Source organism: Symphodus melops (genome assembly GCF_947650265.1).
Source record: "Symphodus melops genome assembly, chromosome: 2".
Taxonomy (NCBI): domain Eukaryota; kingdom Metazoa; phylum Chordata; class Actinopteri; order Labriformes; family Labridae; genus Symphodus; species Symphodus melops.
Window position 1 is genome coordinate 4,479,071 of NC_136692.1, and position 71,571 is coordinate 4,550,641.

General features: G+C 41.5%; 3 protein-coding genes across 5 annotated transcripts; 2 read left to right on the forward strand and 1 right to left on the reverse strand.

The window, feature by feature from the left end:
* Positions 1–12,943: 12,943 nt before the first annotated feature.
* On the forward strand, positions 12,944–30,757 carry klf3 (Kruppel like factor 3 (basic)). The gene is made up of 6 exons (XM_079338351.1): positions 12,944–13,263; positions 22,922–22,982; positions 23,622–24,156; positions 25,081–25,228; positions 28,437–28,603; positions 28,704–30,757. Exons 2-6 carry the CDS (start codon positions 22,941–22,943, stop codon positions 28,883–28,885), a joined length of 1,074 nt encoding a protein of 357 aa, XP_079194477.1. The 5' UTR covers positions 12,944–13,263; positions 22,922–22,940; the 3' UTR covers positions 28,886–30,757.
* A 1,811-nt stretch (positions 30,758–32,568) lies between these two features.
* Positions 32,569–43,109, forward strand: fam114a1 (family with sequence similarity 114 member A1). 3 transcript variants are annotated; one of them, XM_079338346.1, is made up of 13 exons: positions 32,569–32,651; positions 34,679–35,008; positions 35,455–35,539; positions 35,731–35,987; positions 36,289–36,423; positions 36,597–36,749; positions 36,862–37,060; positions 38,059–38,141; positions 39,068–39,304; positions 39,451–39,590; positions 40,227–40,299; positions 41,156–41,209; positions 41,683–43,109. In XM_079338346.1, the coding sequence occupies exons 2-13, from the start codon at positions 34,685–34,687 to the stop codon at positions 41,806–41,808; spliced, it is 1,866 nt and encodes a 621-aa protein (XP_079194472.1). In that variant the 5' UTR covers positions 32,569–32,651; positions 34,679–34,684; the 3' UTR covers positions 41,809–43,109. The 3 variants fall into 3 exon arrangements, with proteins under 3 accessions (XP_079194472.1, XP_079194473.1, XP_079194474.1); XM_079338347.1 differs by having other exon boundaries at positions 36,862–37,021; positions 38,056–38,141; XM_079338348.1 differs by having other exon boundaries at positions 36,862–37,021.
* LOC306820497 (uncharacterized protein) lies at positions 43,110–53,933 on the reverse strand. Its single transcript, XM_079338352.1, has 13 exons — positions 53,846–53,933; positions 52,738–52,832; positions 52,548–52,613; positions 50,328–50,489; positions 49,499–49,783; positions 47,907–48,203; positions 46,008–46,118; positions 45,852–45,904; positions 45,083–45,118; positions 44,933–44,971; positions 44,810–44,842; positions 44,662–44,709; positions 43,110–43,272 (listed from the first exon to the last, which is right to left on the reverse strand). The coding sequence occupies exons 7-13, from the start codon at positions 46,016–46,018 to the stop codon at positions 43,211–43,213; spliced, it is 282 nt and encodes a 93-aa protein (XP_079194478.1). The 5' UTR covers positions 46,019–46,118; positions 47,907–48,203; positions 49,499–49,783; positions 50,328–50,489; positions 52,548–52,613; positions 52,738–52,832; positions 53,846–53,933; the 3' UTR covers positions 43,110–43,210.
* Between the last annotated feature and the right edge of the window lie 17,638 nt (positions 53,934–71,571).

A 71,571-nucleotide genomic window follows, 5' to 3' on the forward strand; every position in this document is an offset into this window, starting at 1 on the left:
ATAGTACTTGAGAGCGTATTTAACACAGATCTTTTGTGAGTACGTTTATTAGTGGAGTTGATTTGGTTACTTTCCTCGTCTGTGTCTGTCTTTAGTCCACCGTCTGCAGCAGAGCCTCCGGCAGTGACCTCGAGATGAAACTGAGGCTCCGATTATGAAAGAGATTGAAGTCGACCTGCTGAGTCACAAACTGCTAACAGCAGGCAGAGCAGAGAGGAGACCTCCTCTCTGGAAAACTGGAACGGATGATGTTACAGGAGTTGTGTGTGTGTGTGCATGTGTGTGTGTGTGTGTGTGTGTGTGTGTGTGTGTGTGTGTGTGCATGCGTGTGTGTGTGTGTGTGTGCATGCCTGTGTGTGTGTGTAAGGGTGTTTCTGTTTGTTGTAGAAGGTCAGGCGCCACAGTTTGGGTGTGACCACCGCTGTCCCGTCAGCACATCGAGTGTCCACAAAACCCCTCCCTATACCCCCTGCTCTCTCTCTCTATGTCTCTCTCTCTCTCTCTCTCTCTCTCTGTCTCTTCTCTGTCTCTGTCTCTGTCTCTCTCTCTCTCTCTCTCTCTCTCTCTCTCTCTCTCTGTCTCTCTCTCTCTCTCTCTCACTCTGTCTCTGTCTCTGTCTCTGTCTCTCTCTCTCTCTCTCTCTGTCTCTGTCTCTGTCTCTCTCTCTCTCTCTCTCTCTCTCTCTCTCTCTCTCTCTCTGTCCCTCTGTCTCCCTCCTTTCCTCAGAGCCAGGGTGTAACCAAGACTCCACTTGTCAGTTATTCAGATCTGTAAAAGGAGAGGGGGGGGGGGGTCTTTATGTGTGTGTGCATTTGTGCATGAGCAACATTCAGCGACATCAGGCAGGTTTTCTTGAACAATAAAGCTGTCTGTTAGTTATTTCTGAACCCTGGAGAGGAAGAGCTACTCCCTGCAGGGTGGGGAGAGGATCCACTGAGCCCCCGCCCAACATACACACAGACTAACACACATAAAGCATCTGTACACACACACACACACACACACACACACACACACACACATTGATTCAGAGGCACACAGCTCAAAATTCACACACTCACACATTGACACACACACAAAGACACAGACTACCTCCGAAGTCTTTTCCTTTTGCCACACCCTTCTTGAACAAGGATCTGTGATTGTGTTATGTAGGAATCATCTTATAAAGGCGGGCATTATTCCAGCTGCGCTCTGAATAACTGGGCCACTTCCCTCAGGCCGCTGCTGTCTGCAGCACAGTCACACACACTCTGGGTTACAGTGTGCTGCAGGTCGACTGCACAACATGCTGTGGAGTTTGAAGAACTCTTTAATCTCAGGGTATAGATTACAGGACGCATACCGTCATAAAAAATGTAGTCAGGTAACTAATGCAGTGATAATTGTAATCGAGAATAAATGTACTTCTGCAAGAATACTTCACTGTCCACAGAGCATTATGATGGACTGATGAAGAAAGTCAATACATTCAAAGAGTTGAACATAACACCTTAAAGAAACTTATCAGTAAGCTGCTTGTTTGCTCTGTTTTCTTTTGAGACTATAATGTCTTGTACCAATATTATGCAGATGACACACTTTATTATCTACCAGATTTATTCGGCACTCAGCCCACAAAACAAATTAATTAATGAAATGAAAACAGAAATGCACATATTCATTATGGATCCTCTGCTGATTTTAATTTGTTTATGACTCATTTAAGGATTTAGAAAGAGTTGTCTCTGCCAGGTTGTGAGTCCCTGTGTTTGTCGTTAATCCATTACACAATAACATGACACCAAGTGGTTCTGGAAGAAGATACAAAGCTCCTAAAGTAGTTTCAAGTAACAAATAAACAGATTTTACAATCTTACTGATCAGCCCAAGGTGTACTAACTCACTTTTCTAATGTTATCAATATCATTATGTGTCACTGATGTTGTAGACTTTTCATGTTACTGTGTGAGTGCTTTTCATTGCACGACTCCTGACAGCATTTGTTGAAACTGGTTTTTCACATTTTTAAAAAAAAAATTTTGTGCCTTTATTGGAGCGATTGGACAGTAGATAGAGATGGAAATCAGGGAGAGGGAGTGGAGATCGACATGCGGATCGAAAGGAGCCACTGGCTGGGTTGGTACCCTGCGTGTATGTATGGGACGCACTGGCATTTAAATCCACCATCATGACAAAATGTATTCACAGAGGACTTTTACATCAACTAGTTTTAAAATTGACGTTGAAACTTCGGCCTACTGAAGAACTTTGTCAGCTGGTGCAACACCTTAAATGTTTGGTGTGCGTGTGATATCAGGACATATCAACCGCACCTCCACCCCTCAATCATAAATCAAAACTATTAACTTGCTCCTAAGCTTAACCACTTTTTTTTTTTACTGGTCATGCCTGAAAGATTCTCACAGTAAAGCTTCAGTCTCAAGTTTGAACAGTTCATAAATTGTCAACAAGTGACAGATTGTTAATGGATTAATCCTCCTGAGTCATCTTGACAGCACAATGACTCGAAGACAATAGCTGCTTTTTATGTCTGTGCCGTGTTACATTCTTTATTGGGGTGTATCAATTTTCCATTCAGGTTGATTTCATGACTCAATTAGTGATATATTAAATTCCACCACGAGGCACACTGCCTCTCTGCAGGGCCAACTACAAGAACATACATATACAAACAAAGTCATGCAGCTCCTTTTTTTTGTCTCTCATACACCTGTAATAAGAATGTATAAAGTATGGAGCCAAAAAGAGAATTTGAATGAAGTGTAGACAGAGACGAAAACAAATAAGAACAATTCAAGTGTTTGTTCTGACAGCAGTTTCACCATCAGTCTGCCTGGAGAAAATACAGACAAAGACGTGATTGTTCCCCCGGGGAGACGCTGATATACCATGACATTGCTACGAGCTGAAGTCAACTGCTTTTATTACACAAACAAACTGCCTTCGAGTTTTCCTTTGGTAGATCAGAAGCTCATTCAGATATTTAATGGTCGTCACAGCTCCTCAAAGCTGCCTGTCAGCTGTCAGAGAAGACTGTCAATCATCCAGGAGACCTCTTCTTACATTCTCCAAAATGATCATGCCCTTATTAATGACACTTTACCTAAGACATGTTCAAGTGGGACACACATGGGAGTTAAACCCAGACAGGTACAGAGGACATCCGGCTCCATTTTAAAAGACCCTTTAAATATTGAATTTCAGCTACATGACGTAGGTGTGAAGTACCACCCTGCAAAACACAAAACCAGCTTTGTCCCAGCAGACGTCAGAACAAGATATAATACAATAGCAATATTCTTTAGGAGCATTTTTAATGTATTTATTGATCTCTCCACTTTTGATCTTGTTTTTTCTTTATCTTGTTTCTTTATCTGATTTCTACCGCGCTTTAACTTAGTATTGTCACTTCTTCATGTTTTGTCCTGTGCTGTCGTTTGTGTGTGAAAGGAGGCCGACTCACTCAATGCAAACCAAATCTCCCTACGGCTACCAATTAAGTTACTTCACCTTACCTTAAATACACACACACACACACACACACACACACACACACACACACACACACACACACACACACACACACACACACACACACATTAATGCACACACACACACACACACACACACACACATTAATGCACACAGCATTCCTTACAGAAGACATCCATCAATTTAAAGTTTGCATATACACTTGAATGACATGTTTCTCTCTTTGGCAGCCTCTCCTGCCTCGCGTGTCTACCTGTTTGAAAAAAATCAAGGTGGGTCATGTTTACCATTCATCATAAAAAGCATTATCAGTCTGGATCAAATGGAAATTAATAATACGATGTCTGAAGGAGCATAAAGAAGTGTCTCCTGCAGTTTATGATCATTTTGTTATTGTGCAGTGGAAGATTTTATCTAATGACTTTTACAATGTCGGGTTGACACGTTGTTTTCAAGCAGAGGCCGCCTCGTCACCTTTAGTCTTTCTATAGAAGTGGCACGTAGTCAAACAAACACACACATACACCCACAGCACATTAATGTGTGTGAGAGAGTTAAAAAAACAAAAAACAAAAGCAAAGGAGGCCGTGAAGGAGTGTTTGAGAGTTTCTGACACCTGTCCAAACCACAGCTGACTCTGCCAAATCACCGCTCAGTGCGCCAGAACATCTGCTACGTGATGATGTACCTTTGAATCAATTTCACCTGCAGTACTGGTGTGGACTAATGACTGTGTGTGTGTGTGTGTGTGTGTGTGTGTGTGTGTGTGTGTGTGTGTGTGTGTGTGTGTGTGTGTGTGTGTGTGTGTGTGTGTGTGTGTGTGTGTGTGTGTGTGTGTGTGTGTGTGTGTGTGTGTGTGTGTGTGTGTGTGTGTGTGTGTGTGTGTGTGTGTGTGTGTGTGTGTGTGTGTGTGAGTGTTTGTATGTGAGCGTGTGTGTGTGTGTGTGTGTGTGTACAAAACATAAATCATCTATCTTTTGTATACACTAAAATAGTCTTCATATCACACCTTTGTTTACACTTAGTTACAAAACGCCATTTTATTGTGTTTAACTAAAACTGGACTTTAATGCACGTTTAATTGTTTGTTTGTCATGATCCTCATTAGCTGTACGCGAGAGCTCAGCTATTCCGTCTGGATATAAACATCATGTTAGTCTGATTAAAATCTTAGTATGTCAAATTTCACTAAACCAGACAAACACACCTGCATGTAAACACCTGAATTAGACTCAAACCGGCCTTGGTATTCTGCACATGCCCCAAAGTTCCCGCAGCAAAGCTGAACTCACAATGTCGTCTGCCTTCAGGTATCACCACGAGCTCGAGGGACAGCGTGCATCGCATTTACATCTGAAGTAAAGCGCTGTGAGCTGTGAAGTTGGCCTGTGAGCAATTTCAGTGAAAACAGGTGCAGCATTTCTACTGAAGCTGCCGTTCAGCCCGTTTTCAAATGAAAGACAATGATTCTGTGTCAGTCATGTTATCTCATATCAGGCAGCTGTGTCTCTTCTAGAGACATGAAGCAGCAATGTCACTTTCATATTCTGAAACTTTTGTTCCGATATAAACATTAAAACAAGGTCACAAAAATCTGCAATCAGAGTTTGAAAGAGCTCTCTCATTTATTCATCTTCTCAGAGGGGATGAACCACATGTTTGTGGTGGCTGTCATGTTGTTTGTATTCAGACAAATGTGAGCTGAACATATTGTGGTGTTGTGGTATTTATCGGTACAGCATCTGTACAGGTGTTCTTTTAATGCTCCACTTTTACTAAAGTAAGACATTGTGTGTGTTTTGTGTTTTGTTTTAACTGGTCTGGCCTCAGGACCCACCATGAACAATCACGATCCAAACGTCAGATATCTTTTAACCATTCCATTTGTATAATGAAGTATTGTGTGGTTCGAACTTCAGACAGTGCAAACTGTGACAGAACAAAGAAACAAAACAAAGAAACATGTTGAAAAAGCTCTTAATAGACTTTTTGACACTACAGTTTTTCTAAGCACACATTAGCGACCCGCTAAAAATGGCTTTGTGACCCACTTTTACCAGCTGAGAATCACTGATTTGACATATAGGGACGGAAAATGTGGGTGACATTCTGTACCTGCATGCAGGGGTGTGGACTCGAGTCACATGACTTGGACTCAAGTCACACTCGAATCAGAGACTTGATGACTTTGGACTTGACTTGACAAAATCATGACTGACTTAAAACTCGACTTGGACTTTAACACCAATGACTTGTGATAAAAAAGAGAGACATATCTGCGTGTAGTATTTCAATCGACATCTAGAACCACATAGAAAAAACGAGTTCTTGAATTATAGTCCACAAACAATATAACAGCAAAAGTTCTGAAGACTTATAAAGCTCTAGTGTAAGTTCAGTCTATCTCTCATTCATCCCTCTCTTCAAGCTCTCTCATATAATCGTCTGTCTGTCAGCAGTACTCGTCAAACCGATGGCATGGCGTTCCTTCCTCATTCCCAGCCTATCAGAGTTATCAGCGTGGAGGTGCACTCATGGACATGGCGTGGGTAACCTGCTTGTGAATGCTCCATTAATGCGGAGCGACTTTAAATGTTTTTTTGGGGGGACATACTTTATATGCAGGAGCTGAGGCGGGTTTTAAGCCTTTTGACAAACCTTTGCATCGTGCCCACCTGTCACTCAGGTCACACACACGCCTAACTATGGATAACACATAAATCAAAATGGAATCAATTTTAAAAAATTCCCCCCCCCATGATGACAATAACTAATCAGACCTATTTTGTTTTCTGTACCAGGTTGTACACGTAAAAATGTGACTTCCTGTGTTCCTGGAGTCAGCCTCAACGAACTGCAGGCTTTTGCATTGGCGTCATTCACACTCTGCATGCTTGCGTATACCCTGCACCAGTGAATATGAGTGAGTAAAGATATCAGAAACATACAGGACAGTCTATGAAAACTCTCGTGTCACACGGTGTCCTCCAGCCGGCAGTTATTAGCTCTCGTGTTCTTCTTCACTCTTTAGCTGAAAAGTACTAAAACGTTTGAATGAAGAAAGACGACTCCGCTCCGACACTGATGTGTATCATTATTAAACTGAACTGCACCAACCGGGACAGTGATTGACAGCTTGATAAATGTGTCCTCAAACAGAATGAGGATAGTGTTTGTGTAAGCTTAGATCAATGTAAACTGCCAATCTTTTTCATCGGTCCAATGTGCACGTGATGCTTTTAAATGTTATGAAAGAAGTGTGGAGAGTGTTTTTTACTGTGCAATAAAAACACATCTTAATACTCACAACGCAACAACGCATTCAACCATGAAATGATGATGCAGTGATAATGCATGTGTGGTATTATCACAGGTACGGCCAGTTGGTTTAGAGATCTTGTCTTAATTCCACAGAGTGCCAGTGTGACCGCGTCCTGAGCACGCTTCGACCCTGAAGTTTGTTTGGCCAGCGTGGCCGCTCCGTACCATGCTAAGGCAATCATGCTTGAGTACGGCATGGCACAGCATGGTGTGACCGCGCTCGTAGATGTATGTGCAGTCTTTGATTTACATTTGATGACGTTCTGTTAATGTGCAACTGTTGTCTGAATGCAACACATCTGTGGCATTTGTTTGTTTTCGAAGTTTTAAAATGTTTTTTTTTGTTGTTGTCTGGATGACGGGATCAAGCTACGATTGTCAGCAGATGATCATCCTGCAGCACATTACAAAAAACCTCAGCTCAACAGTCTGAATTTGTTTCACCTGTGATATTGACCTATAGTCTAAGGGAGATTTTATATCACGTAAATACACTGGCATTACTCTCTGTGCCACTGCATGGGATCGCTTTTCTCTAAGAAACGTGTTCATATGTCTGCACACGGATGTATAGCTGCAGAGGGGTGAAGAACGAGGACCTTTTTTTTTCACCTGTTGCCATGGTGAATCATAGTATTGGGGCTCCATTAATGTATGCGCATAATAAGCACTGGTGGTGACTTGACAAACATAAAACTTACACACACATTCAAACATGCATCGCAAAGTCTTCTAAAAGATTTCTTTTTCAGGACCAGAATGCAAAACTTTCCGATAACTAGATCTGTGTTACATATTTCTACAGAGTTGTGAAATTGCTGTTTCCACGTCTCTAAGATAACGCATTTTGTTGAATATAAATACAAGCGTTTGATGAAGAGCCTCAAGTGGTAAAGAGACTTTTCATTGTATTTATTTTCAGGTAAAGCTGGAGGCTGCTCTTTACTGGAGCCATAATTAAAGTCTTGGTTCTGCAGGGATTATAACACAGTTCAAGCTTTGTATTGAATACACGACACAGTCATACCTGAGTTTGTTTCATATCATGTCTTCATCTCTAGCGTAGTCTTCAGGTATCTTGGAACCGGGACACATTTTGTGAGTGTGGTTCCACAGAAAAACGCACATTCCACCTTCAAGTAAAAAAACAAGAAGGGACACGTAAAGATGAAAGCTGATACGCACTGACAAACACAACACTGATGACAATACCACATTTTTTTTACTGGATACGATTCCTGTGAATGTGTCAGCACAATGGATGTCTTTTCAAAAAAAAAAAAAAAAGAAAAACACACAAAGAGCCATTTGATTCAACTCTACCCTTGTGAGCGCTTTAAGGACTCTTCCGCCTGTAGACTGTAGAGAGGGTTATTTTAGGTTCAAGGTTCAAAGTTCTTTATTTGTCAATTCCAAAATATGTCAGACATACAGTGAAATCGAAATTACGTTTCCCCCCTCCCCACGGTGCAATGTAGATAAAAAGGGTACTGTAAATAAAATAAAACAAGGTAAAAAAGATAAATAATATTTACATTAATAAACCTAAATGTGTAAAGTACTAAGTTAAATAAAATGGAGTATAGAACCAGATTATAAGAAAAGTGAAACTTGTGCATGCGTGCAATGTGCAATAAGTGACCAGGGTTCTGTTTCAATGTTCAAACAGGAGGAGGTTCCAATGTTCAGTGTTCATGGGGGCAGAGGGGAGGGAAGGGAGGGAAGAGAGGGAAGAGAGTTGAGCTTCCTGACAGCTTGGTGGAAGAAGCTGTTTCTCAGTCTGGTAGAGCCGGCCCGCAGGCTGCGGTACCGTCTCCCCGATGGCAGGAGGCTGAAGAGGCTGTGTAAGGGGTGGGTGGGGTCGCTCACAATGCGGGTTGCTTTGCGGGTGAGGCGGGTGCCGTAGAGGTCCAGAAGAGAGGGGAGCGGGACACCGATGATCCGTTCAGCCGCCTTCACTGTGCGCTGCAGGGTCTTGTGGTTGGCAGCAGTGCAGCTCCCCAGCCACACAGTGATGCAGCTGGTCAGGATGCTCTCGATGGTGCCTCTGTAGAAGGAGCACATGATGGGTGGGGGTGCTCGTGCTCTCTTCAGCTTACCCTCTTCAGTAAAGCCGACGGCATGTATTTTTATTCTGAGGAGTTTTTTTAAGTTAGTGTGCACACGGTTGAAGAAGACGTCACAAAAAGTAGAGTCAAACTTAAACCAACTTCATGGGATTGAATTTTTAGCCCTAAATATAGTAATAAACGTCATGCCTTGTCCTGTCACGTTCAGGTGAAGGTGGATGGATTATCATGACCACAGGCCCTGGACACTTAGCGTAGACCCCTACCTACTATACCTGCACTGCTTATTGTTTAATTATCCTAACGCTGTCTTCATGGCTCAACTTAACTACGTAACATTAAAGTTCTGTTGGGCATTATGGTCCTTGCACAATCTTACCAGGTAAAACATGAGAATGTGGAACTTCCTCTTATGAATCACATGCTCAATCTCTCAAAGTTATTTTCCTTTCCTTCCTTTTATATACCTAAAATAATTTGTAGTTCCAGAAACAGATGTTTTCAGCTTGCACTACCGCTCTGTCTCTCTCGTTGACTGTCTCATCCCTTCCCATGAAAATCACAAGTAGCAAGAAGGCTAAGAATATTTAGTCCAATATATGAATAGTAAAAATACTTCATTTAAAAAATACTTCTCAGGGCAAGAGTCCCATTCTCCAGGCCCCGGACATTTGAACAACAATGTCTAATTTTTTACCCTATCAATGTTGAATGTAGTTCAACGCATTGACTGATTAATGAAAGAGTGCAGAAAAACAAGTTGGCTACCAGAAATGATAGTGAAGCAGTTTCATTACTTGCACAAAGATTGCACCAGTCACATCAGCTCTCTCATCGCCTCAGCCCGACCTCATGCAGAAATGACTTTGCGGCTGGCTGGAAACATTCTGGTTTAAGTCAGAGCAAAAGTCAGCTGCTAGCGTCCAAACCTGCTGCCCACCTCGAACATTCATCAAAGTTTTTAGGAGGTTTTTTTGCATGTTTACCTATTACTGTAGAGTTTGTATTGTGACATTTGTCTACTTTAGTGTTGATCATTTTCATTGAAAGCAAAGATTGAAAATTAGGTGTCTTTTAAGGTCTGCTAGACCTGCACCCTGTGTCATTTTCACTTTTGTTTTTTAATAGTTTTATTTATCTGGGCACAGCGTGCATTGACGTCTTTTCAATACAACTGAATAGATTTAACAAGTCAACAAGAATTTTCATCTGTTCCACATAAAATTAACTTCAAACAAAGTAAAACTTAAAACAAAGTAAAACAGAGGACAATAAAGAAACACGTCTGACAACACAAACTACATCAACTAGATGATATAAAACTATAAACACTGTGGAACAATGTTTATCCTGCTGCTACAAAGTGTTAAAACAATATCCATATCAAATATTCAATAAATGTAAAAAAAAAAAGTTCAGTGAACATCTCGTTGTAGATATCATATCTGAACTGTTTGAAAAATCATAACAATCATAAGAAACTTAAAACCTACAGTTCACAGCTCAGGAATGAGAGAAACAACACTCATATCATGTAACTTTCATTATGTCAAGTCTTACGTCTTGTTTCTGTCTTTTGATCACATTAACTCTTTTTTTGACACAGAAACACACTCGTGACGCTGACTAATCCCACCACCGTGCTCTCATCATGCACTGAGCGATATCACCCTGTCCCACGCTCCACTTCACCTGCTGACGGAGCTGGCTAAGCCGAAGCGGATGTGTGTTCAGACTTGAAAGACTTACAGAAATAGTAATGTAAAAATCATCCATGAACTCACAGCTGTCCTATCAACACTGCCTTGTCTCAACAGCAAGTTCAGAAGAAGAGCAAACTGCGGCATCACCTCGCTGCACAGAGAGTGGAAGACAGGCGCTGCAATGACAGATGTCTTCATGTCTCGTGTGTGTGTGTGTGTGTGTGTGTGTGTGTGTGTGTGTCTGTGTGTGTGTGTGGGTTCTGCTCTGCCCAACTTCCTTTAAACCGAAGAGTTAAGTTTAAGGTCCTGTGCTCTTTGCATTCAGCCAAACACAGTGATAATTAAACCTCAAGGTTTGTTCCTGAAGCATCAAAGATGAGAACATTATTCACACTTGAAGCAAATCAAAGAGCTTCACAGAGTTACAGACGAAACATTTGGAACATAAAGCGCCTTAAAGGAAAAAGACATCCTACAGTCTTACTTGGGTTGGGGACCGCAGGACAGCTGATTCAAGTCCTGGTGTGGACCAAATCTGGAAATTGGTGTGGCAGCAGGAGAGGTGCCAGATCACTTCCTGAGCACTGTTGAGGTGCCCTTGAGCAGGGCACCAAACCCCACCCCCTTCCCCACTGCCTCAGGAGTGTTCGCTGTGGGCAGCCTCGTCACTCTGACATCTGTCCTGTAACGCACGTCCACAGGATACTCTCTGTGCATGTGTGGGCATTTCAACCTATTTGGATGAATGTAGTGTTTGTTAAATGTATTCAAATATAAAATCAGAGGAGCGATAAAAGACAGACATGACAATGCATCAAAATACAAAACTTTTTAATGTATCTTAGTATGAGCAATAAATGATAACGGTCTTTTCTGTGAGTGCTTGAGTGCTGTGACTACAAAGTTTTATCCTCGCTGCAATAAAAAACAGCACTACTGTAAAAAACTAGCTTAAAGTTTTTCATCTGGTAATGAAACAGAATACAATGAATACAGATGCATTTAACTGATGTGCAACAACAAATCTATAATGTTATGTCATCAGTGTGTTAGCCCTGCAGGGGCGAAGGTGACCTACGAAGACGCTACCAGCACACAGCTGTTAATCTCTTTGTATGTAGAACATTTGTAGAACATTAAACATGTGTAAACAAATGTAACATTAAGCAGACGTGACCAACAATTTATAAATGAATACTTAGAGGCTTATGCATGTGAAAAACGTGTTGCATGTAGCACAGTGCATCATGCTGTTTTATAAATAAGTAGTAGTGCTTTGTTGCACTTGGCATGTTCCCAAAGATAAAGAAGAAGGAAGTGTTGACAGTAATTACTAAGAACATCCTGATGATAGATTTAAATGGACACCTGCCAGATGATTATACAACAAGTTTCAACTGAGGCTACAGGGGGGAAAAAACAGAATTTTCTCTGTCACACATGTTGTACGTGACTGGGAGAAAATTGAAAAATTAAATGTTACTCTGTGCAAGAAATCACAGACGGTCCAGACACAAAGTCCCAAAACGTGAAAAAAAAATCATGCATAAATTCATACCTAGTGTGCATTGCAATTAGCATTGCTAACGACGTCAGCCTCGGAAATATTTTTCCACACATGAAATTCTTGAACATTTCTCAAGAAATTTTGATGGACTTCGCTGAAAACTTGAGTTGCCTGTTGAAACATGCGTCTTACAGCGAACAATATGCCTGTCAGGGGTGCAGGGGTGGGGTGTCTCAGAAAGGAAAGACACCACCTAAAAGAACCAGTAAGTGGCAGAGAAGGCAGCAGAGGCCAACACCATGTTATAGTAAAAATTCTGGGTGAAGTGGGAGTGACAATTTCTGTTTTGTGTTTTCAAATGCAGCTAGCCTTGAAAATGAGTTTCTAGGAGTGTGTGGTAGAGTTGTGGTAAGCACTATTAATGTGTTGATAATGATTGTTGTATTTTATTTAATGAGTTAAGCATATATTATGTTAACTTCTCCCACAGCTCTAATTTGGGGCTGTAGTACCGCTTGTTTACTGCTTCCTTTTGTGTATGCCTGTCAGCCTAATTTAAAAAAAAAAATACATCCGCTACTAAAACATTAACCAAGAAATGTTATTAAGGAAACAATGCTGTTGTGGTTAAATATTACAATTGTTGTGGCTTGAAAAGAATTCAAGTTGTTGTCTTCTCCACACTTGAAAAGAAAATAACAAAGCATCCGCAAAAAAAACACGCACACGCACTCACCTCCCCGCCCTGGCCCCGCCCCGCTCCGCCCTGGCCCCGCCCAGCGACCCGACCCGGCCCCGCCCAGCGGCCCGACCCCACGCAGAAGACACAGACAGCGGATCATGTGACAGCACTGCAACTGTTTCTAAACTACAAACCGGAGAGAGAGAGAGAGAGAGAGAGAGGGAGAGAGAGGGAGAGAGAGAGAGAGAGAGACAGAGAGAGAGAGAGAGGGGGAGTTTCGTAACTTGGGGAAGTTTTGTATCCATCGATCACTGGACACTGTCTCGTTGTTTTTCTCATGTCAGTGATCCAGCGGAGCGTCGCCTGCGTCACCTTTTCAGCCGAGTTGCCTCATTGAGTTTTGCCTCTATTTTTTGCCGATCAGCAAGGCAGCAGTGAAACTACCGTCTCTCCTCAAAGGAATAGACTGAGCACTTCACCTGAGCAGTAAGTGTGATCCTCGATATCTCTCTCCTTAATGTTTCCTGTTGGGACTTTTTTACACTGAGTGTGAGTGACCCCCCCTCTGCCTCTTATTTCTGATCTAATGAACGGTGGTAAATGTCTTTTAAAAACAGAATCTGTTGTGTTAAAGTTGTTGTGAGGAAAAGAAGAAGTCCATAAATTCCGGCTTGTGGGACTTTTTAATGAGCTCGAGCTGCTTGAGTCTAATTAATTGGCCTTGCCAGCTAATTAAACTCACATTTGGCAGTGCTTGATGTGTTGTTGTTAGTTTGTTTAATTAAAGTTGAATCATGTTGCCTTTTGTTTAATAGGTTTGATCAAAACAAGCGTCATGTTTTATTGCTTGATGACTTCTGATCGTAACTCGGCAGATAAGTGATGCAAGCCATCAGAAAGGCTGCAGAGTGTCAAATCTATTTATAGCCTATAGATCCTTTTTTAGAGCATGGTGTTGTTTCATTTATTCAAACTTACAAACGGGGTGAAATACAGGCTGTTAGTTCTGTCAGAGGCTTGTGTGTCTGTTGTCTGCGTTTCATAGGACACTGGTGAGAATTAAACCCGAATCGATACCTGTGTCGATAACATGGCACGGAACCAATACTAGTGGATTTCTTGTTTTTAATTGACTAAGATCACGCGCAAAACTTCTTCACAATATCTCTCTTTATTGTAGCAGTGATTCAGTGATTAGCCTTTGGTTAAAAAAACATGGCTGGAGATCTTAATAGAATAGCTTCTGTAATTAATTATCATTATTTAATTAGATTGTATAGTTGTAGAGAAATTGGTATAAAAATGTGTCAAAATACTGACAACCTTCAGCGAGGTTTCACTGCCTGTGGTTGTTAGATTTAGATAATTATCCCTCAACAACCTTTGACCACATCTGATTGTGTAAATTTGAGATTTTTGACAACAGTAATGGCACCGTTAATACGTTTCTTGTTTAGTTTCAGGAATGTAACTACAGTGTTGAGTTGTTGTTTTTTGCACATCATAAATAAAAAACTAAAGCTGCTTGAGTTCAGTGATAGGACTTAATGATCCACTGATTATCAAAACGGTCACTTAGTCACTTGATTAATGTATTCAGTGATTAATTGCTTCATCAGCTGTAAGCAATGTTGACGGACTGAATATGTGGCAGAATGATGGTGTGTGTGTGTGTGTGTGTGTGTGTGTGTGTGTGAGACAAAGAGTTTCACAGTGCCACATATGACAGGTGTGTGTGCTACAGATTCACACATGAAGTCAGACCTGCACTTTTTTGTCTGTTCTCTTCATCTTTAACAATCCGCATCTCTCTCTCTCTCTCTCTCTCTCTCTCTCTCTCTCTTTTTCACTCTCCGAGTTTCTGCATCTCTGTCTCTCCCTGTTTCCTGTGCTTTGTTTCAAGGCTGAGGCTTGCGTCACACATTCCACTTGGCATATGAAGCCCTTATCCTGTTTAGAGCCCGGAGAGAGGAGGGGAGAGAGAGAGAGAGCCAGAGACTGATAGAGAGAGAGAGAGAGAGAGAGAGAAGGGAGGAGAGAGGGATGTGGATGTGGGGGGTGGAATGAGGGCGACCTCCCTCTCTCTCTCTCCTCTCTCTCTCTCTCTCACTGCTTCTTTGTCTTTCAGTCCTTGCTTACTTAAAAAAAAAAGTTTCAAAAAGAATGCAAGGAGCAGATATCAAGTCAGATTTTTTATTCATTTATTTGTTTATTTGCAGGTGTGACACACTTTTAGGCACACACACCCCGAATACCCCACCCACACCTACGCCTTTTTTCCTGAATCAACATGCTGATGTTATCTGGTGGAACAAACTGCGCCGGAGTGTTAACACACACACACACACACCACACACACTAACGCAAGGCTCAAAGGGCACGTCCCAGGGAACATTAGGGCTAAACATTAAACTCCTGGATGCTGAATGGTTGTTGATTCTCCGTTAGAAGTTAAGAAATTAGGACACTGCTCAACAGACAGCCGTAAACATAAAAAGCTGTAACTAGTTACACAACGTCACATGCGTGCCAGCACATGCACGCACATACGCAGTCATGTCAAAGCACACACACACACACACACACACACACACACTTTGAAACCACTAGATTGAGCCACTGAGACTCTTTTCTCACCGCTGGCCCCCTCCCCATGTTTGAGGTTCATTGAAGTTTTGTCATACTTTGGTTGAAACCCACTTCGTTTTCTGTCTCCTGCTTGTTCTTTCCACTTCCATTTTGACATAGTTTGGTCACAGCGGCTGTTTTCTTTGCCCTTTCTCTCTGTCTTTCCCCCCCTCTCCCCTCTCTTTTTTTTTAAGGCAGAGAGGTGAAGTGTGTGTGTGTGTGTGCGTGTGTGCGTGCGTGTGTTTGTGTGTTGAGGGGGAGTGAGTAGACAGGAAACCACAGGCCCCCTGCAGCAATACCCCCTATTTGGCTTCACTCTCCTCCTCCTCCTCCTCCTCCTCTTCTTTACACCCCCCCGACCCATCATGCAGTGTGGAAATAATAACAGTCAAACTAAACTCTGAGGGCTTCCGCTTCTCTCTCTCTCTCTCCTCTGGCAGCCTCGCTCGTTCTCTCCTTCCCGCTGTCCTCGGTCGTCTGGAAAGACTCAAAACCTCGCTCTCTTTGACAAGTCTGGATCAACGTGTACGCGTATGTGTGTGCATGTCATTGTTTGAGCCTTATGTCAACTCCAGTGTGTCTTTGGAAATGTGTGTACCCACGATGGGTTTGCATGTGTGTGATGATGGATCCTGTTTCCTCTCCCCCGCTGACGGCCCCCTCTGGCTTCCCCCCGGGGTCTGCAGGCTCGCAGCCCCACAGTCTGCTGGAGAGGAGCGGAGAGGGGCTACGTGGTTTTGAGTGTTTGGACGTGTGTGAGTGTTTCTGTGGGGGAGTGAAAAGAGGGGAGGAGAGGGTAAGGAAACTCAGATGAGGGAATAGGAAGCCAAAATAAAAGGATAGGGGGCTTGAAGTGAGAGAAGTCAAAAACATACATTCCTGAAAATTGTAGGACAGCCTACCAATGAAATATTCCTGATTTGCTTCCTCACATCTGACTCTCACAGCGTGAAGTTTTCTCTATCAGGGGAGGAGACGGGAGGCTCTTAGGAGGCAAGACATGACGTAAATAAGATGCTTCAATCCAAGATGGTAAACATCTGACAGAGTCTGACGCTTAATGACTGCTTTTCTCTTCATGTCAGTGCTGCATGGAATTAGTCTATTAACAGTATCAATCAACATGTGGGAAAGAACGAACTGGAAGGGACAGGTAAATTCATCCTTTTGCATTTACATTGGGATCTCAGTCATGGAAATTTTTCAATGGTTTTGAGTGATAACACCAGAAGTCTGAACAGATGGGGCGTCGTTGCAGGAGTATGAAATCATACACATGAATCACAGAGGAACAGAGGGAGATGAGAGTTAAAAAGTAAAGTTTACCATATTCCAAAACTGTAATTATAGAAGTGCTGCTGGTTTGAAACCCAGAGGATGCAGACCAAGTCTGGAGATTGGATTGGTCGGCGGAGAAATGCTGAGGTGCCCTTAAGCAGGGCACAGAACCCCCAGCTGCTCGGGTGCTCGTTCATGTGCAGCACTTAAACCCTGACATCTCTCCATTCGTGCTCGTTTATAGGATCCTGGTTGTGCATGTGTATGTGTGTGCAGCAGAGTGTAAAAGTGAACTTCCCCTGGTGGGATCAATAAAGAGAAAAAAAAAAGGTATCGATGAGGAGAAAGAAGTTTGTGATGGAGTACATTTGATGAAGTGTCAGACGGCGTGTGAGGCAAAAACGAACAGCTGAGGAAAAGGAAAAGTTAAACGCTGGATTATTAGTCTGCCACCTTGATGAGTCATGTAATTCAGAGTGTAAATTGAGAATAATCAGTTGATTCCCTGCGGGCTGTAAAAGTGGCGTTCTGTGATTAACATGAAGCGGTTCAAACTGAGAAGTGAATCTGTACTTGTATGTGTACGATTTGTCGTGTAAAACTTAATTCTGTTTTAAAACCAATGTTTTAAAAAAAGAAAAAAAAAGGTCAAAAACGGCGTAAGAGTAGGAAACAGCGGACTGTGTGTGTGTGTGTGTGTGTGTGTGTGTGTGTGTGTGTGTGTGTGTGTGTGTCTACTGCAGCGTGTTCTTGGACAGAGCTGGTGTCTGGAGGTTTCTGCTCTCTCTGGTGATCTCATCATCTCCAGCCTTTTGCCATTACAGGGTCTGTGTGTGTGTGTGTGTGTGTGTGCAGCTCTGTATGTGTCTGTGTACATTTGAGCAAATATGCGTGTCTGTAATCTTTTTTTTGTGTGTGTGATTTAGTGTGTGTATTCTGTTGAGCTAGCAGAAACGTGGTGTGCGGCTGTGAATGTGTGTAAGTACATGCATGTGTGTGAGTGTGTGGTTGAGTCAGTAGCCAGGGGCTCCACAAGCCACAATATTTTCCCCTTCAGTCATGGTGTTTTATATCATTTGTAGAGAGGGAGCGAAAGAGAGCGGTGTAAGGTTCAGATAAAACAGCAGAAAAGAAATGATGAGGAGTGAGTGAAGAAGATCTGTAGCTGATGAGAGAGAGAGAGAGAGAGAGAGAGAGAGAGAGAGGAGTGTGGGACGTGTTTGTTGAGTGGGTTGGGGTTGAGTACACAGTAGCTCTACTGACCTAGAAGGACAATATTTGCAGACCACACTTGACGTGCACAAACACACACCCACATGTAGCGCGCACGGGGAGAAAAATTTCCTCAACAACCCAGGAAGATCTTAATTATTCACAAACAGCTGCAGAACACGCTGCTTTTGACTTTATAATCCTCTAACATTTACTTCTCAAATGTAAATGCTTCATTAAAGGAGCAACCAGCACTTTTTAGACTGCTCTTTTTTCACAAAAGTGCAGAAACTAAGCTCAGCTGTCACCACGTCTTTGTACCCTCGTATTGATTCCAAACAGCGTTATATTGGATTCCCAGTCTGTGAATTGAAATTGCTTTTTGGTGTCTTAGAAGCAGGGCACAGCGGGAGCTCCACACACACACATACAGCCAGAGATGTGCGCACACTCCCCTGCTGGTTCCGCTCATCCTGTCTTGCCTCTGTTACTAACTCTGAAGGCGAAATGTCACAGGGACGTAAAATACCGTGAATTTGTTAAGGAAACAAACAAAATCAAACCACCACTAACAACGACAAAAATCAACAACAGACCATCCATTTCAAAAACTCTCACAAGACGACATTTAGAGTCACATTACTGAAGAAATGGCGTCAGAAAGTCTTGAAGAGGCAGCAGGTGAACACTGGGAATGTTTGGTATTTCTTGCTTAAAGCTCCCGGGAGAAGTTTTTAGCTGGTGATGAAACAGACTGAAATGAATAAAGAATCCTCCACAGGTGCTTCAAAAGTAAACCAGCCTGTCAGCAAAAAGATTTTAATTATTCTACGTGGTTATTTAGTTTTTCACACAGCGCTGCAGGAGGGAGGTGTCAGACCAACAGCACGCAGCAGAAACAGCTTTAAAATAAAATCCCACCAAAGATTCTTTGTAAGATTTGAGATGAAGAATGAGGAACTCTTTCTTTGCTTCAGAAAACACTACATACATATTCACAGGACGACCAGATCAACAGAGAGATAAAACTAAACTTTGCCTCGCGAGCCGAGAGCCGAAAGTCCTTCACAGGAGCTTTAAAACAAAAAAAGGACTATTTGTGTTTAATGGAATATTTGCTGCCTATTTCTATCCAATGATTTGTCGATGATTCATTGCAGTAAACTGATTCATGCTCCAATCATCCGTCCCCAGCTGTGTTTTCTCTTGTAAAAAAAAAAAATGTTTCAAAGCTAAAATACACGTCTTTCCTGTTATTGTCTGAATCTTATTGTTTTTCACGTTTATCATCACACCGAGGGGAAAGTTTGTCTTATTCACAAGGCTGATCTTCAAACACTCACCATCCTGCTGTCACATGCTGCCTATTCTCCCCCTCTGTTCGTTCCCACATGTGGGAAAGCCCAGCCATCCGGCTTACATACACCGCCCTTCAGATTAAAACACACAACGGGAGTAACACGCTGCCGCTACAACATGACCCAGATTTCTTCCACAGTGACCTAAACTCCCCCCTGTCTTTTTTTCAAACCAATGAGGAGCACATTTATCCCACTTCTCGTTAAATGTCTTTGGGCCTCTGACATGCAGGTATGTATCAGCTCCCACTTTCACATACGCAGGTGAACTTTGAGTGAAATAGTGTGTCCCAGGGTCTGTGTGTGCTCTTTCTAGGTAATGTTCTCCGAGCGCTGCAGGGGTTAAAGTTTGAGTGACAGGTGAACTGCTGATAGCTGAGCAAATGACATCAAACACAGTCACACACATGTGTCTTCTGCTTCCAGTCAAACTCTGCAGCGTTTGAAATTATCACATTTTGGTTCCAAGAATCCCCACACATGTTCGTTTGTTGTGGCACGTCACAGACCAATAAAGGTTTGTTTTTTAGGCTTCAGGAGAAGTTAAATCATTCCTGACAGTTTCTGGCTCTGCTAACCTTTGACTCCTTCCGGGAAAGATTAGCAGCAGTCTCAGAGAACTGTGGTGGATACCACCTGCAGGCAAAGAGAGGAACAGCTGCTGCAACAGTATGACCGCACTCACTGCTGCAAGGTGGTGCACGGGTTTGACTTAATGTGGGAACGAGCTGATGGTGAACGGAAAAAGTTTCCATTCACAATAAAGATGAAGTGCAGTTTTTAAAGGGATACTTCACCCATTCACCCAAAAAGCGTCATATTGCATCACATGAAGAAAACTTCCAGGCAAAGAAAAACATATTTTTCTTGTCTCAGGGCAAAATGAACCATTCAACACTACTACCATGTTTCTAATGATACACAGCTTCATGTAAATGGGTGAAGTATCCCTTTAAAGATGAAGTGCAGTTTTTAAAGATGAAGTGCAGTTTTGGTTATGATACCAACATTTTAAACTTGGATTTTTTTTTTTTTTTAATGTCCATAAACTGCATGCAAACTACTGCACACTGTCTGGATTGCAAAAAATGGTACTGACATTTTGTTCTTAAAAACACGTATTGAAAAGAAAAAATCAAAAACTTTTCTGTCAGTGAAAGTTGTAGGTGCATCGCTGTTTTGGTTGCAAACTGAAACGATTACCTCGTTTAGGGTCAGACATAGGGTGTGAGGGGATTTCCACAAATGGATCAGTTTGTTGTTTTATAATTTGTGTAAAACGTGGGATGGTAAAACCTTTTCTGTGTTTAAAGTGTAAACTGACTCAGAGGCTGCATCTTTTGTACTGTCACAGTTTCGTGATCCGCCTGTTTGTCTTTCATAACTGCTCTTATTGTCACCTCTTTGTGCCATTCACAATCACAATTGAACAACTGCTTGACCTCTACATGAACTACTGCACAATACAAACCCGGATTAGAAAACACACCCATAAAGACATATGCACACACGACCACACAACCACACACACACGCACACACACACACACACACACACACACACATACGCACACACACGCACACACGCACACACCAAGAAACCACCTGACTGCAGTTTCTTTGTTTCTTTGGAGCCGGGTAAAGGGCGAGGCATCAGTCGTCATGTTCACACCCTTCCTGACCCAGCAAACCAACATCCTGCTCTGCTATTGGACCATCTGCACTGTGTGTGTGTGTGTGTGTGTGCGCATGTGTGTGTGTGTGTGTGTGTGTGTGTGTGTGTGTTTGCGAGGGCGTGACGCCTGTGTTCTTGCCCATTTGTTAATAATTAAAGGCTAACATGTCTCCAGACTGTGGACTTTAATCAGGTCAAACACACAGACTCCCTCAGGGTCAATTCTTTGACAGTTCATGTTGCCTAAATGCTCACACAAAAACACACACAGATAGAAATACACACACACACACACACACACACACACAACGAGCTCTTAAAAACCCGCTCAATTAGGCTCAAGCAGAGTCACTGCAGCTGCACCTGGACAAGCAAAGGTAACTGGAACCTTTTTGAAACCTCACACGCTTTTGATCCAAACTCTCAACAGGTCTTGGTTGTTGTCTGTGTGTGTGTGTGTGTGTGTGTGTGTGTGTGTGTGTGTGTGTGTGCGTGTGCGTGTTATTGTGTGCTATCACTATCTTGTCTTTGACTCCAGACAGTTTTGAGCCACATCCCACCTTTAAAAGGCCTCGCAGGCTGGTGAAAACAAATCATAAAAGTGTCTGTAGTCCTGTCTTAGCAGCCGGACACGCATGACGTTAATTGCTGCTTCTTCTTTTTTTTTTTTTCAAAACACAGGCTGACAAATTGTCAAATAGTGACAGATGTGAGAAAAGAGGACTTTCTGGTGGCAATTGTAAAAAAGTAGAGAGGAGGAGACGAAGTGTAAAAATCTGACAGAACAAATATGCTAGCTTGTTGTCCTACTTGATTTACTAGGAGGGTCAGTCACGAGCACTTCCACGCAGACAAACACGCTAAAGAAACTTCTCAGGCGTCTTAAATACAGATGTCTGTCATTTCGTTTCCCTCCGTGTGATTTAGTTTCAGTTCTTCTTGGAAGAAGTGTGGAAACTGTGTGCGTGTGATTGTGTGTGGGGGTCTTTAACTGTGGGGATGATCTAAAAGATTCAACACGTGGAACATTTAACAAACAGATAAAAATAAATGAGGGGTCAGATTATATACATTACTAAATAAATAAAAAGTCTCTGTACTGTTTATTTTATTTCAGCCTAATTCAAAGCTCTATAAGGGTCTCGGGTCGTAATTATTAAAAAGGACGGCACTCTGAGGTGGATTAACTCTAAATATAAACCGGGATTGACAAGGTTATGAGTTCAGAGTATGTTACCATGGTAACTAAGAAGGTAAAAAGAAAGCCATGTTAAGTCAAACTGAGCAGACCTGACCTATACCTCTCCGTATTGGAGACTTTCTTGTTTTTTAAATGTCGAACATACAGACACTCTGTCTAAATTGCACTAATGCTTTCCAACGCTCCCTTTCCTTTCCTCCAGGCAGCTTTGTGTTCAGACTTTGACTGATGATCTGTAGTCTGTGAAGTTCATTTAAATAACAGAGATGGTATCTTTTTGAAAAGGTGTGGTATCTAATAGTTCAAAAGTGCATTTTGATCCCACGTTTTGTGAAGCTCATTTTATGAGTTATGGTGACATCAGAACAGTAAAAGATCAAATCAATCAGTTGAAGAGGGCGGGTGACAGTGAAGCCATGTGATTGATTTGTGTTTGTGAAGTACTAATTGGACTTAATCGCCTCTTTTAATGTCACTTTAGTGTTATGTCAAAGGATGCATGAATCACCTCAAGACCACAAACATTTAACCTGTGATCTTTTGAAGGGACTCAAACCTGAGGTTGAGAACCACTGAACTGTCACCAATCAGTATTTGCAAAGCTGATTTTTTTTAAATTTACATTGAGAACTTTGTTATATCAATCACCTGAACATATGGTCTTATTTCTATTTAAATGCTTACTGGACAGATTTGCCTTTCCTTCCTCTGAAACATGTTATTGATAGTTAGCACACTGTTAATGTGCCATCATGTATTTATTTATTTATGGATGTATTTGCTCTATTTGTAGGAGCCTGGCGCGAGCAGCCATGCTGATGTATGATTATCCTCTGAAGACAGACATGGAGACGGTAAGTCACCTGTGTGTGTGTGTGTGTGTGTGTGTGTGTGTGTGTGTGTGTGTGTGTGTGTGTGTGTGTGTGTGTGTGTGTGTGTGTGTGTGTGTGTGTGTGTGTGTGTGTGTGTGTGTGTGTGTGTGTGTGTGTGTGTGTGTGTGTGTGTGTGTGTGTGTGTTTAGTTGCTGGTGTTTTTGTGCCTGTATTTGTGTGTTTCCATCATGCCTGAACATGTTTTTGGTAAACAAAAACCTAAACACACACACACACACACACACACACACAACCCCACTACGTGTCTAGACAAACTGGTTCCCACATTCCACTTCTTCCTGGACAAACAGGCTGCTGTACAGTGGACATTTGCATACAATGAGAACAAACACTGCCAGGCAGTAGGCTAATGGTCGCACACACACACACACACACACACACACACACACACACACACACACACATTGAGACATAACATTAATCCGCTCTCAAACAGAGCTGGGTTAAAGTTTTTTTGGCTGGCTGTAGCTGTTTGTGTCACAGAAACATGTTTCCCTGTTATTCAATGCAGAGCGGATATTTTTAACGGACTTTCTGCTCTTTTGTCCCCCCTTCCCTGCTTCCACCTCCTGCATCCTCTCCTCTTCCTCTCTCTCACAGTCCTTCTACTCATCGTTAGTGAAAACCCCGGAGCCATACGGAGTCATCTTCTCCCATCCCACCCACCTCTACCACCCCTCGCACATGCACGCCTTCCCTCAGTCCCAACCACACACCCAGATGGAGCCTGTGGACCTGTCAGTCAGCAAGCGTTCCTCTTCTTCCTCCTCCGCCTCCTCCTCCCCTCCCTGCTCCTCCGCCTCCTCCCCTGCCTCCTCACGCAGCTCCCCGCCTTCCCCCTACTGCTCCGCGAGTCGCGCCTCCCCCCACTGCTCCCCCCAACACTCCCAGCTGCGCTCCTCGCCATCCCACAATCTCCCGACGCCAACTCCCTCACTTCCATATCCCACCATGGTGGCTCCTCTGATTGGCTCTGGATCCGGGGTCATCCAGAGGTCCGGGGTCATGGTGTCTCCAGTTATGGTGCCTCTGTCCGTCCTGTACTCCTCGCCCCTCCACCTGCACCAATCGATCATGGTGAGCCCACAGGTCGCCAGTGAGGAGGAGCATCATCGAAGCAGAGAGCACAAGTCAGGTGAAGACTTCATAACTTTTATTTATTTTTTTCAGACATGTTGCAAAAGCCTCTCTGCTCCTGTCGGGAGTTTTGAAACAGACTGAAAAATACTGATGTGTGCCTTAAAAGTGAAATTGAAATCATTGAAATCTGTACGCCATTAACCCAAAATGTGGAAGTGCCTTTCATTTCCTCTGTTCCTCAAAGATTCATTTCAGCACAATCTTTTTTCACTGGAAAATTGTGTTTCAGTTTTTTGAGGGTTTTTTTATGGTCAGATGGAGGTCACTGAGTTTCAAGCAAAGTCAGGCATAAAGCAGAGTCAAAGCAGGACTGTGAGCTAAATTCATGTTTAGTAAAATAGCGAGGTCAATGCTAACAATGATGCAAGATGCATTTCAAAGCTGAGACTGCGGCTGTTTCTATGGAAACGCTTTTTTAAGCTAACTTTTGAACGGTCAAAGAGTTGGAGACTTAAGCTTCCTGGAACAGCTACAATGCTCCCGCCTGTCCGTCAAACAAACCACGCCCCTAATTAGGATAATTTATTCAAAATGTCCCGTGTACAGTTTGAACACATAAAAAATGAGCTATTCAGATCAAAAACCTTCTTTGAACTGAACTGTGAACTTGTTTGGCTGCTGTTAAAATGGTCATTTTAAGGGACGCCAGTATCCTCGCGGTTGGTTTGAACACCTCATGTACAGAGGCTATAGTCCTCAAAGCAGGCGACCCGGGTTTGAACCTGACCTGTGGTTTGCTGTGTGTCTTTCCCCACTCTCTCTCTCTCTTCCTTGATTCCTGACTCGACCCACATCCTGTCTCAGTAACACATAAAAGGACCAGAAGTAAATGGGAGTAGTTTAATTCGGGACCTAAAAGGGCTTTCTTAGCTTTTGGAGCCTGTCTTGATTTTTTTTTTTTTTTTTCACATCTTCACAGTTCACTGTGCGAAGCCCCTGGAGTTGCGAGGCGACACCCACGACCTGCACAAGCCAATCAAAACAGAGCCTCGCCCTGAGCTAGCTCATGACCTCCACAGCAGCCATGAGATGAAATCATCAGTCATAAGGATACCACACGAATACGGGTGAGTGACACACAAACACACACTAGTTTTATGTGTTTCATAAGTTTCACTGTGAGCTGCAGCACTTCCCCTTCAGCGTCAAATGGAGGTGCAGTTACAGTTTTCATTTCCACCAGTTTCACTCGGCACGATTCAACAATTTTGAATCAACTTTTATTAAAATACAAACATTTCTTTTATTAAAACTCTGTGTAGCTCCTTTCACACATGCACACCTAAAAATGTCAGAACTGCCTGCAACTCGTATCATCATCATCATCCAGGGTGGTTATTCGACTGTTCCTCATAGTTGTCCGTGTGTGCAATGAAAAGTCAAGATTGTAAATGAGCGAGTGTCCAACACTTTAATGTCAGTTTTATGTCTTTGCATCAATCCTGCATGTTATTAAATGTATTCATGAGGCAGAGAACCCCGGCTGAGCAGAAAAGAACAGACGCGTGAGCCGACAAAAGAACGAAGCAGCATCATGACCTGCTCAACTCTTTGGATGTTACCTGCTGAGTTGACACATTTCATACACACAATACCAGAGGGCTGGCAGAACAGATGAGGAGTGAAGTCAGGCTACAGATCGTAGCTGTTTCGTGGAAATTCTCAAGAGTTTTTCTGCATGTTTGAAAACAGATTTTTGCACAGTAAAGGTATTTCCCTTGAACCAGTTTTATCTGTCGGAGCTCCTGCACTGAAGTTGTGAAGGACCGACAAGCCTTCAAGGACCACTTATGATTATGTTTTGTCAAAATGATAATCTCTCTTTTAGATCTTTGGGGTGAAGTGACAAAATGATAAGTGAAGAAAGGAAGTGTCTCTCTCCTGACTGTCTGTTCTCACGCTCTTAGTTCGAGCACTTCTATGAGAACGCTGGGGAAACAGACCAAGAAACATCTTAATGTAAGAAATGATTTAGTCACATCACAAACCGCTAGTTTTATTTTTTAGAGAAAGTTGTGCCAGAGAAGGGTTCATATAGTCAAACTTTTTAAGGCCAGATTTCTTCAGTCAAATTAAAACAATCATTTTTCACTCAGTTTGGAAGCTCTGTGAAAGCGTGCGGAGACGTGAGGCGTAAACCTGGCAGAGCTCTGTTGCCTCATTTCTTTGATGCCTTGTCATTTTGGAAGCTGATATTCACTTATAGGAAGCTAAAAGACCAGTTTGACTGATAGAGATAACAGAGAACCAGTAACACAACAAGTGTGAGGCGTGTTGGATTCCTTCGGTTCACTGTGGCGTCTTTCATTCATTTCCCGTCTCCTCGATCTGCCACACCTCTCATTACGGCCCGGTACTACCTTCCTATCACTTTCCAGTCAGCCTTTTCTGTTCCTCTTCCTCCTCTCCTCCCTTTTCTTTTTCCTCCTCTCACTCCCACATTGCTCTTCATTTCCGGTAGTTTTTATCGCTCATTGTCCAGAATTTTCACACTTCTTTTTTTCTCTACTTCTGGACCCCCTTCCCCTCATTACTGCCTGTATCCCCGTCCGCCTTCTGTTTCCTCCCCTTGTTACCTCAGCTGTTACGTGCTTATGGCTGTATAAAACATGGACGCACTCTCAGTGACATCACAAATGGTTTCTGAGGAGAGGTTTTGAAGCCCACTGATGGTGTCAAAGGCTAATTCCAGCTAGCTGTCAGTCAATCTGGAAGCAGGCAAAGAGGTCGAGCTGAGGGAAGGCCTTAAGGCTACAACACGTCCAACTGTCGATCAAATCGGCAACACCCCGACTAATACACATTTATGAAAACCTCAAAATCAAATCAAATAATCAAAAACAGAAGAGTTAAAAAAAAATTAACACCTGGACAGTGTGAAAGATTTAAATAAAAAAGCCTTTGATTCAAAATCAGATATTTGAACCAGGATGTAAACAAAGACGTTTCAGCGTGTGTGTAAATCAGACTCCCTGCGCCTCTAGTGGACACTTGCAGGAACTGCACTGTTTACACTGCTGCACTGGCTTCCTTTGCCACAGGCTGCCGTTTCTCTGAACCTCGAAGTTCTTCTGCTTCAAAGTAGCGGCATTTCCTAGAAGACATTTGTGGAGCAGTTAAAGGTGTAATTGTGAGGGAATGCTGCCAGCAAGGTCTTGTGTTGTGTGTGCATGTTTGTGTGAGCGTGCGTGTTTGAGTGCATGCTTCCAACTATACTTAACCTACAGTTATGAGAGCGGTTGCCAATCTTGTAAAAAAAAAAAAAAAAAACAGGGTGTGTCTCCAAGTGTTATCACCTATCCTCTCACAACACACTCACATAGAACCAATGTAAATACACGGTATGTGTACGGTAAATAGGTCAAGTTTGCTCAGTGGCGGAGTGTGTTTAGTGAGGGGTCGACCGAAGTGTGTGTGTGTAACACTGGGGTTTTTCAGAACATTCCTTTACGCAGAGCTGATCTGTAAGGGATTCATATTTCATCACTCAACACCTGCTCTCAACTGCCACACGCGCAAACGTGCACAAACACAAAAACACACACACACACACACACACACACACACACACACACACACACACACACACACACACACACACACAACCTTAGTGATGGTACTGAAAAACAACTCCACCTTGTTTTTGACTCAACTTTAAACATCGCTTTTCTACAATTTTCTCTTCTTTTAAATTTCTTTTCTGCACTTTAATACATTTTACACAGCTTTAACACACGCACACACACACACACACACACACACACACACACACACACACACACACACACACACACAACCACAGTGTGAGATACCCAATCTTCCTCGGCTCTGTTAACTTAAGTATCAGGCTGGAAAGATTTTAACAGATGTACATCTTCTATTACGTTCAGATTCATTTTGAGGCTTAGTTCCCTTCTTTCTTTAGCTGCATGTCAGTGTTGCACAGAATATTTGCATCACATTCATGCACAGTCAGTGTTGAACTGTTTAGCTGCTTCTATGGTTACAACCAAACAAAGCAAAACAAAACAAAGGAAAGGCGGGGCGGGCCTGAAAAACGGCGGGAGATGTTTTTCAGCTTCCTGAGTTATTTTGAATTGGGGAGAAGCTGCAACCGAATGAAACATGTTTTAAGATTTCAACATGATTAAGGGTGTTGGCTATTTCTTGGTCACATGAGATGAAGACGGTAAAGATACCTTTGACCTTTTAACCTTTGAGACAGATGAAGCAGCAGGTTTGAACCTATCTTCTCCTCTCTGTGTCTCTCCTTAGGGGCAACAATCCGTCAGTAATAGTTCACGCAGGCTCACAGCATCCTCTCCCTCCTGACTCCCCCGACTCGCTGAAAAAGCGGCGGATTCATCGCTGTGACTTCTCCGGCTGCAACAAAGTGTACACCAAGAGCTCCCACCTCAAAGCACACCGCAGGACACACACAGGTAAAGGGTCTCATTTTACACACCGATAAACTTTTTGAATATCGTGTTTTTTTCCAGCCTTTAAAGTTGACAGCCATCTCACTTTTTTGTCTTTGTGCAGGCGAGAAACCGTACAAGTGCATGTGGGAAGGATGCACGTGGAAGTTTGCACGTTCAGACGAGTTGACGAGACACTTCCGCAAACACACAGGAGTCAAACCGTTCCAGTGCCCCGACTGTGAACGCAGCTTCTCCCGTTCAGACCACCTCGCGCTGCACAAGAAACGCCACCTCCTGGTGTGAAGCACGCCCCAACCGGGACACTCGAAAGGAACTTGGTGCTGGGTTCAGTGTAGGACTGTACCACTTTGACTTGCTGGGGAGATTTTAAAGAGCAGGCTTTTTGCATTGGACGGTTGTCCTCAGGGTGCACGTTTAAGACCCCTTCACCTCATTAGCCTGAGTGTGAGCTGATGTCAGCTTCTCAAAGCATAACACCAAATGTCAGTTTCTGATTCATCATCTTAGTAGAAAAGAGGTTGTTGAACTAGAACTCTGATCAGCTGGGGAAGATTCAGACACTTGTTAAAGAGAGGCTGCAGAATCTCAGCTGGCCTGAGAAGCAGCACCATCTTGTGGCTGCAGAACCAAACTTCACGTACACCTGCACAGGGCATGCCCGAGCTTCTTCCTGCAACATCGCCTCTCGTTTCTCTGCACGCTTGCAAGTAAAGGTTGTGGACATACCGTAAAAAAAACACACACATACATGTTATTGCTAGCTAGGCCAATATACTGTGAAACTTTTCCAGAATGTATCGTATCACACATACTGTGCGTCGTTTCGAACATACTTCAGCTTTTCTTCCGTCAGCTGCCACTCACACAACGTTAATGCTAAACCCTCCACCACACACCCCATCTGCCTCTACACGCTTTTTTCCCATCTACACCAGGTAGCCAGTGCTCGCTTTCTCTTGTACATAAACGCACACTTTCAAAGGCACACTCAGCAGAAAACATGCACTTACTAAAAGCAGGTCAGCCTCAGTCTGGTGTGCTTTGATTGGTATTTGAGGGTAAAAAATGTGGGAGGGGGGAACTTTGGGTCATTGTATTGTCAGATTGAAGTGTTTATTTTGTGTTTCATTCAGAAATGTGAAGGTTGCTGCACAAGGGCATTATTATTATTAGAGAGGAAAAGACACCACTCGGTTGGTTAAAGGGTAGAAGCAATGAAATATCTAATGTCTTATATCAAGTTCATGTACCTATATGAGTTATTGTTTGGTTTGTGATGTGACACCGTGGTTGCCTTTTTTTTTATTGTATGACACTTTTATATAGGAAAAACAACTCAAAGTGCAAACAGAGAAATACGCCCTTTGATTTTGTTTATCCAGGGCAGATGAGTTTTATTTTAACGCTTCTATAAAATATAAACAATTTGACATAAAGACACATTTAAATCAACCGTTTCTTCATCAAAGGTCATACGAAATAAAACAACTTCTACTCTGCTCTTGTTTTTTTATAAACCAACACAAATTCAGAGCTTAGTTTTCAGTTTTCAAAACATCTGGAGGAAAAAAAATGGTTTTGTTTATAGCATCTTTGTACATACCTACAATGTGCACTTTATACAAAAAATAAAACATTCCCAGAGCCAAATGTTTAAATCACACAAGTTTTATTCACATATCTGCTGGTCAGTTTGATCCCCCGCGTCCTAAAAAAGAAAACCTAACACGGGTCTTGGTTTGTAATCAAGCACTGATTCAGTGACGTGAACACGCGCTCATGCACAGAAACACAACATCAGACACAAACACCGAATGTAGCAGCTCAACTGATCTGCATTTATCCCTGGATACTCTTTACGGTTTGCTTGTAAATGTTTTTGTATCTCTGAAACATAAGTGGTAATATATATGAATATATATATTTTATAATTGATTTGTAGACTGAAAGGGCAATTAAAGGTTTTTATTAAGCATGATTTTGATACTCTTATAATAATGGATATTATACATTTCTATTATGTCTTTTAATCTATTGTGGCAATTCAAAGGGAACATGTTAAACTGTGAACATATATGTGTACAGGTCTATCAGCAATTTTGCATTTATTTTAAAACAGAATATTCATACCACTTAATAAACTTATTGATCATATTTGCAGAAAGCAATCCGGTGTCTTCAATGTGTGTGTGTGTTTGTTTGTGTGTTAATCAGTATTTATAAATGTTTTTAGAGACTGTCCAGATGTCTGTATATCAAACAAAACATCATTCTAAACAAGAAATCCAGAAGATGATCATGATGATGTTTGAATATTCAAATCCACTCACCATCTTTGTCTAGCCTCCCACCTCACCAATGCGCAGGTAAAAAATAATACCACTGCCACTGCAAATGAGCAGAAATTATACCAAATTGAAAAATTATCAACAAAGGTAAAAAGCACCAAAAAAACACTCAAGCACTTTACAAAAGAACCGGTCCAGACCTTTTTTTATGTCATTTGCTTGAGGGTTAGAAACTGTATTTGCTCAAAACAACACAGTTACTCAGACTACTCAACATCCTCCTATCCTACTATTAACCAAAAAACTGAGGGCTCGTCCGGGATTTGAACCCGGGACCTCTCGCACCCTAAGCGAGAATCATACCCCTAGACCAACGAGCCAAGCTGCATTACGGAGCATACCAAAACTAAAAAATATTTAAAACTATGTTGATTTGTTATTTTGCTATAATCCGTTAAATGATTTATTTTTCACTTTTTGGAGACGCAAATAAACGGGACGAACTGCAAGCGCCTTACAAACACAAGTAGCTCGGCAAAGTAAGATGATTCACTGCTGCCCACTTCCGTGTTCGTTTTAAGCCTCTCAGCGTCTCCTACATGCTTTATACTTTAACCACAAGTTATTAATGATTGTTAAGTCTGCTTTGTTTATTTTACAAGAGTCCACATTGTTATGACAAGTAATGTTGTGTACATATTGCACACACAGCCTGAATTATTGACAATAATAGTGACGATATACTGTAGATACAGAAATTTGCGAAATGCTACTGCAAAAGAAGTCATGAGGTTATATAGTTGACCTTTATCCTTCGGATAAATGTCACTGAATTGTGTTGCAGCAAACAAATAGACAGACAGACAGAAACTAATCTTAAAAATTTTTTTATTGTATTGTTTTTGTTTTCTTCTTATTGGAATATTGTTCAATCTTTTCTTGTCTGTTGTCCATTATTGTAGTTTGTATTGTTTACTGTCCTATGTAATCAGTTTGTATATTTCTGTTGTATTTTTAAGTGGTGTATTTTTAAGTGTTTTGTCTTTTGTGTAAGAAAGAAAAATAGCCCTATAAATAAAATAAAAAAAAGTGGAAACTCAGTTTCAGTTTGTAAAAGTTTAATGATGATACAAACAAGAAAGCACAGTACTGCAATAACTGAAGTTTTTAACTCCAATTTATTTCAGATGTGGAAAAAAACAACTTTTGAATGAGACAAAGAGTAGCCTATATATAACTACAGGTCAAGACTATTAGGTAGGTTTAAGAATAATGTTTTGTACTGAGGAAAAATGAATTGTTTTAATTAATCTTCGAGTGAGTGTCTGTGATGGCCTGCAGGTATTGTAATCTATTTTAACTTTAATTTAAAATGTTGTTTAATGTTTATTAATGTCTTTTGAAAAATGAGGCAGATTATATAATGGAGGCTTCTTCTTTCTGTTCCCTGTCATCCAAGATTTGATTTTTACATTTAATTGTACCTATAGTTTGTCCAATGAATGAAATAAACTTACAAAGTCAAAAACAAATAAATGCTCCTTCTCTTTTGATTTTTTTTGTACAGTCAGGATTTATTCAATTTGTTGCGTCCTTGTTGCAAAGAGAGGAAACCTACAGACAGGTAAAATAAAATGATAATAATAAAAACAGCCGTCCTCGCTGCAGTGACTTCTCTTGACTTCACTCTTTGGTTCAGTCACCGAGCGGCCTGCCGACGTGGCGGGGCGGAAGAGGAGCTGCTGGCTGGCACCAAACGGGTGAGCTACACTGTCACTTACACAAACACAAACCTCTCTTTTAGCTTTTTAAAACTTTCTTTTTTATTGCAAACCACTGGAACAGACGCGTCTCTTCACTGAGATCTCGTGATTGAGTTGATCGAAATGGCTGCAGTGTTGAAACTGAGTTTATATGAGTCGTTTTTGAAGATGACAGTCCTGCATGAATAATAGTTTAATTGTGATATCGGCTCTCAAACACAACAGTGGTGTTATTCAGTGTTTCTTTCTTTTTTTTTTTTTTTGCTTAACATGTTCTGCATGTTGTCAAAAAATGTCAACATACACTGAAGGGGTTTTTTATGAACTCGTTATATGATGTGTGTGATTATTTTAATGTTAAACAGTTTGAATGAGTTACAAGCTTCTGTTTTTAAAGTTCATGGATGGAATAGAGGTTATAATTAAATTACAACAACCCACCAATTAGACACAGGATCATAGTGACACTGTATAGGCTACTTTTTGTGCTTTATTTTCGCTTTATTTTTATTTTATTATTCTGGACAAACGTTGTACTGATGATACTGGGTTATTTATAAATTCTTCAAACAAACATTTTGTCAGAGATAATAAAGCTTTGCTGACTTACGTTTTGTTTCCAGGAAATAGCCTGCAGCAAACTTAATAATAGAAAACATTAGAATGACACATACGATGTGTTTGCAGGTGCAATTACTGACCACTAGATGGCGACATTTAACAATGAGACCAGAACAGACGACGTGAGCCTCACATTTTGCATGTCATGCAAACAAACTCATTTGGGTATTGCAGTTATAAATGCGTTTCATGGAGATTGGTGACGTCCTCTGAAACTGTAGGGAAATTAATTATTAATAAAGATGCACTACTTTCAGGAAAAACTTCAAATTACTCGTTTTGATTAAAGTCTTACAAAAATATAACTCACTACTTTAAAATCAGATTTAAAGCAGTAAAATACATCTTTTTATGTCACCTTTATTTATCCAGGTAATCCCAGTGAGATACAAATATCTCGTGTTTAAGGAGAACTTGCCAAGAATAGCAGCAACACACAGGTTTAAAAACACTCAAACACATACACATTAAATAATAATAAAATCATCAGCTTGTTCAGCTGCATACAGAAAGTCTGGATTCAAGACTCTTCATCACGAAGGATTTAAATGAGTTTCATCATCAGATTTGAGGTTTTTCCAAGTAAAAGTTGTAGAAAATGTAACGTTCTAAATGTAGGAGCAACTAATTGCACCAATTCAACGACGACAACAACAACATATATCATATGTCACTTAGCATAACATTAAAATCTTATTCAAAGAGCATTTAAAAAAAATGATTATAAAGAATTATTTAACATTTAAACTTTGAGCTGTTCTCAAAAGTTGGAGCACACTGACGACGAGTGTTTTTCTACATTTATAAGAAATGAAATATTGGTTCAAAGACATCATCATTAATATTTCCCTTTGTAAAAGAACAATTAAGTCAATATTCAAGAACGATAATGTCAAACAGTCATATTTATTTATTTTAAAAAGGGACGGTGCACATTAATGAACATAAACATGTAAATAAGGCAGATTGTAGCCATACACTGATTTCCATCTTTGGTCCCTTGGCAGGTTACACGAAACAAACAACATATACTGTCAGTGCATTAGATGAAACAGACACATACAGTATATTGTCTGGCTTTAATGTGAGACTCTTTGGTCTTTTGGTCTCTTATTCTCTCACTAGTTAATACAATGGAAGAGAGGAAACTTGTTTTGGGCATTTAAAATCTTCACTGGAACTTTATGGAGCGAATAATGAATAAAATAGTCCCATGTTGCAGCTTTCTTTAAAGCATGTTGTGAAGTGGTAATCATCAGACAAGGCAGCGACACAGAGGGATAAGTTACATTTTCAGAGTGACAACAAATTTGTTTTGATCCTTGATAGTTAAAATGTTAAATATTGAAGCGTGTGTTAGCAGCGTTTAATCAAACTGAAATCACAGGTCTCTCCTCTTCCAGATCACGATGTCACAGGCCACCTGCTCCGACACGGACCTCTTGGTTGACATCACACCTCCACCTGTCCAGCCCCCTCTCACCGACCCTGACGCCACCCAGGATGTCCCAGCGTCCCTCACTCCACCCTCGGCCCCTCTGCAGTCCGCTCTGACCCCTGAGAGTGTCGTCCCGCCACAGCCCGTCGAGGAGACGTCCGCAGAGGACTCTGAGGATAAAACCTCGCAGGGTCTGGCTGACCAACCAGAGGCTGTGACTGATGGTCAGGTGACTGAATGTGACCAACCAGTGAGCCTGGAGGCTGACGCAGAGGCTGCAGAGGAAAATGAAGAGGTTTGTGGCATTAGTTCTTTAAAGTGAGTCGTAAGGATCTCACAACACCAGAATGTTAAACCGTGATATGATGAGAGTAAAATAGAGGCACGAACAAAAGGAATGACTGAAAGTTTTTTCTCATTTCGGAGCGGCGTTCATCCAGAGAGCCTCGTCCTGCTCCCGGCTGTTCTCGTCTCAGTGCGTGTCAGTGGCACACAGGCTTCAGTGTTGATTGGATATTAGTCGTATGGTGTCTAGCCAATCAGAAACAGGACATCGGCGTTTGGAAAACACAATCAGCTAACGATTATTGTCCAGGCTGACAATCGGTCGACCACTGACATAAATCAATGTGTTATGTGATAATAAGAGTTGGTATTATTGGATGCTTCTGTAAGTTTTAATCCTTACAATGCAATCCAACTAGGCCCTGAAGTGTAAGTGTGTGTTCTGTGTGTGTGCAGAGGTCCCTGCAGGAGAAGGAGAAAGGATGGGGAGGTTGGGGTTCATGGGGGAAATCTCTCCTGAGCAGCGCCACCTCCTCAGTGGGTGAGTCTCCTCTCGATGTTTTCTATTCACCACCTCACAATTACTCCTCCATTCCTCCTGATCGCATTGACCTTTGTGTGTGTGTGTGTGTGTGTGTGTGTGTGTGTGTGTGTGTGTGTGTGTGTGTGTGTGTGTGTGTGTGTGTGTGTGTGTGTGTGTGTGCGTGTGCGTGTGTGTGTGTGTGTGTGTAGGGCAGAGCTTGACCTCAGTGAAGGTGAAGGCAGGGGAGGCTCTGCGTCTCAACAGGACCTCAGTGGGAGAGGAGGCACGAGAGGAGGAGGGGGAGGGGGAGGAGGGGGAGGGAGCAGAGGGGAAGAGAGAGGAAGGAGGAGGAGGAGGAGGAGAGAGTGGAGACACTGACCTGTCCAGCTCTGCAGAGACGTCTGGCAGCGCTGCAGCTCCTGGCAGGGGCGTCTTCTCTTCTATCACACACGCGGTGCAGAACACAGTGAGTCCACACACAAACTGTCCTTCACCTGCCAGTAAAGATCACTTTCCTCCCATGCCTATTGTTTAGCCCTCCGTATGACCTCCAGAGTCGTCATATGAAATAAATAAAATATGTTGATATTATACCAGAAAGGTGATCACAAGCACATGAACCTGAAAACAACTCACAAGCCCAGAATTGTGACTTTGAATATTTAAGTGTTGTGCTTGGCAGTATATTTTTTTTATAACCTTTTCATCAGTTTTATTCCTAATCTCTGTGGTGGTGCGCTGACTCTCTCTCTCTCTCCTTCTCCAAGGGTAAGTCTGTGATCAGTGGAGGTTTGGATGCCTTGGAGTTCATCGGAAAGAAGACAATGACCGTTCTTGCCGAGAGCGACCCGGGTTTCAAAAAGACCAAGACCCTGATGAAGAAGACCGCGTCACTGAGCCAGGCAGGCCGACACACAAACCCTCACTTCCTGTCAAACTGCAGCCTTATCAATACTTTACCATTTCCAGTACCTTCATTATTGTTGCTCAGTGATAATAACTCATTCTGTCACTTCTCTACATGTGATCGCTGTAGCTGTGTTATTCACTGCTTTCATGTGATTTTTTTCTTTAGATGTTGAAGGAAGCAAAAGAGAAGGAGCGCGCACGTCTGAGTGACCAGCCAATGAGTGAGCACACAGCTCACTACGGTATTCTGTTTGACGACTACCAGGGCCTGTCTCACCTTGAGGCTCTGGAGATCCTGTCCAATGAGAGCGAGGGAAAGGTAGGCAACAAAAGATCGGGGATCAGATCTGGACATTTTTCAAAACCTTTTTTTTTTTTTTTTTTAAATGAGATTCGTGTCACTCAAGTCTTACACTTTCTGTCCATCGTAGGTCCAGGCCTTCCTCTCCTCCCTGACAGAAGATGAACAGGACGAGGTGAAGAAGGAGCTGATTTTTATCAAGGATATCTTCATTAAGCGAGCGGAGGAAGAGGAGGAAGGAGGGGAAAAGGAAAAAGAAGGAGAAGACGAAGGACAGACGAAGGATAACGGTGATCTAAGTTCACAATTACACTGTTCTACCCCTCTATGTGAGTGAGTGCAAACATCCTGGAGGTAGAGGAGGTCCCTGAGCACCGACACTGGATCAGATCTCTCTTTAAATTTTCATATCCAGATATTAATCGTGGTACTGCGTCACAGAGTCACAAACAGAAGTGACATTTCTCAGTCTTTACTTTCAGTCTTGATAAATTAAACACGTGTTGACGTGTTCGTATTCCAGCTCTGGGATCAGATGAGATCAGATCCCTTGTCTGTCTATGTTGCAGACAGCAGCCTGTGAAAAATGTGAAATTGACAAGAAATGCAACACGAAAAAATGACTTACTTCCGTTCTTTAACTAGCGTTAGCTTTCTACTATGGATCAAGTTAGGCTATAAAACAAAGTCAAACAGTAACGTTTGCAAATTAGTTTAAGCTCATCAGTATTTCCCACACGTAGACAAAAGCCAGACAGGCCTCCCAAAAATAAATCCATATATAAATCATATTTTTCAATATTTGGGTCTTTTAGTAGTAGCTGTTAAAATGTTCTACCAAAGCACATTCAGAGAGGGGGGGGGTACCTGCAGTAAAGAGCTCGCAAGATCACAGATTTCTCTCTTTCCTCTGGGAATTGAACGCTGCGTCTGGTCCAGTGTTGGTGTTCAGGGGCCACTGATACGTTCACATGACATCACAGATTCAGAACAAACGCAACAAAAAAAAATCTGCCAGATCAACATGATGAATTTGCATTCTTGCTGCAGACATGAAGCTCTAACCATAAATGATGTGCTCGAGTTAACAATTAATTTGGCATGAAAATAAAATGGAGAAGTGCAGTAAATCTCTGGTGCGCTGCTCGCTGAAGCTCAACGAGAATGTTGTAATTAAGATCTCAGCATGGGGAGAAACAGTGCATGCTGAACGAACCTGCTTCCATCGTTTGTGCATGTTTGGCTTCAACATAAGCAGTCTGAACTTAGTTAAGCTGACGTGTGTGTGTGTGTGTGTGTGTGTGTGTGTGTCTGTAACTCGTAGCAGCGGACGGCGAGGAGTTTGTAAGCATTCTCACAGAGCTGCTGTTTGAGCTTCATGTTGCTGCAACTCCAGACAAACTGAACAAGGTGAGTCACACACACACACACCTTACCTTTTTCACTCACCCAAACACCTGTGCTACAAATCTGAAGTTACAAAGGATGATTTGTCCAGGGGAGTTTCATCTGGTGCACAGGTGTTCATAAATACACAGCACAGCTCTCTCTGCCTCTTCAGGGTGAAGAGGGAGGATCACAGGGTTAACGGGGTTTAGAGCATTTTGATCTTTGAGCTAACAGGAGGGACGGCATCTTCTCTAAATCCACTCTGATCCTGTATTTGATCATGACTATAAACCCCCTCTATTTCAGCCCTGCTCAGAACAGGCTGTTTGTGTGCCTGTAGCTTTAAATGTGAATGTGTCTGACCACGTCCCCTCTCTGGAAGGACTCGGGTGCATTCTCACTCCATACCCTGTTGTTAACGGTGAGAAGGCAGGCAGAACAAACACCTAGCTGGGGGAGGGGTTACTGCCCTTTGTGATGTCATGAAGGGAAAATCTCCAAACGGCCTGGCTTCTTGACACATTTTCTGAAAAGTGAAGTAGAAAAAAGACGGAGAGGACTTTTCTCGTCATTGGGGGGTTTGTAGACAGACTGGAGATGCATATTAGTGTTATAATTATTACATTGTGTGTTTTGCCTAATATGTGACCTTTAACTTAAAACCCCGCTAATCAAATCCCAAAATAAATCCTGCAAAATGTCCACACAGTGAAGACTTTCTTTGTTTTCTCTCCTCATATACACGCTACTTTTCATACAGCTGCTCCCTTCTGCTGCTGTCTCAAAGTAATATATAAGTTACCACCTTTGAAGTGCTTCTGAATATTCAAATTCACATATAGAAACCGACATTAGCATATAATCGTGTACATGCATCTAATTAGCATACATCTGGATGGCGATCTCTCACCGAGCAGAGCTGATGGGTGGTAATTATGCATCTCCAGGCTCGCAGGAGGGCCCATGATTGGGTGAGTGAGGTGGAACAGACTGTCACTACGGAGACAGTTGGCAGGGAAACGCAGGACCTGCAGGGAGGAGAAGCCTCACCTGAAGAGACTGAAAAGGGGGAGAAGGAGAAGCAAGAAGGAGAAGAGCAAAAGGAGGAGATCAGCAGGGGGGAGGAGATGAACGGAGAAGACAAGGAAAGGAAGGAGAAAGAGGAGGACCCCAGATCCGTGGAGGTGAGGTCATCTCAACGTCACGTGATTCAAATCCATTTTTAAATGAAGCATCCTTATCCTTCACTAGTTCTACTTTGGTTCAATATAGTGTATGCTGTATGTGTGTATAATGTATGGTGTGTGTGTGTTCCTCTCCCTCTCTGCAGACGGTCTACCTGTCCTCAGTGAGCAGTTTGGCAGAAGTGACAGCTCGCAGTATCGAGCAGCTCCACAAGGTGGCAGAGCTCATCCTCCACGGTCAGGAGCTGGAGAAACCAGCCAGAGACCAGGCGCACATCCTCACCAGGTGTGTGTGTGTGTGTGTGTGTGTGTGTGTGTGTGTGTGTGTGTGTGTGTGTGTGTGTGTGTGTGTGTGTGTGTGTGTGTGTGTGTGTGTGTGTGTGTGTGTGTGTGTGTGTGTGTGTGTGTGTGTGTGTGTGCCTGTGTGTGTGTGTGTGTGCCTGTGTGTGTGCCTGTGTGTGTGCCTGTGTGTGTGTGTGCCTGTGTGCCTGTGTGCGTGTGTGTGTGTGTGTGTGTGTGTGTGTGTGCCTGTGTGTGCCTGTGTGCCTGTGTGTGTGTGTGTGTGTGTGCCTGTGTGCCTGTGTGCGTGTGTGTGTGTGTGCCTGTGTGTGTGTGTGTGTGCCTGTGTGTGTGTGTGTGCCTGTGTGCCTGTGTGCCTGTGTGTGTGTGCCTGTGTGCCTGTGTGTGTGTGTGTGCCTGTGTGTGTGTGTGTGTGCCTGTGTGTGTGTGTGTGTGTGTGTGTGTGCCTGTGTGTGTGTGCCTGTGTGCCTGTGTGTGTGTGTGTGTGTGTGTGTGTGCCTGTGTGTGTGTGTGTGTGTGCCTGTGTGTGTGTGTGTGTGTGTGTGTGTGTGCCTGTGTGTGTGTGTGTGTGTGTGAGATGGGCTTGCACATGACAGAATTCAAATCTCATTTTGAATCTCAGGTTGACGTGTGCCATGTGTAAGGAGGTGCAGTGTTTGGCCAAGAAGTTCTCTGACACGCTGCTCTTTGTTGGGGTAGGTGAGGAGGATTGTGTTTGTGTGAATTGTGGTCGTGTTAAAGGATAACGCTGGTGTAATTTCTTTTTTCCCATGAAGGGTTTTAAAGCAGGAATGTATTCATCTGCTACAATACCCTGTGACTTCTCCACCCCGTGTTGGAGCTCATCCCTGAGCCTGTCAGCTCACCAAGTCCCTCTGAAAACATACAAAAGCATAAAAACAAGATTTATTTAAACTCATTTATTTATATGTTTGGGACTATTTTTCTTCTGTGTTGTTATACAAAAATCTTCCTCTGGTGAGTCTGTGGGATTGAATAAACAGTTCAATATTGTTTTCAAATTTTATTAGCAAGGCGTAGGTGGTTTTAACCCCTTCATAGTCCAACATAGTCTGTTTTAAAAGGGAGATGAACAAACCCCTTAAAGAAGGGTTGTTTAAAGGCATAATTGGTAAAAAGACATTTAGTCAGAAAACAATACTTTGGCATGTACAGAACAAAATCAGCAAAGACAAAGGTTGCCACGTTGTCGACAGTGGAGCGCTAACTGGAGCTTTAAGTGCCTTGTTGGTAAGAAAGCAACAGCATGGCCTTCAATAATAATAATTATAATGATCAGGGAAATGTTCTTTCATCAAATGATGTCGCTCAAAGATCAACAATCTTGGTTTATAATGGAGGACACAGAGGACGTAGCTTATTAATATTACTCTTTTTATTTAGTTTGTTTTCCTTTCAAAAGAAAACTGAACATATAAACACGCCTCTTGTTAATTGTCCTGCGGACAGTGAGGTTAGTTTGTTTGTCTTCTTGATTCTAATCGATCACATCTTTACTCACTGCTGCTGCTTCTTCTTTGTCTCTCTCAGGGTCAGAGGAAGGCAGAGGAGCTGACTCCGCTCATAGACAGTGTGCAGCTGGAGGTGAGAGGCACAGATTTCACCTCAGATTATTTTGTCTGTTAATCAACATACAGGGGATGCAGGCAGGCACAGCCCGCGTCGACCGTGCACAGATGCTCTCACCACAATGCATCATGGGAAAAATAACATTAAAAGCTGAGCAATACACGGCCACCTGGATGTTACTGTTTTCATTTATGATGACAGGTTAATAATAACTTCTTTTAGGACCCCTATCATTTTCTTGCCCATACTGCGCCTCTGTCAACGTTATGTTGAATGAAGTTAGTGATAGTGTAGCCATGTCAGAGTAACATGTATTGGATGAACGGACAACAATCTTATTCGGATTGGGAATGATGATGATGATGAATGATTGTTTTTTATTTACACGTCGTGCATACTAAGTGCCCAACCCTCATGACACTAGAAATCCAGCTGCAGTGGATCAGCGAGCTGATTGGATGATGTTTTCTTGTTTTTCTTGTCTGCAGGGCTCCAATAGCACAAACTACATCCAGAATGCATTTCAGCTGCTGCTTCCTGTCCTGCAGATCTCCCACATCCAGAGCCAACACAGTCAGCCCGACACAGAGCCCAGCACACAAACGCAGCATTAACACACACACACACACACACACACACACACACACACACCTGCTCACCTGCTTGTCTTAATGTACCTATTATTGTACAGTAAAGATAATAGATTATAAAAAATGAAGTGCTTTAAACTACAAGTGCCATGATGTTTTAAACATTATATTAACTATACTGTGCTAGGTAACACTTTAACAGACAGGTACATGTAGAACTGACACACGTGCACATTTCACACGTGTCTCTTTAACGTCCTATCTCTGAGTGTTTTTTGATTCTGTTTATTAGTGCTAACATATTCTTCTCTGACGAACCAAACAGAGTTTGTTTCTTTATCATCGTAAAAAAAAAGCTGAACCAAAAACAAAACTTACTGAAGAGCTGAATGTGTTTGAAGGGATTTAGCGTTGTTGATGTATATTAAGCTTTCTTTGCACTCCTCGTGGTCCGTTGTGATTCAAACATTAGGAGAGTTGACTAACACTAGTGAGCGGTCTGTTTCTCTGATATGTTTAAAGACAACATTTAAGAGTTCAAGAGATCATGACTGTTTGATTGTTATGTTAAATTCTGTGTGGTAACACTACCTGTTATGTCACTATAATCCAGTTTAATATGAAAGAAAAAGTGACGGCATATTAACACATATAAGAAAATAATAATTCTCACTTCTTCATTTTTTTTTGAACATTGCAGATTGTATCGTTTTATATTAGTTAATTTATCTCTGATTATCTTGTGTGCTGCTACATTTAAAATATTTATTCTGGCTTTTTGGGGAGTTTCCTTCATTGCTTTGGTGTTCACCGGGGAAATAGAAAAACAACGAGCCTTCTGGCTCATTAAATAAGAAACAAAAACCTGTTTAAAAGTCATTCAAACAGTGTGAATGGAAGCCATTGTTCACAATTGATTCTGGCCTGCACATCGTTTTTTTCTTCTCTTGTATGACATGTTGAGTTTTGAGCAGCAGTCCAAAGATCATCACAGTGAGTGTGATTTATTTGAAATAAATTTATCTTATGTAAAATTAGCTCCTCGCTTCCAGCCCATCATTACTAAGATCTCTGGAGGAGTCGAGACTTTTCTTTACTTTTCCCTCCTCTGATGTATGCAGGCAGGATATCATATGAACTGTAGACAGCTTGACTGCGTTGCAAATGCCTTAAAAAAATAAATAATTGTAATTTTATGTAGTTTATGATGTTTAGAAGCCAAGTCATGTATAAGGTTTGGTCCCTTCACTCATATATACATATGTAAAACAGCCTTAACATGTTTGAGACAGAGATGTCGAAAAAATAAAGAAGTATAACCATAATCGTGTCAGGTGTTTTTTTTATTTCCCACACACAGGTGGCAGGATGTTGAAGAAGTCATACTTCTTTTACGTCACTGCTCGTTTGCAGCTCTTCTGCTCTGTCACCAGCTCTGCTCCTCTGTGAAGGAGGAAGTGGATGGATGGCCTCGATGATGCAGATTTTCTACAAAGAAACAAGATTTTAAAAATAAACGAGCGGACTGAAGTGGGCATCTCTATTTTTATGCACAACCTGGGGAATCAGTATTTCTAACCTACAAGGATGTCAGATCAAGTCTTTAACAGTTATTACACCCTCAATACAAAAGAAAAGAAAAACAGGAAGACAAAATGTGACCGGTATATGTTCGGTCACATTTTGGTTCGGTCCAAAATGTGTTCTCTTATGTGCCAGTGACCGGGAAAGTGAAATAAACACTGCAGATACCACAGATCAAAACCCCTAGCCATTTATTGTGTGAAAGTATTTATTCAATGTAAAGGACAATCTAGATAGATAGATAGATAGATAGATACTTTATTGATCCCGAGGGAAATTCAAGGGAAATCCGTGGGAAATCTACACAGTATTTACAGCACAGATGTATGGATACTCGATTAGGCGGGTTCGGATGAATCCATTAAAATCAGTTTCCTTTTTTATTTCTTTGCGTAGAGCATGCTGGGACTCTGTTTCAGGCTGCACTGGCTTCCCATTGGCCCATATATGTGAGCTGATCACAGATATTCAGCCTCTCATTGGTCGACATACCAGAACAAGATGGCAGCGCCCGCGTTAGCCGGGTGAGCTAACAGAATTTGTTTCACTAAAGTTTATACATAAAGCATCAAGGATTCTTCTTCTGGGAGGATTGGTACGGACAGAACCTTTCAGTGAGATAGAAAAGAGCTTATCACCGGATGGCTGACGAGACGAGTAAGTTACTTTGTCGAACTGTTCTATTTTTTAGAGTTGATAATGTAACACAACCTGTTATGTGGTAAATGACAGCTTTGACCTCAGAGGTTAAAACTTGTCATGAGTGAACTTTAATTTTCTTAGCTGTTTTTTTGGTAATAATAGTAATTTACAATAAAACTAGTTCACATCAGAAAACATTGAAATGTAGCCTAATGAATTAGCTTTATGATGTGATACTCTCACTTACATACAGAAACGGACCTCAGCTCATCGCTTGCATTTTGTAAATGCTACGTTGCCTCGTATCTCATTCAGCGGTAAGTAAACTCACAGAATAAACGCACACAAGTGGTCGAAAATGAGCAGGGAGGCTGTGATTGGTTCATCAGATTGGTACCTCGTGGCAGACATTGGTTGAAGTTTTTACAGGCTAACAGCTGCTAAAGATGACAGATTTTCTTTGTTTTCAGAGTACATGAGTTATTATTTTCTGTCAGGACCTAAAGACAACTTCAACCAGAATCTTAAAAAGTGGATCTGGAGAAAATTTTTTGATCTTTTTTTGTGCCACCTAATAAGTGTATAACAATGCTGATTGTGTATTGTAGCTTTTACCAAGATCCAAGCACTTCCTGTTTGTCTTTAAGTTACCTATATAGATGTTGTCGACATTTCCATCCAGCAGAGTTTCTATATCATCTGAATAAATAATTATTTAGATTAGTGTTTATTCAGAGAGTCACAGGAAGACATTATCAAGAAGATCTCTGTATTAGCTCAAATCTGTTTGAGTCTTTACCTTGAGTGTCGACCTCTTGGATGGCTGAAAGTCCTGTCCATAGAAAAGTTGTCAAAGCTCTTAAACACAGCTTTATGAAAAGATTTGAATACAGACAGAGTGTGTGTGTATTTATAAACTTACCTGAGCAGGAGTGCGATCCGTATGGTTGCAGGATCATCCCTTTGAGACAAGAGAAGGGCATCGGTTTTTGACTGAACTTGAAATCATGCTCAATAATCTTAAATTGTCCAAAATGTAAAGTGATGGAATTATTTAGAAAACATCAGTCACCTTTGTGAGTCACGTCTTCTGTTTGTGTCTCACCATCTGTTTGAAGAATCATTAGAAACGAACATTATATAAGGCCTGTACAGGCTTTTATTTACCTGAGTCTATAAAAGAACCCTGACTCTATTGGGACAGGCATTAAAACAAGACCGGCCTTTAATTACAAACACAACTTGTTGCATTCAGAGACTATAACATTCATCTTTCACAGCAGAAAGAATATGTGTAAACGTTTTTAAATTAAAAATCACTGATTGGGTCGTTCTTAGTACGACATTCTGTCCTTATTTATCCTCATTTAATCAACATTAAATTTAGAGGAGCCTTTAATTCAGACCTGCCTTTATTTATTATAATTTAAACGTTTGGCAACACCAGGCCAGTAAACAGAACTGGTCCTTTAAGTGGGGTGGGTTTTTGTTTGAAGCGTTATGGTATTTCATAAAGAAGTACAGCACACTGGCCCAAAAATATGTTATAACTCTTAATGTGCAGAAAACATTTTTTAAAGGAGAGAAAAAAAACAGACCTTCCTTGAATAAAAGGCCAGGTCTGAAAGAAAATCATAAACACTTTCAATCCAGTTTCTTTTTTTCCTTTTTTTTCAGGAATGAAATGATGAAAATAGAATAAAATAGAAATGAATGTCAAATGTCAATGTCAAACATGTGCATTGAAAATGTCAGTCATCATCTCTCTACTGTAAAAAGAGACCAAAGGAAAAATGAGGTAGAATGTGAAGTTTTTGTTTGGAAATGAAAAGTAAATTCACCGTTTAACTGCTGGCCGGTGAAGTGGAAACCAACAACCGTCTCTTCAGCTTTTCTGATGAAAAAAAAAAAGAAACATTTTTTCCAGATAATCCAATCAATTGAATCATCTGCTGTGTATGTGTTTTGTTTAGTTGGATTTTTTTTTTGTGTCCTACTGCAATTGCATTTCCTCCAGTAGAATTCTCCGAGCACAGTAAAGACCACAGCGAGCAGGAAGACAACCAGCAGAGCCAGCCAGAGCACCCTGAACATACAGTGCCACTCATCTAGAGAGAGAGAGAGAGAGAGAGAGAGAGAGAGAGGAGAGAGAGAGAGAGAGAGAGAGAGAGAGAGAGAGAGAGAGATGAGAGAGAGAGAGAGAGAGAGAGAGAGAGAGAGAGAGAGAGAGAGAGAGAGAGAGAGAGAGAGAGAGAGAGAGAGAGAGAGAGAGAGAGAGAGAGAGAGAGAGAGGGAGGGAGGGGACAGAGACACATGTTAGACCAGAAACAATCCAGGTTCAAATACCTTTACTTTTCTCTGCCCAATTTGTCAACTAGTAGGATTACTTTGAGTCTACGAGGTCAGAGGTCAAACCCAATTTTCTTGAGATACTATTGAGCTTGACAGTTCTTTGAGTTGTTTGTTGTGTCATCTTTAAAACTTTAAAATGTTTCCTTCACATAACGTATAACAAAAAGAAAGAAGATTTCTATTTAGACTAAGAATTTATTGTCCCAAATGGGAAATCCTTCTTCACATCAGTGTACAGGTTTGATAGCAATCAACACATAGTGACAGCACTGAGAAAAACAACATGAGTACACAAAAACACACCCGGCTGGCTCAGCGAGGCCTGCTGTTCAGGTCAGTTATGGCTGCAGGGATTAGGCTTACCCCGAAGCAAGCCTTCCTGCACCTCCAGGCAGAGTCAAGTACTGATTTAGTAGGTTTGTGATACCCTTTTCTTATTGTGGTCGCACAATATGTGATGGTCTTACTGTCCACTGTACTTCAATCATTGTTTTTAAGATTTATTTTAGGGTGATTGGTTTATCTCAGCACGTACGAAACGCTTTTCATTGTAAAATCTGAAAGTAATAACACAAAGGAAAGATCTGTTCAGGGATGTACAGTAGGTGTTATGAATCAATCCTTAAAGAGAAAGGCATGCCAGAGATGAGACAGGAAAATTAAGACATAATGGTATAAATGAAAAGTACATTTTAGCAGCAATAAACATTTGGCCCCAAAAACACTTTTCCTTTTAACAGCCTTTCCAACTGGAAAATGTGACTTTGTCGTAGCTTGTAAATTAGGGGAGTGTTGGAGTGTCAGCCTGAAAGTGTGCAAGCCAAAATCAATGCAGCCCTGAAGATACACTAGATAAAGATGAACTCTCTCATCACACAGTACAGAGAGAGGACGTCAAGGCCAGAGTCGAGAAGAGGAGAACCGAGGTATATTTGTTCTATTGAGAAAAATGACTGAGAGACAAGACGAGCGTGAATGAGAATGAAATATTTCACCCCAAATGGAAAAATATTGAATCATTTCTTTGTCTCTTCTCTTTTCTTCTCTCTCTTTGTACCAGTCTTTTCAGAAATGCAAAAAATCCACTGAATTTCAGGCAGGCTGTTTATTTATGTATTTTATGTGAAGTTTATGTATTTTAAAGGAGCAATATGTAACTTTGACTCCTAGTGTTTAAAATGGGTACGACAGTCTAAATTCAAAACACTAGAGACATCCCCCCCCCAGTTATATCTGAACCATTTTACTTGCCCGCTTCCATTACTGCAACCCCTGTTGGTTTGTTGTTTGCCATGTCTGGGTGTCTTAAAGCTGCCGACAGTACTGCACCTTCTCTACCTACCACCAGCACCAGAATCGAAAACTTAAAAGGAGGACATAGTTTCCCTAAAAATGTTCAGCTGTGTTCTCTCAGTGGCTTCTCAGGGAAAATGTACCGTGGATAAAGGGAGTTAGGTAAGGTCAAGTAAAAGAATGTGTCTGTTTGCATTCACACAAAGAGCCACAGCCACAATGACCACACAGAATTTCTTTTTCCCACCGACCTTTCTCTGTCCATTTCCCTGGCAGATCTTCCTTTGCTGTTTCATTCAAAACGATTTGATTGGAGAGCCAGAGGAGACAGCGACTTTGATTGGTTGATCTTGACTTCGCCGTAACAGGGAGACAGCAGTAAGATGCCTTCAGCTGTCCTTCATCTTGATCCTTGTCCTCTTCCCCGGCTTCCTCCACTGGGTGGAGGTGTAAGGAGCTGAGGTTATTGTGTCCGTACAAGGTGAGATTCAAGGTTTCTTGGTGTCTTAGTTGAAACTCCACTGACACCTCAAAATGTACCTTCAAACCTGTGGACAGAGAGAGAGAGAGATTTTACTGTTATGCAAGCTTAATTCTCATGTTAAACTGTTCATATAGAAAACGATCTGAAGCTAGTTAAATTTTAACGATCTGCAATAACAATAATCACTATCAGGGCTTTTCATTTTCAGAACCAAAAAGGAAGACAACAGAGAGGCTAATCTCTACTTTTAAGGAATCAAAAATAAGATGCTTTTTGCTTTTCCAAGGTCATATTTAACTTCTACCAAAAAATGTATTGTGTTAGACAGAAATGCAAAAATGACAGCCCTGTGTAAGACAGACCAAATAGACCAGTGGTGACCAAATCAGGTTGTAAAGGGGGCCCATGCCTTACCCATGCCCACTCCTCTGGACGCGCCCCTGTTAACAGGTATAATGTGGATACTATTTACCTCCAGCATGCTGGGTATCTAGTTTTTTATTACATTTGAAGATCTAGTGTTGAGTTGAACTTCCAAAGATGGAGGATAATTAAAACAATATGTGAAATAATTGAAAAATTGGTTTTAAACAATTGGTTTAACAAAACTTTATCATTTAGCATTTCCTGTGACAAATGATGTGTCGTACACTGACATCACACTATTTTTGTCTTTTAACCATCTGACCTGAATTAGGTCATGACATTTTATAAAAGTGTTCGTGGTTGTGATAAATATAGTCAAGGTTTCCAGGTTACTGTATCTGTGAATCTGTGCCTATAAAAATTCACAGAAGTCCCCTTTAACCAGCGTTCATCACCATTATGATGTGAATAAATTAACTAATTAATTAGTGCAGTAACAGGTCATTAGCTTAGCTAGCAAGCTTGAGGAACGTGACGCTAGCATTATGAGTGAGTGAATTTAGATGGGGACCTCATAGGGAGGATTCCTACTGTTGTTGCAAACTTTGCACATTTTAAACCACTGCTTTGGTGTAAAGATTGTCGGCCCTCAGAGGCTTGTCTGCTTGGCCTGCGGCTCCAAGCGGTTGCTTGTCTTGTCCGTTGACACGCAGCACTTCTGATCTCAATAAAGCCACATGCTGAGATGACTCAGACCCAACCTGATTGGTTGACTGACAGACACAGAGTCATATCATAGTGTAGCTTCAAAGAACAAAGGTTTATCAATATGGGGAACTGGTAGCACTGGGTCAGGTCTGGGTTTGAATCCAAATTGGGGCTCCTTTACGCGTTCGTCTTTCCCGACTCACTCACATCCATATTTCTCACTCAATCCACTGTGGCATCTCTAATGAAAGGAAAAATAAACCTTTTAAAAAACTTTAAATATACCTGAGGATGAGATGTTCCTCTGTAACTCTGACATGTCCAAATCCGTTTCACACATGAACCAGTTCTTTTCTAGGTTTTCACCATCTTTCCTGGAGTCTGTTGTCTTTCTTTGACTCTCATGTTCACAGGCCTGCTCCCACTTTTCTTGTGCTGGAATCTGTGAAGGGTCACATTTATCCTCTCTCAAAATGTCATTATTCCCGATCTGTCCATCTTCCAACTTCTTCACCTCATTCCCTCGCTCACAGGGTCGGTATGGTAGACAGAGGAAGTTCACTTTTGATGCTAGCAAGGAGAGAAGCAAGAGAAAACAGAACGTTCTGAACGATTTCTCATAGGAGAAGGCTGACAGTAAAAAAAAAAAGAACAAAATGCTGTCAAGTCAAGAAATCTGAAAATGGAAACTGTTGCCTCCAGTTTGTATCAAACAAAAACAGTTTCACAGGAGTTGCACTCCAGAAGATTTAAAGGGGAACATGTGCAGGAGCACAAAGGCCAGAGCAACATGCTCTCAAAAAGAGCACAAGCTTTTCAAGGCTACATACAGAGACATTTTCTAAGCAGTCAGTCAGAGTGTTATGTAGCTATATTTGGGAGGAAGAGTAGAAACATGATGAAGTGAAAGCAAAGAAAGCCCACTTCTTTAAAAGGCGACCTTTCATATAAAGTTCGAATGGCCCTTATTGGAAAAACTGGCCTTGGCTCTTCCATTTTTTTATGCCTCTAACGGTTGTGAAATCATCGCGAAGCATTCACGAGAACACACACACGATCATGAGGTGAGAAACACACTTACAGTTCTCCTTCTGAATCTGTGTGGACGACCCACCTCTGTACAATGTGAAGAACTCAGGGAGGCAGACGATGAAGGCGAGGATCACGAGGATGAGAATTTTAGTCAGTGCTGCTCTTGTCATGGTTGCACCATCTGATCACAGACACACACACTGACACGGGCATGACTTGAAGCGCGTGGTTCCTGCTTCCTTTCCTGAAAACAAACATCCATTCACACTCTACCTCATCGCAGTATAGCCTGCTTTAAAGCCTCTGATTCCCTGACAGCAGTGTTCATAATTCTCGTCGAGGCAGGCGACAACGCAGCGACACACACGTGCAGAAGACAAGGCAACATCACTTCCTTGTACACTTCCTGCCGTTTTCTCAGAACGAGTGAGAAAATGGAGAGTTGCAGAAACAAACAGTTTCCATCAGCTGCATGTAAGTACATAAAGTTGTGTGTGTGTGTGTGTGGGTGAGAGTGCAGGGACTGTCTCCTCCTGAAAAGTACGCTTTGTTATTCTTTCTGTATGTATTTGAGTCTTGTGTGAGCAACAACTCAGAGATAGACAATCATGTTCTATCTGTGGTTTAAATCTGTTATCTGGATAAAACATAGACAGAACTAAAGAGACATCTGCACACTGTGACGTTATTTCACAAGCCACACACCCTTGAGTGAGATTTTTTTTTTTTAATTTCAAACAAGTTTTAAAAACAGTGAAATTTGCATTGAGGGACTCTGAATTGTCTGCCAGATGTTTATTGCTCAGAGGAGTGAGGATGTGAGAACAGACTGCTCTTATAATGACTGGAGGGAGAGGTTGTTAGTCCTCCCATCATGGCAGACTGTTGCAATTAAACAATCAAGTTTATGGCGTCAATGAGGAGAAAAACTCTGACTTCTCTATTTCATGTGTTGGCTCCTAATTATGACTTTTTATCTTATCTTCATGAGAAGTTTAACCAATAATGTGACTTTATATCCGCTTTTGTTTCCCATTGTGATGAGATAATGACGTCCATATTTATAAATCATCGTGACACCCACAGATTTTCTCTCCTACTTTCTAGCATCATGCTTTTGTTTACTCTCGCAACATTTGTGCAATGTTTTCTCATCTTCACAATATTCTGACTCATAATTTAAACATTTTAATAAAACCACAGACTTTCATTTTGTGTGGATTTTGGTGCCTTGAGAACTAAGTCGTACCTCTTGTCTTTGCTGATTTTGTCATTAACATGAGTGACTAGTGTTTGCTGACAGCAACAAAAACAACAATCTCCCTGTTCTGTTGTGTTAAAGCTTTATTTTGGGTGTGTTTTCATAGGACAGTGGATAGAGTCAGAACTCAGAGAAAGTGGGGAAGGATTTGAACCCAGGCATGGCACACATGCCTGGAGGACTTTACCCTCCATACATGGGGTGTGTTCACCAACTACTACACTATACTAGCACACCACTTCCTGCTTTTTTAACAGTCAAAATGATTAGTCATTGTGAATATTTGCTGAGAGAAGTGTAAGCTGAAGTATGTTCCCTCAGTGTGCTGTAAATCACCTTGTAGCAACTCTTAACCATATTATACAGGAATGATCAGTCTTACCTCTGATGGTCTGCTTTGCTTTTGTCGGTCAACTAGACACCAGTATTCATTTCAGTCTGTTTCATATCCATTCAAAAACGCCTCACAGGGCCTGTAGGCACTCTGCCTTGATTTTGAGTTCTTTGAAATATGAGATATTTAATCAAACATGACAGAACTGAAGATGCACAAACATTTTGTTCATGAGACGCTGGGTTTTTATTCTAAAAATACAAATTTAAAGTTTTTAATATGTTTGTTATGATCTTAAACTTACCCTGAAATTGTAAGAGGGTCTCTCAATATCAAAGAGAAATGGTCCTCCACAGACCTCCGGCCAGCCAGCAGCCGCCGAATTAATGTAGAATCAATAGAGAGCGTCTGGTGTTTCTGTTCCAACAGCAGAGGAAATAACCTTTCCCCCTGTTTTTATTAGCCTCCATTCTGAAATAAACATGTTTTTTACTTCGTGCTGTTTGACTGGATCTCTGTCGGGTGTTTAGTGTTGCTCAGATTTTACGGTTGGGTTCTCGAGAGCTACTTATCATGGCAAGTGTCAAGTACACACACACACACACACACACACACACACACATACACAGAAGATCAGACAAACACACACACACTCAAACACACAAACACAGGGATGAGCGTGGCTGGCAGGTGGAGTCTTATCTTACCACCACAGCGGCTTTCCTTTCTCAGGGCTCAGTTGGCAGCTTACAACCAGATAGGAGCAGCCAAAACTAGACCAAAACAAACAAAAAAATCACATTCTGTCCTTTCAGGTCCAAAGCACCTGCTCGATGAGCTGAGTTTTTTTACAAATATTTTGAATGAATTGCTGAAATTTCTTTCCAGACATGTTACCAGTGAATGTTTCCAGCGTCTATTGGGTGAATTCTGTCTTTGTTTGACACGTACAGCTATCTTATGTCTGTACACTGTGCTGTGGAAATCTGCCTCTATCAAATAAAAGGAAAAAAAGAAAGTGAATAATCTTTAATTCATCATTATAGAGGTGACCCCAAATCCTCCGAACAACTAGACTGCTGCAGAGAAAATAGACTGTAGCAGAACAATTCCTGGGTGTATCTTCTGATCCCATCGTCCTTTAATCTGCACTCGAGGACGGCCTTAAATTCTGGAGCGTCTGGTTTTCTTTTTACTGTTTCCACCTTTTTATCAATACTAGAAATATGACTGTGGCAACCCTCATCCTCATTAATATTTTAGGAGGCTGCAAATTATACCGAGGCACAGAAAAGCTGGAAAGCAGCAGTTCGAATTCAACAACACATAAATGTTGCTATGGAAAATATGACAGAGACTTCTTTCACTACTTTTTCAGATCTCGTATATTAAAAGAGAAAGGCCTTAAATATACACACTTAAATATGTGATATGTAGAATTTAGGCACTAAAATATCTTAATTAATTCATAAATGGACAAACCTACTTTTTTATTGTTTGTTGAGTTCTAAGATTACCTCTAATATTTATAAATATTTATCAAAGTCAGAGAAATTTCCGTCATGGCGTCCGCTGTGACACAGAAGCAATGACATAGAAGACCTGTTTTGCATTGCTATGGAAACATTAATGGAAACAAATGTTACATTAAAGAAACGGAAGCGGGAGCTGCTTCTGAAATCTGTATGTGCTGCAGTGATTTAAAAAAACATAATGTAAAATTATACTTGGATACATCGGTGGTAAACATATTCTCTTCGGTCTATGTTGTCTGGTTGACTTGTCTATGATCGTCTTAGAGTTGGTTTTCATCGGGGGTGGAGAAACAAAGAGAATCACTCCCATGTTTCCCCGCCAGCCTCGATGTCATCTTTCGTTATTTTTTGAATGCGAGCCTCCTGGCAGCAGAAATTAAATTCTGTGTGTTTCAAAAAAAAGATGGACAGTGTTATTGATAAAACCTTGCTTGACTCAAAGCATTTACATGCAGTTAAAATATGGATACATTCTGATCTGGATATCCAGAGATAGGCAGGTGTTTAAACACACTTCTGCTCCTCTGCTTTTTTATAAATGTGTATTTGTCCACTCACTCGGCCTCTGCACCATTCTACCTGTCAGCCACTCCCACCTCATCTCACCTGAGCATGCAGCTGCTCCCAATCACCAATGAGCCAGTACATAAGCCTCACCTGCTCACCCCCTCTTTACCCGATAGTTCTTTCCATCTCCTGAGACACTCTTCAACATGTTCCCTTGGATTAATTACACACACATGCAGCATCTGACCACCCTCCCTTGTTGCTTTCTTTGTAAACGCATCAGCCTTCTGTCCCTCACCAAGATCTCCCTCTGCCTCTCCCATGGACTGTTCCTCCAAACATCGGTGTGAGTTTACCCGTTCTCCTGCCTGTGGATGGTTCTGAGACTCCTCCTGTGTTGCTGCGTTTGCTGCGAGGTGTTTATACCTATCCGCTTCCCCTCTCTGAACACTTTGTTTGTATGGATTGGTTATCGGAAGTTTACTGCTTCCCTCTGTGAGCTGTTGAAAGACACTCACAGGGCCTCTAGCCCCGGCATTGATCTGAGCTGTTCTGTGCCCGCTGAAGTTATGATTAAGTCATTGCCAGTGTGCTGCACCTGGACCCAAACTTATCCTTAAACCAGATCTGCGGCTATAGAATAAAACATAGTAGTGAGTTGTTGCTCTACCATGGGTTGGAGTTTCTACATTACTTAGTTTCCTCAATCAAGAAATGAATCCACCGAACCTATGAGAAAAAAAGTGATCTTTAGTGGAAGAATCGACAACATTATTATGTTAAGACGCCAACGTGCCGCTCTAAAAAGTGCTGATACCAATCTTTACATTTAACGTGTAAAAAAACACTTTTCTGTGTTTTGGGTTCAGCGTGTTCTCTCACAGCTTCAGATAGATGGTACAACAGGAAGTAGAAAACAACAGACGGGCCCGTGAAATCTGTTGTCACTGCAGTCACAGAGTCAGACGGAAACTCTTCCATCATTCTCAAGCCTCCTAGAAATCTCATTAGAAAACCATGGGTGCAGATTTACATTCACAGTACTGATGTGTGTGTGATTAGTTAACTGCTGTGAATCTGCTGTGTTCACTGACCAGCCAGCACAAACTTAAAACTTCATTTTTCGTGCCACACGGCATGAGTCTAACTTTTGCCCTGACAGTTTGCCAGTGATCTAATCAATCAGAACCAGGGTTGATTTGATGGCAACCTGCACAGATGGACACAGAAGATGAAAACTTTGAGAGTTAAGTGAAGATGTCTGCAGAGATTTGGGTCTTGGGAGGAAAGCCAGGTGTTCAAAAGCTCTGGGTTCATGATGTAACGCCTCACATTTTATTACATTTCAAGCTCAAGGCTGAAGTACAGGGATCTTTAGTTGGCATGCCAGAATTGGTGTGTGTGTGTGTGTGTGTGATGGCTCATTCAGATATATAGAGAAAATATATCTAAAAAGTGTTGGCCTCATTACTTTTAAATTCAGGTTGGATATTGACACACAGAGATTTAAGAAATACCAATCCATCTCAAAGAGCGCCTGCCAGGCGTTTCTAACAGGCGTGAGGTAATTCGCTAAACTTAAAGCAACAAATACTCCAGAAATCACCACAGCCTGCCAATAAGTAGTCCATAATCCCACAAACTACTATTTTTACAGTTTAGCTTGTGCACAGATTCAACATGCTGAACTGCAGAGGTGCCAGTGTACAGATTCCTGTAACCTTTGGGTAGAGCTAGGCTAGCTGTTTTTTGTTATTCATGGCTATCTGTCTCCTGGTCTAAGCCTTCTACTGTATAGCTGGTATTAACTGTCTTTATATGTAAATCCTGACATTAAAGCAACCACAAGATTATACCAGAATGTTGAACTTTTCCTCACTAATGTCACCCGTGCACACAGCAGTATAAGCCTCTCCTGCTCACTCTCTCTTTTCCAGATCTTTCTGTTTCTGTACATGCACGCTTGGAATAAATAATAAAGGTTTATAATAGATGCAACTCAACCAGCTCACATACTTAACATCACTTAGTCTACCAAGGCCTCTACTATTTGTCAACATTTATATGGATAGCACATAAAGGTTATTACTCGACCTTATCAGCCAGCTTGTTTCAATTGGAGCACAATGAGTCATTGGATATGGATCCTTTGTAGGCTGGGAAAAGTAGATTGCATTTGCTGGCTCCATTTCAAGTCGCATTCAAAATAGAACAGCTTTGGACGAGATGCTGGGATGCACTCAGTCTTTGAATGTTCGCTCCGATGGATGAAGGTCCTGAATTGGGACACAGCTCACGTCTTCCCTTTGTTCTGTTTGTTTTCATGTGTGGATTTCATCATTGCTACTCGCACGCTGTCAACTTGTCTTTCTTGACATTGTTAGTTTTTAAGGGATTTTTTTTTTTAGTTTTGGCTCATTCATCAGGGACCTGATTAACATAAGCCAGAGCAACCTTTTGCTGCCACAGCCCACCCCTTTCATTGTGATGGAGAAATGTGAACATCTGCAGCACTTTAAAGTCAGGCTCCAAGGACATATTTTAAAAAATGTAATAACTCCATGACCTTCACTCTGGCTCCTTCCTCAGAACTAACTTTGCATATTTAGCTCCTCAGCAAGAAAAATGCTCAAATTAGCAAACCTGTCATTGTGATACTTTTATGGTCTGTAATGAGCTTTACAGCCTTGAGACATAACTGACGGCACTAAAGACATTAAGTTCTCTTTATATCAGATATCCCTCTTGAGGTTTTGGCAAACCTTCAATCCTTTTGACAAAATCAAACAAGATTTGTTTGGTAGTAATCTGTCCTGCAGTGCAGTCTGAAGCATCTGTCACATTTAGCTAATGGTTCACATCCATCACTTTTAATGCTGCAGTCAGTGGCTTTAATGATGAACACAACAGCGCAGTACAAATGCTGACTAGCTGAGTAAGTGTTTATGGGCGTGTGTGCAAGTGTAAAGGAGGAGGAGAGAATATGGTCGTCCTTCTCAGAGCCTTGCTTTGTTTTGAAAACGGAGTAATTTGCTGAGTATTACAAACATTAGCTCCACATCCTGTCAGACACATCGACGGTGTGCAGCGTCACGTCAGGCAGAAGTTACTTCATCTTTGCTGCATGTGGCCTATTTATGGAGCTCTGCATCTGCACAACGATGTGATGTAGAGAGTTAAGGGACTGAATGGAACAGCGTGATGAGATTAGGGACTTAAGTACGAGGGGGGATATTTAACAACAGGCTCAGCAGAGTAGGTTATGATTGTATTTCAGGCATTAGATGTTGTACATAGAATCCCGTTCTTCATGTCTGAACTTAATCCCCAGATCTGCTCTAAGTGGACACAATGATGTTCTCAGAGAGCTGCAGGGATTTAATATTCTCTTTCATCCTTTGCTACCTTGTCTTTGTTTGTGTGTTGAGACATTGACCGAGGATAGAGGTCAAGCAGGTAGTGACGGGTTATGTTGCTAAACAGAGAGAACGAGTGGTTCTTTCTTTTTGAACCAACATCTTTAATATGTTGCGACGAGACATGGGTTGCATTCTTCACACATTTAAAGGTTTTTATTTTGCCTATGTTTCTGAGCCATCACGGCAAGAGATTTAATGTTAAAAAAATGATCTGTTACTTAAGTGACTTCTGAGGGCCCTCTTCATATATAAACATAAGCCTCTGGTGGGAGCCCCCTCTTACAAAATGTCTTGAATTCCTTGTACATTAAGATGACACATATCAAAAGTTCATATATTTAATTTTTTGTTAAAAATTAATATGGTTATTCAGTTGTGTCATTCAATGTTTTGACTAAAACAGTTGTTTGATCGTCAGACATTTCTTTGTGGGGGGTTTATATTTAAATATCATTGTCTCAAATAATGTCATTAGTTATTTTTGTTCCACCATCCTTTCCCTCCAATTTTTCGACAAATTACTTTTTTTGAATAACATTTTTTTTAACTTTAAAACGTGCTTACTGCCGGGTTTAAGACGTCACCCCAGAGTAGTTTTTGAATCTTTCTACAATGAAGCAAGTTTTAGAAAATGCTTTTCCTGCTACAAGTTTGCAGTTCGTCATTCAATGTTCCCTTTGTCGTGTTTGGATTCTCTGAGCAGCTGTGTTAAACCTCTGAAAAAATACACACCTGTTGTGTGCCAGTTGGCCTCGTGGTTAGTTTGTGTGTGCGTGCGTACAGAGGCTGTTGTCCCCTCTCTCTCTCCACCCAGTTTCTAAATCTATCCAGAATCCAATCTGAATAAAGGAATAACATATATATTTTTTAAACACTGTACTCCTCTTGCTCGGCACACAGATGGAGTTAGGGACAACCCGGTGATAATGTTTCTAGCTTTAAGCAGCATTATATTTCCCACAGGAGTTGTTAGAGACCAAGAACAGAGCTAACAGAGGGTTAATAAAAGCCTTGCATTCATAGGTCACCAGAAACACAACGAAAAAGAATAATTATGTTGCTCAAGAACTACAAGATGTGTCAATTAGTATCTTATTGCCAACGAGATGATGATAAATGATTAGCACAGCATTAATATATTAAGACTGTAGTCAATCTTGATGTCAGGAGGTGGCTTAAAAAGGAGCTATAGTTTTCTCCTCCCCTGGTCTTTGTCTTTAAAGCTTGCAGACTTAAACTGTTCTAATGTTGTGATCGTTAAGAGTGCACCGAACGTGATGAAGGTAAATGTACTCGCAAAGTGGCAAACGAGTTAATGATGAGACAAATGAAGAGATAAACAGTGGGAAATTAGGTATTAGAGTTGTGAGCATGTTTTCTCGTGAAAAACTAAGCAGAGGGAGGAGGACGAGGAAAAGGAGGAGGAGGAGGAGGAGGGAGGGCATGGTGATTTAGTGCTGTGTCAGCAGTTAGGCATCATCATGCTCTCCAGAGACGAAGCTTTACGGCTCTTTATGGAGAAATTACGATGTTTCACAAAGAGATTATCGTCATGAGGAAACCTTTAAAGGTGATGGAGGTTGCTCGACTCATCCTCCGACTGACGCTTTATATCAATTGAATGGACTCTGAAAAGAGTAATTCCTCCACATTACCCTTCCTGATTAGTTGAATGAAATAAATCAAACATAGCCAATCATGTCCTTTCATTCTGAGCTTTTCTTGTGTTAGTCTTTATGAATGTGTGCAGCGTGTGTGGGGAGAGGTCGTACTTCAAACGTTAGCACACACTAAAGTGGGCTAAATTGGGCTGACTTTACAGAGCCAACGTGACTCTGTATCTCTTTTGTTTTTCCCTTTGGCTCTTCTTTCCCCCTGTTGTAACCTTCCCCGGTGAGAAAATGCCATGTCAATAAAAGCTTTTTAACATGAGGAAAAATCAATGTTCTCCAATTGCACCTTTCTACAAGCCTGTCGACTGAACAAAAGAAATGTGCAGCCTCTGCACGCAGGGTGAGCTCTGGGGAAAATAATGAAAGTAGAACTTTTGATCAAAAACATGATGAAAGATATTTGGTTATTTCTTGAAGATATATCTTTTCTTTTTTTTTTTTATACATGACTCGACATTAACACCCTACTCTTAACTTGCTTTATTGGTCACAACACAAACTTTTATTGTCTGGAAATAGAAAGCAGGCTTGCAGGCGGAGTTGCAGTAAATATGCACCATAAAAATGCATCATAAAAACGATAAAAACACAACAACAAAACATTAGCATAAAAGCTCAATAAAATGCTTGATAAATAGGGGCATATCACAGCCATAGTAGTTGGAAAGACCAGATAATGTCATTGAAATGATCTATTCTTAATGTTTGTTTCCCCTGAAGAGAGATCAGCTTAAATATTTCTATTTTCATAGAAATATGAAAAGATTTAACGTGCACAGCGGCCCCTGTGTTTAATAACTGTGAGAGGGAAGTTATCTCTGTTATCTATGGGCTTAATAGTTGCAGTGAACAAAGTGTTTGCAAGACTTTAATTTTGCAACCGATGTCTTTAATCTAAAAATATCTAATGATAAACTTGTGTGAACTACTGTATCACGTTTTTTGCAGCTCCCTTCTAAACACAAAGCTTTCTTAGCCCATTGCTTTTTTACCTTGTGTTCTTGAGCTCAACCCGCTGCGCCATGGTGGCAATTGTTGACATATTTAGGTATGCATCATGAGTGTTACTGGAGGATACCAGAGGGGCAGGCCATAGACAACTATGTTAACAGCAGACTCAAGGATGTTGTTATGGTGTTAATTCTGAAATCAGAGCAAAGATACTATCAGTGTTGACAGTCGATAGCAGTCTAACGTTAGATCAGCTCAGGCTACTCACGGCTGGTGGACAGAACGCAGCGTCTGCACCGTCCCAGCGCTGTTTTTCCTGAATTTTCCTTCATGCACGGACGTCATGGTCCCTCCATTTGTTTCCATTTAGTTTCACAGGTTAATATTATACTTCATTGTGCTTTGGCTGTCTGATGGTACTTGTCCTGCTAATAGCATGTGTGTTTTGGGTTTATAAAGATCGTTCATGATCCTGCAGACTCTGTCTCTACACCTCTTGTTTGAAACTCCTCCAGGAAGGGGAGTGTAAAACTACTCTCTGCAGAGCCCATCTGTCCAAGGGGAATCAGTTGCCAAACCACACAGTGATGTTTCTTGTTAGCTTTCTCTTTGAGAAGACAGACTGAAGGGCAGTCAGACAGGCTGCCTGAGGTGTGAAAGGTGCTGCCTTGATACCAGAGTGTCTGTTTGTGCTGTGCATGTCAGAGCCTCAGGGGTGTGAACTTCAAGGGGTTTGAAGCTAAATCAGGTTTTTTTTTGAGTGAATCTTTTAAGTTGAGATTTTGTCATAAAACCAGTATAGTATAGCAGCTCCGGGAGAATGTGATCCAATGCTGAAACCCTACATTTGTTTGGGCTGTGTTCCTTCTGTTCGATGGTTTTGCTCCTACCCTTTTCTAAAGAATGGCACAAACTGTATGAGCACAGCTAAGAGCAGCTAGAAGAACTACAAGATTATGTGTGAATATATAGAACCACATAGAACAGGTTACTTTGCGGCCTGTTTTGATGCCTAACTCGGATCATTGCAACAGAAAAACAATCTTTTTTTTTAAAAAAAGGGCTCAATCAGCTTTGGAGTGGGCAGCATGAAGGAAAGCAGCGCACTCGGTTATTGTGGAGTCTCAGTGTAAAAATTATATTATTATTTCATTTACATGGAATTTAACTACTCTGCTATAAAATCTAAATGCATGTCATTTTATGTACAACCTAAGCACAAATTATCTTGTTCAATAGTATTTAACAAAACACGTACAGCATACAACAACACAGAAAAATCATAAGGAAAATGTAAGTCCCTAAATAAGCATCTTTGTATTTAATTAAAGGCCCGGGTTGCTCATTGTCTCCAAAAGCGAAGGTTTCACACACTCAGCATGTGTGCCATGATAACTCTGTTCACATTCTAGACGATGAGTGCTACCTTTCTCTCTCCCCTTCTCCACCTGGTTTCTTTACTCAATTTCCAGGGCCGTCTCTTCTTGTCACATCGTGTAGCACAGTTGGTACAATGAAAATAAAATGAAAATAAAATGCACACTCTGTAGTATTATTATTATTAAAAGCAGCGCACACAGACATTATAATTACATGCATAGCACACATTTCACACAGTTTATTTCAGAGTGTTTTAACTGATTGGCTGTTAGAGGAAGTGTTTGTTTTGGAAAAGAAGTTAACTGGTAGATTGGACATTTCTGCGACTTTTCTTTCATTTCTGTCATATTCTGTTGTTCTTTTCTTTACAACCAATAAATATCCTGCTAATCAGTGAACATGGGTTATTTTTGTATTGTTAACTGTAATCGTTTCTGACTTGCATGAATATATATCAGTTCTTTATTAAGAACATTCAAGCCATGAAAGTTTGATTAACATTTTATCACCAGTCTCCAGACTCTCCTCTGACACACACGCATGCACACTCATCTTTAATGCTTTTCTGTCATCCCATCGATTTCACTCATTCTCCTACTCTCTCACTGAACCAGATGCATGTTAAAAGCTCCCCTGTGTTTAAAAATGAAGAACTGAGGCCAAGTTATGAGTTTATGGTCTGCAGTGTTCGCCTCCTTTAAAAGCCCCCTGTCAGGAAATTATCCTGCCTATCAACAAGGCCTCCAGTCCCTCATCCTCTTATTATTTATTTATTTTTTACAGGATTTGTTTTGCCTTTATTTAGAGATAGGAGAGTGGATTGAGTGAGAAATCAAGGAGAGAGAGAGAGTGGGAAATGACATGCGGGAAAGTAGCCACAGGTCGGATTTGAACCTCGGTCTTCTGCTTGGGTCACGGCCCTGCTGTGGGTTCACATACTGTACGTCTTTATTCTTTTCATCAAAGTTTTTGTCGTCTTGTAGCAAAACAAGGCAAAAATCTGGTGAATCCCAAACATTTATTGTTGTTAATAAAAATACAGGCAGGTGAGTTTGTTTGACATTGAACCTGTCGTCTGACATTAACACAAGCTAACTGAGTGTTATTCAGCCTTCTCTTCTCTGTATACTCTGATGAATCCAATTGATGCAGTCAAAAGTGGACAGACTTACACTCTACCTTGTGATAATTGAATCACTAGTGAATGCACTTTTGCTTAAAATTTCTCTTATGGAGAATTTAATCATCAAGAACCGTGTTGCCTTTTTGCAGGCACACACACAGGCTAAAGCTTCTGGGACCCACAGCCGGTGCGCAAACAAACTATTCTCCTCAGACAAAGAGGAACGCTGCCTCGTTTGTTCCTCTGTGGATCTCTGTACAGTTGACTGCAATCTTCTGGTTATTGATGAAAAATTCAAGTCTATTTGTCAAGCTTTAGGAAACTTGCACAGCTTTCCTTGTCAGATTTTGTTTTGCTGCAATACGTCAACACAGTGTTTGATCGTCATTCAATCCAGGAGTTATCCTGCGATTCAATTTGTTCCTGCTCCCAGTACGTCTGTCGTCTTCTTCTGTTCCAGTCAGTCATCTCCCAAAACAGAACCAGCTAAAGATTTCTTTCTGTGATTTCATTTACTTCAAAAGCCAATATGTGAAAGCATCAAAGGCCCTTTTGCTTTTTAATTGTTTTTAGTTCTAGAGATATTTGATATTTGATTGAAATCGAAGTCATGCAGGTGACAGAGAGAAGATAAAGGACCAGGATGATGAAGTATTTACTCATTTCGTCTCTTGCTTGCTTCTCCTTTTCTCATCCATCTTTGTCTTTTCTTTCTTTCTTTTTTGACGGCTAGACTCGTATATATGTAGGCATCACTTTCAAACACTAAGTGAGGAATTGATCCAGTATTGATGAAGTGTCAACCGGCTGACTAATTACAATAAGTGTGACTTTGGGGGTTTGATTGGTCTCAGATGAGGTTGACATTCAGTTACAGAATCAGTTATAATTGTCCTGCGTCTTAACCCGCTATTCTAATATTAATCGACTAATCCCTCTACTTCTTCTCTTTCACTCAATTTCACCATCAGTCCCCTCTGCTCTCTTCTCTGTGTGCCTGTTGTCTCATTGGTTTATGGATCAATGGGCAGAGGGGGGTAAGGTGACCTTCCTCTGATGGCCCAATCTGAGAGCTGGCTGTGGAAGGTGCTGTCTTATCCACAGACTGAAAAATGCTTCTCAGGCACAATCTACTTCTTTCACAACAGGATCAGAGTAGACCAGAGAGTACACACTGAACGCACACGTTTGTGGGTCTGTGTTATGCTGCTTAACAGGCTGATTGAGGATGACTTTTCTAAACTGGGGAACATTTGTGTCTCGTTAGGTTCAACAGTGAAGGACTTCAGCTAAAATTGGTTCGGCCTCCATCGGGGGTAAATTGAGGTTTGGTTGATATTCTGACTGAAGATCCACTCTGGCTAATTTTTGTTGGAGTCTCTGTTAAATGAAGGTAAATAAAAAGGAAATTAACAAGTCCGTTCTGTGTGTCTGTGGTAATGCAACAACATTTAGCTACATTAACAACTTACTTAAAGGCGCCGTCATAATCGCACAAATCTGCTGAAGGCTTCCTGAAGTTTTCGTGGTGAGCTGCATGTGTGAATACAAACTGCTGATTTTTGTACTCTGACTTCAACTGTAAAATTTCCAGCAAGCACATTTTTAAATTCAGAGAGAAGCCAGGTGAACTAATTTAAGAAAGCATGCAGGAAGTTCATGGTGACATTATGTCCTGTTTGCAGACTAAGGCAATCTCTTTGCACGTAATAAAAACTGTCAAGTTTGTTTTCTGGTCGCCAGCATGTTCATCACTTCTTTTGTTGATCTCGTAAATGTGTAACTACAGGTAGCACGAATAACTGAAAAATATTCTCATTATAGCACAGTTGCTTCGTCATCACGTCTTGCCTCCTGAACCCCAGTAACATCTGACCTGATCTATCTCCCGCTGTGGGTTTTCAGGGGCCTGACATTTCCATCTAAAAATGGCTACATGTAAAAAACCCCCCAAAAAAAACAGGGTTAAATAACTGTGCTCTAGTCAAAGATGCTTTTTGTGTTCAAATCCATTAATCTGTCGAGCAGGCATCCCCTGTGCAAAGGCTTTGTCCTTGATTTGTTGGCCAGTTGTTTAACTCTAACCGACTCTTTGGTGCACGTTGTACCCCACTCTGTCCTCAGCTATCTTGTCTAATATAAGTGAGGGCAAAAACACGCCCTCAGCCCTGTCCCCTTTGTGATTAATTTTCCTGAATATTTTCTGCTGTGCTCAAACACATCTGCTCACCAGGACTTCATTTTGAAATTCTAATGGGGGGCTTGAAGGAAAAAGTCAAGCTGAGCAGAGCTGCACAGCCTACCTGCAGATGAGCAGTCTTTTCTCTTGTTCCTCTGAGGCTGTTTAAAAAACCACTCTCTTTAAAATGCCCCTGAGCTTCTATGAACCTTCTTGTTAACGTCATACAGTCAGTAAAACTCCACATTTGTTTACTTTTGTTTGAAGAATAAAATGCATTGGATTTACGTATTTGTGAAGACAGGAACTCACCAGCCGCTGAAAAAGGACTGAAAATAGATGCTGCATCACTTCCAGCCTCCGTGTAACACTAAAATGAACAACTAATCAAATAAAAGCTTGTTACTGTATTTTAGCCTGATGACTATTGGTTAAACGGAGTCTTGTATAGACCGACCTTTCTCCCCCATTTTTAGGCAAATTAGAAAGTTGAAATCAGAGTTAATGCTCTCTCTGTTTGTTTTGGTTCTGATTTATTCGGCAGGGACAGATGCAGTATACATTTGAGAACTGAAAAACAATTTTCCAATTCACTGCACCACATCATGTACAGCTAATGCTCATTTCCGATGCCTGTCACTGAAAAGGCCTTCAGTTTGCTCTCCACATAGACTGTTGTCCTGCATAATTATTCAGATGCCCGCTAACAGAAATCAGGACCAACCATCCCCACATCTGCGGCGATATAGAGGCGAGAGCTTAAAGGAGTGTCATTGTAGGAAACATTAATTTTGTCTCTTGTCTGCTCAATGTAAAACCTCTTGCAATACATTTACCTCAATATCAAAAATTTATAAAATATGTTTTAATCTTCCCCAGCTGCTCCTAACTACTCTTCCCATATTCGTATTAGAAAACATCCTGAACTAAATATTCTACCACAATCTCTGACCTAGTAGTAGTAGTTGATAAAATAAGATCTTACAACCCAAACACTTGCTTGCTACAGAGCCCAGCTGATCATCATTAAAATTAACTGTTCATTTTTTTTAAAGGATGCCTCGGTTTATCTGTTGTTGATGTCTGACAGTGAATGTTTCAAGGCTTTTAGAACAGTGTATCTCCTCAAATAATTCATAACTGTATCAAGGGAATGTCTGTACCAACATAGCATGCAGCATCGTTCTCTCTCTCTGTCTCTCTCTCTTCCTCTTTTTTATTCCCCATCCCTTTCTCACTTTTTCACCAGTCGCTCTCATTTCTATAGGAGCGATGTGCTGTGATTGGCTTGTGGCTGCAGGTCAGAGTAAATTATTAAGGCCTGCTCTGTATTTGGCCGTAAATGCTCTCTCTCTTCCTTGCTCTCTTTCCGTCTCTCTCCGTTTCTCTCTCTCTCTCTCCCTGGTGTTTTGTGCTTCCTCTCCTCTCTCAACACTCAAGCCATTTAGGAAGAGAGTGAACAGGATGAGGAGGCAGTGCAGCACGGGAGGAAGGAGGCAGAAAGGGAAAATAACAACGAGACAAATGAGGATGTGGAGATGGACAAAATTGGAGAAAGAATGTCGATGGAAAAGTGTGTGTGTGTGTGTGTGTGTGTGTGTGTGTGTGTGTATGTGTGTGTGTGGGATAAGTCGCATTAGAGAGAGGAGGAGGGGAGTGACAGAGGAAGAGTGCTGATGAATTGCACAGCAGGCATTGCTTTATCCTCCACCTGCCCTGCAAGGACACCTGAGTGCTACATGCAAACACACACACACATACCTCCTTTGTACCTGCAAGAAGTGACTTTTTGATGGTATGTGATGTTAGGCTCGCATGCTTAACCAAAGAGAGAATTTGGTGTAGCGGTCATTAGAATAAATGCTGAATAAGTGAGGGCAAAAACAGAGGAAGAGAGCGGAGGAGAGACTGTAAATTGAGTAGCAAGGTAAATTAGAGTAGTTTTCATTTCCATCAATAATTCAGGTTGTGTATTATATCCTGTTGTGCAGCAGGAAACTTCATGCCTCAGCGATTTTAACAGAGGCAAACAACCTCACACGTGCATGTACACACACACGAACACACACACGGAGGATTAGTGATTGTTTGTGTCATTTTGCTCACAGACTAGTAATTTATGTAAAGCTGCGATTCTAGCTGAGAAACAAAAACAGAAAATAAGTGGGTTAGTTAAGTGTACTTTTTTAATCTGTGTGTTTTTGGATCTATTAACCAGCACCATACTGAGTACTGCTCCGAACAGACTTTATCTTAACACTTTAAATCAGCACTACTTTTGTTTTTACCTGAACAATTGATCCACCAATGGATGCATAATGTGAAAGGGGTCATTTTTAGTGATTCAAACTCACTGCCTTTATCTGCAAAAACTCCACCGATGAACCACTGATCAAAGACTTCCAACCACAGTAAGCAATTAGCTCGTAAAAAAGCACATTATAAAACAACAAAAGTAAAGTAACAGTTCTTCATCAGTCACAGGGTGGGATTCATTAAAAGCACTGCACATGTTGTTGCTTTTTAGTAGAATACTGAAACAGACTTTTCAAAGCCAAATGATGGCGGGCCTCGTATTGGGAAAGCTATCTTCACCTAACTTTTGACAAGTCTAGCTACAGGCAAACACGCTCACCTGTTGGTCAGATTGGCCAAAGTGTTATTGATGCATCAGTACTAGCCTAAATGTAATTTAAACTAATCAGTTAAAATATTCAGCCCATGTGCAGATTGTACTAATAATAAAATGAGGTCTTTAATGGACTTTGTAAACAAGTGTAATTCTGATGTTAAAATGAGCATGTTAACATTAATGTTACTCTCAAGAAACTGCAGTGTCCTTGTACTTCTGCATTGCCTTTCTCAACATTGTAGGTTTGTTGCGTGGTGTGCACAAATCCAAAGTCCTCTTGGTTGAGGTGAATTTTGACAATAAATTTTCCTGGTAAGTCATGAAGGGAGATTCTAGTACCAATGTGGAGCATTGCTGCTGCAGTTACGATTGGCTGCAATTACTACAAGGATATATTTATATTCTTTACTTGTATAGCATAAAAATTCAGTCCAATATCTCATTTAACTACATCAATTTGTTTCTGAGCTGGTTGTCTTGCTGCATATGGATTATTGGAAGGACCCAGGTTGCAATTGTTCTATTTGCTGGAGGGTACAGAATGATTTGTCAGGGGTCATATAATCTCACAACCTCTGCTCATAAACTTCTGTTTGTCCTGCGGCAGCAGAATTTAATGTCAGAGTTTAACAGGTACACACACCAGGGCCAAACGTCGGACCCCGGCTGATCAATGCAGGTCAACGGCTGCTCCAAATAGATGTATTTGTGGGGGTGTGTTTGTGCAGGAGCTGTTGCAACAGCAAGTTTGATTATAGACTGGATGAGAGCCAAAAACCATCGCTTTTCAGCTGCTACCAATCATCACCATCATCATCATCATCCTCCCCCTCATGCTCTGGGGTTGCTAAACAGATGCACAGCTCGACAAATGTGGTTAAATTTGGCAGTTTGCATTCTCCATCCTCCCTCTGCTAGTTTTCTCCTCCCTCCATCCTCGAAGGCCATTAGGGAAACTAGAGCCAGTTCAATGGCCTTAGCCATTATGTTTGTGTACAAGTGTGTTTGTGTGTTCCTAGGTGATGTGCTTTAAGGCAAACTATTTCCTCTGCCCCGTAGCAACAGGCATGGATCAAAGTAATTGGACAGTTTGTTCACACTCCATCAGTCCAAAGCCTGGGTACATATGAGTGTTTGTTAAATGAGGATTCTTTGCCTTAAAGCTGTGCTGAGCAAAATGTTTTCACATATTTTTTAAAACAACACACACACACTCTCTTTCTCTCTCAATATCATCGTTTTCTTTCTAAATTTGTGTTGAATAAAACATGGCAGTAAAAGTGTGTCAAAGTCTTGCTCAGTGCAGCAGGAGATGAGATGGAAAGCTTCTGCTTCAATATAAGATCAAATAGAAAGGATGTGTGTGAGTGTATGTGTGCCTCCCTCTGTCAGTGCAAGGCATAGATTTAATTGTGGGTAGTTTGGGTGTTTTCATCCTTTGCCAATGTATTTTTATATTTCTGATTATGCATAATTTATTTCTTCTCCTTCTTTTTTTCTGCTTTTCCTCCCATTCATTACCATCTACTGTATCTCCACCTGAGTCTATCTACGATGGACATGTCACCAGCCACGCCCAACTACTATGAGTCTTTCAGATCCATCTTTTACTTCACTTAGGATAGCCAAAGAAGTGAGAGAACACAGATAATGGATGGGAGAGGAGAGCAGAGGAGGGAGAAATTATTGAGGAAGTAATTAGGGGAAGGGATAAAAAGGAAAAACACAGAGGGAGCTATAAAAGATATGGAAAAGCTACTCTGCTGATCAGCAGTATGATGCATTGTTCCCCCTGCATGGACTGATGCAAAATTAAACCCCCCTCATGAACTTTTCAACATGTTTTCATGAAACATAACACACAGATATGATGCAATCAGAAGAGCAAGGGAAGAGAGGGAACAGAAAAGTGGGCACTATAAAATCTGCTGATCAACTGATGGTGAGTTTCTTTTTTCTTCTGTGCATGTATTAGTTACTTCTGGGTAAACTGGGACAACATAGTTTGACTGTCACCCCCCTGAAAAAAAAGCTCCCCAGATTCAGAGAGCTCAATAAGCACATGCAAACACACACAGACAATAGAGAATGCCATCCCTGATTGAACTATGTTGTGTGATGGAGGATATAAGGGGAATTACCTGCTGAAAGTGGTCTGCATTTTGATTTAATTAGAAACACAGAAGCAAACTTACAAAATATCCGAACCCATGGGTCACAGTCTTCTTGGCAGTACACAGATTCCCTGACAGGTTTGTTTCCATACATCACAAACTTTGCAAGGGAAGTGGTGTACGTCAGTTTCAGGCATTGTTCTGCGCGTACAATGTTTATTATCAAGACCCCACGTCTGTCCTTTAAAGGCTTGTCCCACTATTTTGTCCTCATAGAAATAGACAAACAGGAAAACAGACTTAAGCACACATAGAGCTTTGCTCTCTGAAAGGCTTTTTGCGTCGATGGAAAATTAATTTCCTGTCCAATAACATTGCACATTGTGCCTCCAGATCAATGTAACTGCTATCACATTCACACACCGACACACTCCTTTTCGCTCATACTGTATGTTGGGAGAAGCTGGCGTGTCGATTTGGAGAGGTAATTATTTGCTTGGCCAGTCTGAGCCAGCTCTGAGTCTCAAGGACGGACCGGCCTGCAGCTAGAGCGCCGAACAACACTCTGATTACACAACAGAAACCGGCAGTGAGTGTGTGCTTGTTTATAATGTTGGTGCCGTGACTTGAATGAAAAGTGTGTCCCTGTATTTCTTTGAAACGCAAACAGAACCTATAGTTGCTATATAGTTCATATTCTTCTATGTGCATCTATATGTGTGTGGACATATGCAGGCACTTGATGTGTGTACGCCTGTGAACATATATAGAACAATAGCTCTGGCAGCATGGTCCCTGCCGGTCTTCGCCTCAGGGAATCACAGCCATAGTCCCATCATTACACACACACACACACTCTCACACACACACACACACACACACACTCACACACACACACACACACACACACACACACACACACGCATGCACAACATGCACGGTCCCTTGTGTGTCACAGTTAAATAGCAGGGATGGGGAGCAGGAAATTGAGGTTGGGAAGGAGATTGGGGAGAATAGGGTGGAGGAAGAAGGGGAGGAGCGGGTTTCACAACAGTAGGGGAGAAAAAGAAGGAAAAAATATGAGGGATGGGGAGCAAAGAAATAAATAAAAACATTGGAAAAAGGTCACTGGAGGATGAAAATCAGTCATGAGGGATCGTCACAAACGGGCCAGACAGATAATGTTTCACTTTCTTGCCCTGTAAAATCTTTTACGACAGCTGCTGTACCCAGATGACTGCTACCTGTTTTTATTCGGCTCTGTACAGTATTTGTGTATTTGTGCATAAATGTGTGTGAGTGTGTGTAGTTCAAAGCCACCAGAGGACAAAGTACGCATAAACGGGATTGCATGCTCTACCCTGTGTGTACGTGTTCCTGTGTGCATGCATGCTCGCAAGTGTGAAAGCACATAAACAGGTCGATTAGCTGGTGTGAAGTGCGTGTGCATGAGATTTCACGAGGACATTTTACTAAGTGTGTGTGTGTGTGTGTGTGTGTGTGTGTGTGTGTGTGTGTGTGTCTTTGTGATAGTGTGTGTGTCCAGAGTGAGGCATACAGCCGTAAAAGCTGTGCTAGACTTTTGAATGATGGCCTCGAACTGCCACAGCCAGGAGACCAATAACAGCAGGCGGCTCAAGGAGGTTCTCATCAAGTGACCAATGATTAGATCCAACAGAGCTGCATGGCCTGTCATTCCTCGGCTACATTCCTCCTCAGAGCCCTGTTTTCAAACTCCCCCAGAACCACCAAGGCTTTTCCAGCGTGAGTGTTGCAGAAATGCATTGGTTCTCTCAGGGCCCTGAGTTGTGTTTTTCTTTTATTTGAAGTGCTGTGCGAGGCCCCCAGGGACTGGGAGCATTTGGCTCCTTTTGTCAAATGCACTCTCAGGTTTGGAATTAAGAAGGCAGACGCAGTTCACCCTTAAACAAGTTTTGGAGTTTTAAACTCCAAAACCACAGGTAAATTATAAAATCCATTGCGGCTGGTTTGCAAAAGTAATAAAATGGACGTAGTCTCCGTGAGATCACCCATTTTTGATGAGGTGATTTAAAGCCCAGTGATGCCAGTCGCAATGTTGGAAAGGGATATCAAAAGGCTTTGGCTCTATCTAACTGCTTGCAAAGTGGTGCCCACCTGCCGCTCCCCTAATTGTGCAAAACTGTTCATCTAAATACTACATCATCAACACTAATGTGTAAAGAAAAATAGTCACCCC

What these genes read in the sequence shown, in the direction of transcription:
- klf3 (XM_079338351.1), top strand. Translation starts at nt 22,941, where the DNA reads ATGCTGATGTATGATTATCCTCTGAAGACAGACATGGAGACG. An exon ending in TGAAGACAGACATGGAGACG is followed by an intron (nt 22,983 to 23,621) that starts GTAAGTCACCTG and finishes TCTCTCTCACAG; the next exon opens with TCCTTCTACTCATCGTTAGT. An exon ending in AGGATACCACACGAATACGG is followed by an intron (nt 25,229 to 28,436) that starts GTGAGTGACACA and finishes GTCTCTCCTTAG; the next exon opens with GGGCAACAATCCGTCAGTAA.
- fam114a1 (XM_079338346.1), top strand. Translation starts at nt 34,685, where the DNA reads ATGTCACAGGCCACCTGCTCCGACACGGACCTCTTGGTTGACATCACA. An exon ending in AGGACCCCAGATCCGTGGAG is followed by an intron (nt 39,305 to 39,450) that starts GTGAGGTCATCT and finishes CCCTCTCTGCAG; the next exon opens with ACGGTCTACCTGTCCTCAGT. An exon ending in ACACGCTGCTCTTTGTTGGG is followed by an intron (nt 40,300 to 41,155) that starts GTAGGTGAGGAG and finishes TGTCTCTCTCAG; the next exon opens with GGTCAGAGGAAGGCAGAGGA.
- LOC306820497 (XM_079338352.1), bottom strand. An exon ending in CACCGGCCAGCAGTTAAACG is followed by an intron (nt 45,119 to 45,851) that starts GTGAATTTACTT and finishes TTCTTCAAACAG; the next exon opens with ATGGTGAGACACAAACAGAA. An exon ending in TGTCGACAACATCTATATAG is followed by an intron (nt 43,273 to 44,661) that starts GTAACTTAAAGA and finishes GTTTCTTTGTAG; the next exon opens with AAAATCTGCATCATCGAGGC.